Consider the following 68,950-nt stretch of genomic DNA (forward strand, 5'->3'; position numbering starts at 1 on the left):
TTGGATAACTCAAAAATCTCATTGAGTAGTCTTGTCTTGTCTTTTCAATGTCACCCGTTTTCTTCCTCGTGCCACTCAAATTTCTAATGAATAATAATTAATGAATATTGAAACCCCTAATACTTTCTCCGTTTCATATTAGTTGGTCCTTATTAACTTGGCATACCCCTTAAGTAAATATTAATTAGGGGTTTATTTTATCAAATTAGCCTTATTAATTATGCTTTGTAAATATAAATTTGAATAAATACACTTTGTTTAGTCATTTAATATTAAGGGTAGTACATCTAGAAATTAGAATTATCTCATCTCTCCTTCAGCTAAAATTTATTTTATTCGTCTATCATCTTTTTCTTTCTCTCCTCTTTAGGGTTATCACAATATTTTTTTCTCTCCTCTTTCTCATAAAGATCCTTTCGAATCTAAATTGATCTATGTCTTAGATTCCTCGACTGAAATTACTGTTTTGATCCCCTTTTGACATTAAAGTATGATTCATTATTGCTCTTTCATTCTTGTCTTCTTCTTTGCAAGTTATTTACATCTATTTTTTTATTTAATTATCATTTACCCATATCATATTGATTTAAAAAATTTTAAGGAACTTTTAATTGTTGAACAAACGAACCAAGAATTTTTATTACAATATACAAAAAAAGTTATCTGTTGGGAGAAGTTTAAAAGCCTTGTTGGCAGTATCATTTTTTATATGTATTTTATTTATTTCTTTGTTGTTGATGCTGTTATTGATATTGTTGGTGGGGTTAGCGATGTTTAAACTTGTGGTGTGGTGTTGTTGATGGTGTAGGAACATAGGATGTTGCTTTTTTGCTGTTGACTATGTTGTTGGAACAAATATTGTTGTTTTCTTTGTTGTTAATGTTTTTTCTTTGTTGTTTCTTTGTAGTTTATGTTATTGTTGATGTTGCAACAGACAGAGCAACTATTGGAACAAATCAAACCACCAGCAAGGCTGGTTTGATGTATTCTAATAGACTCCATATCTATTGTAATAGACTCTATATCTGTTGCAACAGACTCTACATATGTTGCATCAAACTCTATATCTGATGCGACAGACTCCTCATCTGATGCAATAGACTCTACATCTATTGCAACAGATGGATAATGTTCTTTCTATGACATTAATTTTTTTCCTCTTCTTTGTAGGTATAAGGAATTGAAAGTTGATCAACTTTTGTCCGACCATCACAAGAGGATGCAGTAAAGACAGGTTTGGAGGAATAAGCTGTATGTAGATGGAACCACTTCATATGTGGGAGGTATGTATTACTGATAATGTTATCGTGAAAACACACATAGAGTACACTGATTTTGTGAATGCTGTTTTTATCGATTAGTCATAGATCATTCAAACAAGATATCTGAAATTTTACAATTAAGTTTGGTAGGTTAGAACTGATAAAGATGAGGGACCATGAATATGGTTTTGATACCCTATTAAGATTTAATGTCGGTTGTTGCTCGTGTTTATTTGTCAAGCATTACAAAGGGATCTAGTTTTGGTGTTATTGTAAAGAGATTCAATAGCGATTGGACTAACTTTTAAGGTGCATTAGACTCAAAGAAGGCCTTTTAAACCTAGCACTAAATCTAACAAGAACGAAAAACCAATATAGTTATTGCCCTAGCCCAAATTTATATGGTTGGGTTGCTCGGGGTGATGATTATATGCTAATACGTGTGGTAGGAGAATGCCTTCAAGGGAAAATGTGTGGTTGATGAAAGACTATATCATTTGAGAGTTAACTGAAGAAGAGACATAGGGTAGAAAGTAACTTCTAGCGAATCTGGACGATGGAATTATCTTAAAACATGACAAATCTGTATCAAGTACAAATATGAAAGTGTATCCGGTAATGTAAATTTTTTTACTGTCTCTCTAAGAGAAAAATAGTACAGATGGTCACTTTGCTAGGGAGCTGCGACTAGGTAGTGTGGTTAGGATTATCATCTAGATAGAAAGTAGCAGAAGACTAATAAAGCAGCCTTCAGGGCATCAAGCGTTGAAATGATGTACAATAAGTCTAAAAAACTTGCGCCAACAGAAACTGCAGTTAAAGTAAAGAATCTAAGCGAAGGCGGTAATTTATGAATTTTAAATTGCATCTCATGCCTTCTTGTTTGTGGTTCCAATTAGGTCCACTGTTGTTGACCTGATTGGAAACACAAATGTAATTGAAAGGAAAATTGAGTATCATCACTTCCATGGAAATATGGTTATAATTGATTGTGTTTTATAGCCTTAGCATGCTTCCAACATTTCTTAGAGAAGATCAGAGGCTTGCTCTAGTTTGTGAATTTCGATAATTTTCAAGCTTGCCTCCAACTTGCTGATTCTGTATTCAAGCTTGTTGTTGCCATCTTTGAAGTTTGGCAAGAGTTCCTGATCTCTTGTGAGCTCGATCAGGAACACCACCTTCAAAGTTGTGGCATTGATGAAGGCCCACAGAACTCTTTCTTCAGAAGCCTTAAAGGATACATGGAGGGTCATTGTGTTTTTTTTAGGTCAAAATGTGTTGATGCACAATAAAGATGTGGTCCCAACAGTTGAACAACACACTTTTATCGAGTGTTGCTTAATGTAGCTTGCTCAACTAATTTGATAAATTAATAAACAATGAGTTACGTAACGTTTGATCTAAATCAAATCTACCAAGCCTATCAAATGTTACGTAACTCCAGGCTCATTACCCTATTAAAAAACTTTGCTCGAGTTAGTGGACAAATCAAACGAGCTCAATCTCTCAGCCTTTCTGCAGATCGCTCATCTCCAATATAGATGACAAAATATTCGCTATGCAAAAGTCTACACCGTCACTAGAAATGCTTGCTAAGGTGCAAGTCTTCAGAAGGCATCAACAGTAAACTCTCAATATCAAGTGATATTGAGAGATTACTAGTCATGCCTTCTTAAGACTTTCACTAAGGCAAGAATTTTTGCTGATAACAAAATATCTGTCATGCAAAAGTCTACACTGACAGCAAAAATTCTTGCCAGAGAGAAATTCTTCAGAAGGCATTATTAGTAATCTCTTAACATCAAGGAAGTCTTGTAGAAAGTTTTCAGAAGACATTCAAAAAATAAGAAAGTTTTCAGTAATGACTACACATAGTTACCATCAACAACCTCACTAGATTCACTCCTAGTTCAAAAGAAAAGGTAGAAATATTTTTATTTGCATTCGAACTAGGAATGCAAATAAAAATATTTTCGTCTTTTCTTTTAAACTAGCAGTGTATCTGGTGAGGTTGTTGATGCCATAACTATGTGTAGTCATTGCTGAAAACTTTCTTATTTTCATAAGTATTCTTTCATACAAGACTTCCTTGATGTTAAGAGATTACTATTAATGTCTTCTGAAGACTTTCGCTCGGGCAATAATTTCCGCTGACGGTGTAGACTTTCGTATGGCAGATATCTTGTCATCAGTAGAAATTCTTGCTGTAGCGACCTTCTTGAGAAGGCATGACTAGGAATCTCTATTAAGAGAATACTATTGATGCCTTCTGAAGACTTATGCCCTGGCAAGCATTTCTGGCGATGGTATAGACTTTTGCATAGCAGATATCTTGTCATCTATATTGGAGAAGAGCGATCAACAGAAAGGCTGAGAGATTGAGCTTGTTTGATTTGTGCACTAACTCGATCAAATTTTTTTATAGGGTAATGAGCCTGGAGTTACGTGATATTTGATAGGCTTGGTAGAGTCGATTTAGATCACACGGTATGTAACTCCTTGCTTATTAATTTATCAAATTAGTTGAGCAAGCTGCATTGAGCAACGCTTGATAAAAGTGTGTTGTTCAAATGTTGGGACCACATCTTCAGTGTGCATCAACACATTTTGACCTAAAACAAACACAGCAACCCTCTATGTATCCTTTAAGGCTTCTGAAGAAAGTGTTCTGAAGGCCCTTTTTAATGCTACAACTTTGAAGGTAGTGTTCCTGATCGAGCTCACAAGAGATCAGGAACTCTATACCAACTTCGAATACGGCAATGACCAACTTGAATACAGAATCAGCAAACTGGAGGCAAGCTTGAAAATTATCAAAATTCACAAACTAGAGCAAGCCTCTGATTTTCTCCAAGAAATGTTGAAAGCATGCTAAGGCTATAAAACACAAATAATTAATCCATATTGCTAAGGAAGTAATGATACTTAATTTGCCTTTCAAGCAGTGGACCTAATCGAAACCACAAACAAGAAGGCATGAGATGCAATTTAAAATTCAGAAATTGTCCCCTTCGCTTAGATTTCTTACTTTAACTGCAGTTGCTGTTGGCACAAGTTTTCTAGACTTATTGTACATCACTTCAACTCTCGATGCCCTTAAGGCATATTTCTTAGTCTTCTGCTATTTTCTCTCTAGGTGATAATCCCAACCACGCTACCTAGTCAGAGCTCCCTAGCAAAGTATCTATCTGCATTATTTTTCTTTTGGAGAGACAAAAAATGAATTTACATTATCGAATACACTTTATATTTGCACTTGATTAAGATTTCTCATGTTTTAAGATAATTCCATTGGCCAGATTCACTAGAAGTTTCTTTCTACCCTATGTATCTTCTTCAATTAGCTCTCAAATGATATAGTCTTTCATCAACTTGCGTTTCCCTCGCAGGCATTCTCCTTAGGCTTCTTTTGGCGTATAATCATCTTCTCAATCAATCCTTCCATATAAATTTGGGCCATGGGAATTTCTACTGGTTTTCCATTCTTGTTTGATGCAGTGTGAGGCTTCGAAAGTGTTCTTAGAGTCCAATGCACACTTAAAGTTAAGTCGAATCACTATTGGTTCTCTGCAATAAGACCAAATATTGATCCCTTCTCAAAACTTGACACGCATAAACACGAGCAACAACCGTCAATAATTTGTAACATAGTATTTGCACCATTTTCATGATGCCCTCAGCCTTATTAATTCAAACCCATCAAACTTAACTATACAATGCAGGATCTTGTTTTAATGATCAGTGCCTAATCGGTTAAAAATGGTATTCACAAAAATATTGTACTTTGTGTGTGTTATCCCGATGACCTTAAAAGTAAAACTGCTTAACTCACTCACATATGATAGTGGATCCATCTGTATGCACCTTATTCTTTCTAGCCCATCTATGGCTTAAATTGAATAAACAGATGACTAGAAAGTTGCAACAAATGCCACATCTATTGGCAAAGCAAACTGATATATCCATCTGTTGCAACAAATTATCAATATGTTGTAAGTTATCTGATAGATGGAATATATTTTGCAATAGTTTATCCATCATTTAGATTTATTTTAAAGCAATTTAGTTTTCTTTTCGAAATACAATAAAAAGCTAAAATATTATATTTAGATCCATTTTTTTAATTTACATATTCGAAAAGTCACCAGTATTATTTAATTAAGGGATATGAACAGTCGTGGTTTTTTGTTTGACTAACCCCTTCTAATTCAATCATTTATAAATAGGTCCCTCCTTAATCGTTCATACTACTATACTTACAAATATGGCTGATCCAGATCCGTATAAGAAGATTCATATCGAGTCCTTGCAGGAACTTCAAAGGCAGTTTGATGAACTCCAGAGGAATTTGGCCGACTTCGGAGCAAGGCTGAGGAGGGCCCTGCTGCTGCTGGATGAAAATTTTCCGGTTGACAATACTAATAGTAATAATAATAATAATAATAGTAATGATAATAATAATAGTAGTAATAATAATTAGGTTATGTTTTTTTTAGCGTATGTATGTATTTCCCTCCTTTTGTATATCGGATCTACCCAAGGGATTCAAAAATCTATGTTTGGTGGTCGACTTTGAATTTTTAATTCTTTTTTAGTATTTAATTATCATTCTTGCTTGTTCCTTTTTTTAATCTGATGCGACAGATCGATCATATGTTGCAATAGACGGTTATTAATTAAAAAGGGTTATTGTTATTGAAAGGGTGAAAAGACATGACTTTTCGATTATTTAATATGAAAAAGGTTCGTAAATAAATAATAAGGAAATAAATGATAAACACAATTTATAACCGTAATAGAATAGTTATTTAATTTTAATAACTGATCGTGACTCTTCGACATATTTGTTTTTAAAGCTATTTTTTTAATTTATATAATAAAAGTCACCAAATTTGGATTAAAGATATTTTGATTATTAAAAAAATAGCTTATATGTGCAGCAGATATATTATTTGATGCAATAGATTGTAGATTTGTTGCAACAAATGGTATATTTGGTGCAACTCAAAAATACAGTTACTGAAAAGAACTTATCAAGTCACAACTTTCTACAGTAATCAAAAAGTCACCAGTATTAATAAATGGAGGTGAACAATCACGCCTTTTTGTTTTTGAATCTATTTTTTTAATTTATATAATAGTTAAAAAGTCATCAAATTTGGATTAAAGATAAAGATATAGTGATTATTAAAAAGATATATGCTGCAACAGATCGTAGATTTGTTGCAATAAATGATATATCTATTGTCACAGATGGGTTATCTGATGCAATAGATATAAAATTTGTTGCCACAACTCAAAAAAATGGTTACTGAAAAGAATTTTATCAAGTCACAACTTTCCACAGTAATAAAAAAAATCACCAGTATTAATAAATGGAGGTGAACAGTCACACATTTTTGCCTAACTCATTCAAATTCAATCCTCTATAAACAGGTCCCTCCTTACTCGTTCATTCTACTACACATATCTATTTATTTATTGCTCTTGTCTTTCATATTACACCTTCAACTACTTTCTCTTTAAGAACTTGATTCCTTTTCCCTGTTTTTGGTAAGTTTTTTTTCTTGTTTTTGTGTAAATATACGTCGTATTACTTTCGGATTCTTTTTTTTAATTTTGTTTTTGCATTTTATATCAATTTATGTGTGTTCTAGATATGGGCGATCTAGTGTGGGATGTCGCTATTTTACGAGATGACGTACGGGAACTGCAGAGGCAGGTACATGATATACAATAGGAGTTGGCCGTTGTCAGAGGAAGGATGTTGTGGGAGATCCACTGGATAAGAAGGGCGTTGTTGCTGCCTGTCAAAGATACGGCTGGTGATAATTATAATAATAATAATAATAATAATAATAATAATAATAATAATAATAATAATAATTAGATTATTTTGTTTCTTCTTTCTTTCTAAGTCTGTATATGTATTTTTATTTGTTTTAGTTTAATTAAAAAATTATGTTTGATCAACTTTGACCGTTTTAATTCATATTTAATTTTTATTCTGTCCATTATCTTCTCAAGAACATGTCAACGATTAGATGTAAGGAGTAATTTTGAATCCAGTAGCAATAGCAAGATTTAAGATTTATCTGTTGGGTTTGTTGCAGGGGCTGATTTATGTTGTTCCAAATAGATTACTCATATGTTGCAATAGATAACTAATCTGTTTCAACAGATAACTCCCTCCGTCTCAAATTACCCTATTCATCCCAAATTTAGATGGCACATTGATTAAGAAAATAATTAATAACATGCCTAGTTTACCGTAATACCCCTATTAAATGATGTTTACATTTTAATTTAAAGAAAAAGTGATTAATGCAAAGGGTAAAACATGAAATATTTTTTATCTCTTCTTGATTAATAAAAAAAGACAAGTAAAATGAGAAATCAAATTAGAAAATTTGGGACGGGTAATTTGAGACGGAGGGAGTATTTAATTTTCATTCTGTCTATTATATTCTCAACAAACATGTCAACTATTGGACGTAAGAAATAATTTTGAATCCAGTAGTAATAGCAAAACATATTGGTTATCTGTTGGGTTTGTGGCAGGGGATGATTTGTGTTGTTCTAAATAGATTAATCAGTCTGATGCAATAGATAATGAGTCTGATGCAATAGATAATCTATCTGATGGAACAGATAATCAGTCTGATGCAACATATAACTAGTCTGTTACAATAGATATATCTTTTGTTGCAACAGATTACTCATCTGATGCACCAGATAAGTGATCTGTTTAAATTGTGGGCACTTATATTGAATTCATGATCGGATTCTATCCATTGTTGGAAAAAACAACAATAACTTTGTAACTCAGATGACAAATTCGACTAAAAATTATAATTTGACTTACCAAGGTCTCCTATGAAGTAATGTCAAAGTGAAAAGTGGTGATGTTCGAAACAAAATTTGACTTAAGAAATTGGTAAAATAGCAACAGTAGTGGTAACAACAACAACAATGGTCGACAAGAAGAAGATGAAGATGATAATAAAGTAGAAGATGATGATAATGAAGCAAAAGATGATGAATAAAGCAGCAGCAATAATGAACAACAATAATCGTGAAGAGAGAGAAAACAACAACGGATGAGAAGAGAGAGAAATGCGCCTTTTTTTCCCTCCATTTTCACTAATATTAACTAACATTTGAATCAAAGTATAAATTTAAAAACTTGTGGGTTATTTTCAAACTTCTCTAACTTTCTTAATCCATAATAAAGTAATTGTCACCTCCACCTAATAATTAAGACGTGTCACCTGCACCTCATTTTAAAACTCTTTTGTCACCTACAGCCCAAAGCTCTTACATAGATGGAGACACTTTATTTTTACAATGAAACAAAATGACGATGGAATAGGAACCATTCGAAAAAATATAGGTTTAAGTCATCGACAACCACTTAAAGTTGTCCCAAAAATTTACTTGGACCCCTCAACTAAGGCCTGTACCTATCAGAACTAAGGCATGTACCTATCAGACACCTCAACTACTTAAAATTGATACCTATCAGACACAAAATGCTGATTTGACAAGGAAAGTACGGATTTTTGAATATAAACTAATATTTTGCTTTTATTTTTATTATAAAAATTACACTTCAATTATTTTATTAATTTAATTTTTAATAAATAATAATTTTTTAATTTAAAAAAAAAATGAAAAAGCGACCCCCACCCCACCCTCACACCCAAAACCCGTCCCCTGCTCCTTCATCCCGTCGACCACGTCCCCCAACAAAAAAACTCAACCATTCAAAAAATTGATTTCAGATTCAACTAATTTGAGAACGGAAGTTCACCGATGTAACAACGATATCGTAATAGGGTAATAGTGACTCGATTTTATATCGGACTTTCATTGAAGAAAATCTTACAATTGTTTGTATTTTCAAAAATCAATTTCTTAATTGAAAATTTTAATTTCTGCTCAATTACTTTCTGGGTCAGTTTGAAATTTAAGGTTGTTCCGTAAAGTTAAAAAAGGGTGTTGGACATGACAACTTAAAGAAGAAAGGAAAGGATGGTTGTTTAAGTTGCCATGGCAACCTAAAAAAAGGGATGCAAAGATGATAGCTTTGTTAACAAAGGAAATAAGGAAGGAAAGAATAACTATTAAAAAAAGGATGTCGAACATAGTGGAAGGAAAGGATGGTTGTTAAAAAAAAGTGTCGAATAAGCTAAGGATGGCTGGAGAAGAAGATGGGGGGAACCTGTTTTTTATTTTTATTTTTTAAAAAAATTTATAATTATTTTTTAATAATTATTGGATCTCAATGCCACGTGTTTTTTCTTATTGGTCATTTTTGTCACATCATGCGAGTGTGTTACACACACTCTATACCTTTTGTTGATTGTCCAAAAAAAGCTTAAATGGATCAAATTTCAGGTGGGTGAGGGGCCTGATAGGTACAAGCCTTAGTTAGGGGGTCCAAGTGAATTTTTGGGATAACTTTAAGTGGATGTCGATGACTTAAGCCAAAAATATAAAACATGATTTACATATATACATTGTGTGTATAGATCTCGTATCAGATTCAAAAAAATCAAAATAAAAGGGATATAACAATAATGAGGGAAAAAGAAAGAAGAAATATTTAACACTAACATATATATATATATATATATATATATATATATATATATATATATCTACACTACCTTAAAAGCACCAACTCAAAAAAATAAAATGAATTTACATAAATACCCCTTTAAATAAGTTAACCCTACTTAAAAGAAACTATTTAAAAAATAAAAATAAAAGCCTAATTATAAAAATGAAATTATAAAATTATTTAAAACATAAAAACTAATTATTAAAAAGAAATTATAAAATTTTTTAAAAAATAAAAATAAAAATCCCCCACCTACCCCCAGCCCCCAGCGTATTGTTTTATTAAAAAAAAAAAAAATTGGGACCCCCTAATGCTTTTTTGCCTAATTATAAAAAAGAAATTATAAAATTATTTAAAAACTAAAAAACTAATTATTAAAAAGAAATTATAAAATTTTTAAAAAAATAAAAATAAAACTACTGTGTTGCTAACAGTACGGATTTGACAATACTATGGAAAAGTGCATTTGGGTATCGCTGTAACAAGGTAATGAATTCCTCAGTCAATCACTTAATTTCAATCACATTGCTCTTTTCTAATATATAATTGGAAGATGTGGCTACTGATTAGCACCTCTACCTGCATTGTGGGTGTTGCAAATATGGTCGGAAGAATACTAAGAGGCTGACATGAATTTTACTATTTGAAAATAAAATGTCCTTGTTTTTTAATGTGCCCGCTACCATTATGAATCAACTGTTGTGTAGCCAATGTGTTGTTAAAATTTTGAAAGCAATTGTCGAACAGCTGTTGCAAACGATTTCATGTCTTGTCGTACTGGAAGAAGAACAGTCACAGTGATGACTAAACTAGAAAGAGACAAAAATAGACTTCTTGGTTTTTTTAATCTACTAACTCTTTGATTGTTTATCCTTGAAAATAATGTGAGATCATTTTCCAATTTATTAGGTGTTGATGAGAACATCCCTCATCGGACTAGGAAGGGAATCCTGTACTCCTTATAAGGCTCGGACGCTCATATTTGAAATGCTTTACGAATTATGAGAAAAGAAGAGTCTGTGGCCAGATACTAAACTCATTGTGAAGTGTTATTCTGATATTTAATTTCCCAATAAAGATGTGCATTTTGATTCTTTTTAATTTCTAATTTCGTGTGTGTTAGAAGAGATTGATACGTTATCATTTATGTTGTTGAACGAGGTGTTGAAGGATGATACCTTTCTTCACAGTGAATAATAGAACTTCTTGAGGATTCATGAAAGTTATTGTGTGCCCAGGCATTGGAAAGAGAACTAGCCAATGTGCAGATTTTCTTTTAATATCTCAAAAGCTTGAGATACTAAGGGGTCATTTGTGAGGTAGAAGGTATAATTGTCAGAAAATGCAAGATTAATTTATTTTGTATTTGGTAGGAAGTATTGGTTAGTACCGAGATTATTCATACGATCATTTATTCCATGGTCATGGATAAGTTATCCCAATTGTGGTCTCATCAACACTAGCAATACATTATGCTACAGTGGAGAGACTTAAAAATTAAATTTAACATAGATGGACGCTGCGTTGGTAATGATGGCAAAACAGGAATGGTGGAATAGCTAGAGAAGAATTCAAAAAGAAAAAAAAAAAATTGCCTTTGCCAGTTCTATTCAACAATGATAATAACATGGTTGAAACTCTATAGGTCAAGTATGTCGCCAGATGGTTGAGGCAGAATGACATACAACACTGCCCCATTGAACTCGATTCACTAATTTTAGCAGATATGTTGCGAAGCAAATTAAAACAATCACTAACTTGAATCCTAGGGCCAGCATTAAAGATATTATCGAGTTGGTGAAACACTTGGAGACGATCTTTGGAAATTTTTATAGTGAGGCAATGAGCTAAGGTATCTTATTTCTTGATAAAACATGCTACATCTAGACATAATCCGTTGCTGGTTAATAACATAAATCAGATGCAAAGAGTTGTTACAGAGATATGCAAAATAAATTTCTTTTGTAAGTTATGCTTTATGTCTCCTCTTTAGAGAATGTTTAGTTCCTCCGAATTAATATTCTCTGTTTTTTTTTTTTTATGTGTATCAGGTGCCCTCTCTTTTTGTTCTCTCATAAAAATGTTTTACAATGACCCATGTAATCAGATATTCAAATGAAGACAGGAAGTAATGGTTAAAGTTGTTATCATAAGGAGGTCACAGGTTCAAATGTAAGGTGGGGTTGCATACAGGTTCAAATGTAAGGTGAAACTGCATACAATAGACCCTATTTGTCCAGCCCTTCGCTGAACTCTGTGCATGGTAAAAGCTTTAATGCATCAGATTGTCTATTTTAATGGGTCTTTTTTAAATTAAATGTTCAAATGGATTCTCAAATTTTAACGGGATTTCTATTGGATGCATGCCAATGAGACCTTATAACAAGTCTATTGAAATTAGCTATGTATCAATAGAATTTCATCATCTATACATTAAACTACCAAAGAAACTAGCCCTTGCTCAACTCACAATTGTAGTGATTGACATGAGCTTTTGAGATCATATAGTGTATGTCAATAAATTTTTTTATTCAAAATCATGATCTTTGGAAGAGATTTTCTTCAAGTACTACCAATTGTCATAAAATTTTCATCAAACTGTTGTTTCAAGTTTAGCGAAAACATATCTGTGGCCTTTAATGAAGAAAATAATTTTAAAAAGAAAAAATCTAAGAGTAAAGCAGACTTATATTTCAGAGACTTCTTTGTGTTGGTAACGAAAAAAAAAAAATCAATAAAAGACAACATGATACTTCTTCCAATAAAAATTGTCAAACACAACAATGATTAAATTTTGCTGAATATAATACCAATAATTATTACGGAGAAAAATACCTAAACACTTTAGCACCTAATAGTTTCCACCACACAAGAATATTGTCAATCCATTATATTAATTATGTTTTCTCTTATTCTTACCTTTCTCTCTATTCACATGTATGTACCATTATTATATCATTTATGCATATGCTTATGAGTTTACAAATATCAACAATAAATATAGTTATACTAATATTTTCTTGAACAAGTATGTTTTGAAAGAAAATGCAGTTTCATCATATTTAATAATTGAGATTTGACAATTATGTCATATATTTAAAAACAAAAATAGATCCATCTATTACCAAACATGTCTTTTCAAGAATTTATTGAAAAGTGTACTTTTATATATATTTTTTTAAAACTTATTTGAATAATATTAATGTTATTTACAACTTATGTACATAACTAAACATAAACGTGTAACGCACGTGTCGAGAGGCTAGTATATATATATATATATATAAACCAAGAACTATGGGTAGATAAAATTTTAAGAGACATGTATCCTTTTTATTTAGCTTAATGAACACACCTTATAGAAATATAAAATCATTAGAAGAAATTCAGAATAGTTTGTATAGTTTATACTTAGAATATAAAAGACTAAATAAATACAAAAGAAGATTCGAGAAGACTAGATTATCTAATCACCATAATATCCGATTTAGAGTACGAATTGATAAAGTATCTTAGGTCTAGAAATAATAATAAATGAAAAGACATCCTTTTGCTAACGATATACGATTCAGATATTGGCTTTTAAACAAAGAAATAAAAAAGAGGACAGACAAAGTAGCAGAAGAATTAGTTTTGAGTAACTGTCTAGACTTATTAGCAACTCTAGAAACATTACAATCAGAATTTTTCAAAGAATATTTAAGTGAAATAACATGGGATTTACATGGACTTAGAATCGACATAACATATTATAATAGAAAGATAATTATCTAAAGAAACGGTGTGACCTAGTAGATATTCCTTTAGAATAAAATTAAGTAAAAATATATGAAAACGCATCCTTTTGCGAGACAAATACAAGTAGAATATAATCGATTCTATAAAGAAATAAGACTAAGAAATGAAATTTTGGAAAAAGAACAAATATTAATAAATCAAATAAAAGTATTAGAAGTTATAGAATTATCAGAAGCCATTATAATCTCAAACCTTATAACATTAGTAAACTGTGTAGACCGTATAAATTTGTTTAAGTATAAATTAGAAAGTATTAGATACTGTACAGACTACAGAAATTATAGAATAAAGATCATTAGAAACCACTATATTAGCAAAATACCTTTAGGCTAAAAAATAATAGTGTAAAAATTGATAATTTAAAGAAACTAGAATATTTAGATCTAACAGTCCAAGCTGAAAAGAAATACAGACGTTTAAAAGGCAGTTCTTTTATTAAGTATAATTTTAACAACGGAGAACATATATTACATGAAGATAATCCATAACTAAATACTATTACAGACTTTATAATAAACCTAGGAGAAAAAGTTCAAAAAGAAAATACAAAAATATTAAAAACTCTAGAGATATTAAAAGACCTGCCAAACAAACAAAAGAATTTGTTAAGTAAAATAGAATTAAATTTTGATTTCTTAAAGAACCAACAAGCAAAATTAGACAAAAAATTCAAAGTTTTAATTAATAAAGACAAGGGTAACCTAGAAAATTCTGAAATAAAGCTAGTATTACAAGAAGTATGAAAAGAAATTAATCAAATAAGACATATAATACTCTCATGAATGATATACTACAAGATAAACTTTATTTAGCAATATTACAAAAGGTTGCACAAATTCAACCAAATTCCGAAAAATTATCAGATCATCAACCCCAAGGAAAAACACTCTTTAATCATAAAACAAAATAATATTATAATTTTATTACTATTAGAATTTAATAAAAACATAAAATAAGAAAAACAAAAAGACAGTCAAGATAAAACTATAGACAAACTAATAGAGAAACTAAAAAAGATAGAAATAACCCCTCAAAAAAAATTAAAAGAAGCTAAAATAACTAAACCAAAATCATGGACCTTTTTTCAGCATCTCCAAGCAAATCAAGACCGAATTTTACCCAAGAAAGATTAACAACAAACATGTTGTCAAGAATCATAAATAGACTCAAACTGAATTCAAGACAACAACTAGAAGAAATAGTAAACGTAGATAAAGATATACAACTTTTTCAACAAAATAAATTAAAATTATTAAGTGCTAAGACTTTATACAACGAAGGAATGTTTTCAATGGTACAATTATATAAACATTATAGGGAAGAGCAATTATGTGTAACTAAAAATGATAGTGCTAGTGTAAATTTAATAAGTCTAGAATCTTTAAGACAAATTGAAAAATCAAACACGAACCTCATGCATATGGGACTCATAGTAGTAGGATTAAAAGGCCTAACTAGAAAAAATCTAGAAACTACGGTATTAGTTATAATATATGATAATAGATGGCCAGACTTGAAAAGATCCATAATAGGAATAATAGAAGTAGACATGCCGACAAATGGAGGACTTTTTTATTGTAGTCTAGATTATATGATAAATTCTTTAGAATTTTAAAAATATATAAAGATAGGTATTCAGACTAAAGGATACGAGGAAATGAATAATGAAAATAATTTATTAATATGTGGAGGATTTATAGAAAAACTTGCCACTAATAGTAGTATAAAATTTAATCTAAAGATAGATGATGTAGTAAGTATAATGAGCAATAAAGGAATTAAATTAATGAATCCTTCAAAAATAAATCCAAAAGAATATGCAGAATTAGAATGAAATTTAGAAAAGTTTAGTAAGAAAGAAATATTAAAACCCACAGATCATTTAATGTATATTAATAAGGAAAGAGACACCTCAGTAAGATTTATAGATTATACATATACAAATGAAAGAGAAACTGAGAAAGAAATTGAAGAAAGTGAGAACACTAATTTTATGAATATAGAAATAATAGAAGAAGATGGTTTTGAAGTAAATAAGGCCATAATGAAAGCAGAAGTCCTATACAAAATAAATAGCAATAGCGTACTTAAATGCACAGGTTGTAAATTAGAGAATGAAAGAAAATTTTATAAAATGTGAATTAAGAACAGATTATTATGATTACACACGTAAAGGAACAAAAAGGTGAAGACTTAGAATCGATTTATAGTAAAGACGAAAGTATAAAAGAATTTATGAGAAGTGCAGCAAGCACTGCAAGCCCTTTCCAGAGAACAATCGGTATGCAAAGAGTACCAGTAACAACAGAAAATTTTCTAAGATATAGAGTATTCAGAACAAACCCAGATATTCAAGCAGAACAAGACATAAAACCTAGAGGAAGAAGAATGTCAATAGAAGAACCCATTAGATTACAAGAAGATGGTAGTTAAGGAAAAATTTTAAATTTACCAGTTCATGACCCTCAGGCATAGAATAATGTAATAGACGTATGGAAAAATATAGTTGTAGCAGACTACATACAACATATACAGGGTAATTAAGAACCAGATGCAGAAATTATGTATAGATATTTAGAAACATTTCTAGGAGAAAGTACTAAAGCACTTTGGGAAGCTTATAAGACAATATTCCCACAAGACTTTCAATTAGTGGAAACTCATTTGATCAGACTCTAGGAGCTAGATTATTTAATGAATTACCAGGGGCTATAGGAAGAGAGATAGAAGAAAAATGGTCCAAGAGAAAAGGAGTAATACAAAATCCAAACAACTCATGATCAATAGGACAAAGAATACAACATGTAATGGATGTATTACAAGAAAAATATACAAATATACAGAAACAAAAATAATTAAAAAGAAGTGATACAGATTTTTGTAAAAACATATATACTACACAACATTATGATCGAGATTATAAAAAGAAGAAATATAGAAAGGCATATAAAAAAGACTATCGCCCTAAGAAGAAATATTATATAAGAAGATCAACTGCAAAGAAGTCATGCCTAGATAAGAATAAACATATAAGAAAATATAATACCAGTAAAACCTACAAAAATAAATTAGAATGTTTTACCTGCGGTAGCATAGACCACTTAGCAAATACTTGTCCCAAAAGAATCAATAATAGATCTAGGAATGCACAATTAATAGAAGGTGTAAATGAAAATTTAATAAATGTAGACGAATATATGTCAGATAATGAATGTATATACTCTATTAAAAGTATGGAAGTCTTTGAAGAAAAAATAAATAAATCTGATCCTTCCAATTCTGGAGAAGAGGAATTTATAAATGAAATAGGATTAAAAAAAACAAACTCAAACTATTATGATTTAGTAAATTTGATAAAAGAATATGAACATGAATTTGAGGAAGGAAAAGGATTAGACGGTAATCAGTGTTGTTTTTGTAAGTGATTTCCAAGTAAAAACAAAAGGGTAAAATATAAAAAATGTTACAAGGAAGGATGCATAAAATATATAGAGAAGACATCAGAAATCTTAGAAACTCCAAAATTAACCCGTAATTTAAATAAATTTTACAACAAAGAATCAATAACTAGAACAACAGAAGACAGAATATTAGAATTAGAAGAAAGACTAAGAAAATTAGAGATAAGAGTGTACAACAAAGAGATAATTAGAGAAGAATATTTAGTAGAGGTAGAATTATTAAATATATTTGTTGAAAATAATAAAGTTAAACAGAAAAAATCAATGAATTTACCATTTGAAGGAATGGTATGTAATGAAGAAAAGAAGATAAGTACTGTCAAAGTTTTAACAAGAATAAAAATTCAAGATTATGAGTTCCAGACATTAGCTATAGTTGATTCAGGATGTACAAAAAGCATTTTAAATAGTAAAATTTTACCATCAAAATTAATTAAAAAATTGCCAAAACCTCAGCTATCCATGCAAATGGATGGAACCTATACTACCTATACAGACTATATACCAAGAGCAAAGGTAAGTTTTATTAATACTTGTGAAAAATTCTACCAACCATCATATACACTCAGTGAAATACTAGTTAGAGATTTAAACATAAAAGCAGACTTTGTCTTAGGATTAGATTTTATGATGCAAATAATGACGGATATCTTATTACGAAAAATTGAGCAATATTCGCTAGTAATATTACTCACTCACCAGTGTAGACACAACCCCTGCTAACTAAATATCGTTTCCTTAAAGATAAGACAGAAGAAATAATCGAAAGCTCAAATGATCAAATAAAATCGAAAAAAACCCTAGAATGTGATAAAGGAGAAAATTGTACTTGTAATGATAAGATAACAATGTATGAAGAATCACAAGATTTATTAGTAGTAGAAGAAATAGAAAAAGACTATACTTTAATAGAAATGGATACAGAATTATACAACTTTAGGAAGGGTATACAACAGATAGGAATAATAAAAGATCAAAAAGACTTAGAAAAAATAATACAAATTCTAGAAGCTAGAGATAATCGGAGAAAAACCCCTTCAACATTGGGACTCCAATCAAATTACTTTCAAATCAAAAATAATTAATCCAAAATATACTATAAAAATAACATCTATAGAGGCTACAAATGAAGACCTTAAAGACTTTGAAATACAAATAAAATAGCTATTAAAATTAAGAATAATTAGAAGATCTACATCAAGACATAAGTCAACAGCTTTCATCGTAAGAAACCATAGTGAAATAATAAGAGAAAAAGTTAGAATGGTAATAAATTACAAAAGACTAAATGATAATACTGTAACAAAACAGAATTAATAAATAGAATACAAGGAAGAAAAGTATTTAGTAAATTTGATTGTAAATTTGAATATTGACAGATTAAAATGCATGAAGATAGTATAGAATGAATAGCTTTCACATGTCCAGAAAGACATTTTGAATGGCTGGTCATGTCTTTCGGATTAAAGATGGTTCCTCCAATTTTTTAAAGAAAACTAGATAGTATTTTTGGAGACTATAAAAAATTTGTATTAGTTTATGTAGATGATATTCTAGTTTTTAGTAATAATATGAGAGAACATTTAGGACATTTACAACAAGTTTATAAACTATTTGTAGATAATGAAATAATAATAAGTAGAAAGAAAATGAATTATATAAAAATAGTATTAATTTTTTAGGAGTAGTTATTGGAGATGGTAGAGTAAAATTACAATCACACATAGCTAAAAAAGTCTTAAAAATGCGAGATAGATTAGATAAGACTAAAGATTTACAAAAAAATTTTGGACTTTTAAATTATGCTAGAACTTTTATTAAAGACTTAGGTAAAGTAGTAGGACCATTATATTCTAAAACAGGATCAGCAGGCCAAAAAATCTTCAATACTGAAGACATAAAATTAGTCCAACAACTTAAAAGCATGATACAAAACATCCCAGACTTAACGTTACCATTGGAAATGGATTATTTAATAGTTGAGACAGACGGAAGCCTTCAAGGATGCGGAGCAGTATTAAAAGCGAAGCCTAACAAATATATTGAAAAAAAAGGATGAGAAAATATGTGCTTATTCAAGTGAAAAATATAAAGAAAAGGGTAAATTAAATAGCATAGATACGGAGACACTAGCAGTAATTTACGGTTTGAATTGTTTTAGATTTTATATATTAAATAAACCAGAAATACTAGTAAGAATAGACTGTGAAGCCATAGTAAAATTCTATCAGAAAATAAAAGAGAAGAATAGTAGTAAAAGGAGGTGGCTAAATTTCCTAGATGCCACTTCAATTTATAATATTGTTCTAGAATATATTAAAGATAAAGATAATAACCTAGCAGATCAGCTAAGTAGACTAATAAAAGAAGACAACTAACATTTTTTGTTTCAGTATATATACAGGCAAAAACAAAGGAAAGGCGGAGGTCTCATCCTCTCAAGACTACTTAAATAAATTACTAAGCTACACTCGTTACAGGCCACTAACAATGGTAGAACATCCGAAATTAGAAAGACTGATCTTCGGGCCTCATAATATAGTCAGTTATGAGCCATTCAATCTGACTTTCAAATTGAAATCAGATGTAAGGATGGACAAACGACAGATTTACCTGACCGACAACTTATGGATCTCCTACAACAAAACACAAAAAGACATTAGATACTTTATTTCAGTCCTGAATGCTTTAAGTTATTATTTTACTGAGAAAAATAACACTAACAAATTTAAATTTTATGTTGTTCTTAGGGGAAGGACACAGGGAGTATTTCGAACATGGACAGAGGTAATGGATTCTGTAAAAGACTATACAACCCCTCTCTATAAAGATTTTGATGATTTTACAGAGGCTTTAGATTATGCTCGTAAAAATTTAGGGCTAAATTATTTTATTACCCCAGCTTTAAGACCAGAAACGTAAAAATTTCTTCAATATAATATTAAAAAAGATACAGACAAAATTATATTTTATAATCATTGTTCCTCTATGACTGAAGTTTTTAAAAGACTAAATCACGACAATGAAATTTTAAGACAAGATAATGAAAATCTTGTAAATGAAAAAGGACAAATGTTAGAACATATAAGTATTGTACAAGACCGTATAAAAAATCTTCATTTTGAACTTTCACAATAGACTCAGCCAATTTATGAGACTCAAAAAATTCTAAAGAATTCTCCATCTTCTTCAAAAATGGAAAAACCTACTTTATCAGGTAAAGATACAGCTAGTTCAGCTCAAACGGTAACTGGTAAAGACTTATCAAATCTGTTAATGGGTATGCATTCCCCAACGAATGTAGAAAGACCTACTGTATCGGGTAATGATACAGCTAGTCCAGCTCAAACGGTGGCTGATAAAGACTTATCAAATCTATTGACGGCTGACACTTTGCCAAAAAGTGTAGAGAAAATTCTCCCAGCCAATTTCAAGAACACAGGTACTCAGACCACAGAAGAAAGAAGTCCTTCTCAGACTAAGAAAGGTTTCTTCTTGAGAAAAAAGAAAAAAAAAAATATAGAAAAAATGGTAGTAGACTTTATAAAAAAATTATTGGCAGAACAACTGCCCAAAGAAATAATAATGAATTCAGAACCGCCAGAGCCAAGACCTAGAATTTCCTTAATTCCAAGAGAAGAGACAAGATCACTCAGAATAGGAACAAGACTGGGACTATCAGACGGAGACAGTGACGAGTATGAACGAGACTATAACTCAGCCATGGACCAATTTGCACAAGACCCAAATGCCGATGAAGATTCAGGAATGGAGTTTGATTCAGAAGCATTACATAATCTAGATACGTAAGCAATGACGATATCCACGAAATACAAAATTACAGAGGTATGCAATGATGTAGCAGATAAATAAATAGACGAATAAAGTAAAGACATAGCCATGTGATCATGGGCCCCACCCAAGTTGCCAAAAGTCTTGCTAAAGTCTTATTATTATTAAAGGATTTGAAATCCATAAAGTATATTTGAAGTCCACAAATGCCTATAAATACCCCCTTTGGAAGACTTAAACATAAGTAGCTAGAGAGAAAAAATCAAGAGTGAGAAAGTTCTTAGTTTTTCATAAAATTCTTAGTTTTCAAAGTTTGTTAGTTCTTCATAAAAAAAAAAGAGTGTATAAAAAAGTCTATATTAATTTCTTAGTTCTTCATTTTTCGGTAGCTGTCAAGTTTTCAGGGGACTCCTGAAAAGGAAACCCCACTTCTTCCTTAAAACATGTAAGTAGTCGTTACATAGATTTTTGTATTTTTCTCTCAAGTTTGTAAATTATGTTTGAATTAATCAAGTTCATATTTTATTTCAGTTGTGTTTTTAATATTATAAGATCTGGATCGCCGGCGGTTTACCACCAGTTTTCCGATCTTGTAAAATTCATTACTTATTAATACATATTTAATTATTAGTATACGTGTACATATTTAATTATTAGTAGATGTGTCTTTAATATTATAAGATCTGGATCGTCGGCGGTTCACCGCTAGTTTTCTAGTCTTGTAAAATTAGTAAATTACTTATAAACATATCCCCAATATATGATTATTCTCTCAGTGTTTAAGAAATAACTATGGGTTAATCTGTAAATTCCTAGGGATTTGAAAAGTACGCAAAAAATTTTAAAAGGACTGTTGTTACTCTCCTGGGATGTGATTAAATAAGATATTGCTAAAATACCTAAAACTAAAGAGAAAGAGATGAATAGGGTATAAATTAAAAAAAATTAAAAAATACAAAAATATTTTATTTTTGGGAAAAAATATACTTTGATTTTTATGACTTGGACACTTACACTGGACTAAGGACCACGAAGGAGGGAGTACTGAGTAAGATTTTACACCATATAAAAACACATCCACATTAACTCTATTTTATTTTCTCATAACTACTTACCTGTTTTAGTTACTTGGCTTAACTTGTTTATTTACTTTGCTTATAGCATATACTAAAACCTGCTTATTAATTATTTGCTTTGTTTATATATATATATGGTTTCTAAAAGTTTCACCAAAATCGATTTGCTCATACAAATACAAAAATATTAGATTTTTTGTATGTAATGTAGTACAGATTTTGATTGTTATGTTCAATGATAGCTTTGTTAAAAAGGGGAATAAGAAACAAGGAAAGCATGTCTCTTAAAAAAGAAGGTGTCAGACATGGCAGAAGGAAAAGGATGGCTGTTAAAAAGGGGTGTCGGACATGGCAACTTAAAAAAAAGAATAAGGAATACGGATGGCTGGAGAAGAAGATGACGGGGGGGGGGGGGGGGGGGGGTTTTTTTTTTTTTCTGTTTTTATTTTTTTAAAAAAATTTTATTATTATTAAAAATAATTATTGGATCTTAATGCCACGTATTTTTTTTCTTATTGGTCATTTTTGTCACATCATGCTAGTGTGTTACACACACTATACCTTTTGTTGATTGTGCGAAAAAAACCAGATGGATCAAATTTCAGGTGAGTTAGAGGTTTGATAAGTACAAGCCTTAGTTGGAGATCTAAGTGAATTTTTGGGACAACTTTAAGTGGTTGTTGATGATGTAAGCCAAAAATATAAAGCATGATTTACATATATACATTGTGTGTGTATAGATCTCGTATCAGATTCAAAAAAAAAAAAGGGATATAACAATAATGAGGGAAAAAGAAAGAAGAAATATTTGACACTAGCATATATATATATGTGTGTGTGCCGCACATTAGAAAAGTGATTTGAACTTTTTGTCCTTCATTAAAACATTCTGCAATAGACAAAATCGTCTTTTCATCCCTTTTCTTTAATTTATAATATAAATATTGACTATAATAAATATATAAAATATTAAATGGTGAAAATCTTCTTTCACTTACAGTTAGTTGAATTCTAAATTTATGGTAATATTTTGTTGGATATTTTGTTATCAACGTGATTTTGATTTTTTTCTAAGAATATTTTTTAAGTTTATGGTAACAATTTTTTTTCCATGTTTATTGGTACACGTTGGGTACGTCACTTCTCAAAAAAAAGGTTGTTATTTCGTTTGTGTAGTATTGGACTTTTTCAAAAAAAAAAAAAAAAAAAAAAAAAAAAACTTTTCCCAAAAATATAGGACTTGGTTAATATAAATCCCACTTTAAAAATTTACTCACGGCTGAACAACCCAGTTGTCAATAATTCATATTGCTATGGAACTCATCTAAATAGTAATTATATAATTTTTAATTTTTTTTCTATCAAATATCTATCATCCTAAAGTGATGGTCTTTTAATGCTTCTTTATTTTTCTTCAAAATTGTTATTGTGTTTTTTTTTTCTTTTTTATAGATATCACTTAATTATTCTTGTAATGTTTCATCTTTTAATGGATTCATTATGCAATAAGAGTTGTCTTGGTTTTGATTCTATTTATTTTAAGCTTATACTTTTTAATGAATTGATATTGTTTTCTTTTTCTTTTATCATTAGCAGGTTACATATATATGAAGAATTGGAGACATTAATTTAGGTATCAATGACTATATAATTGGTAACTTGTAGCTTTCAAGAATAGGATATTCTATGAGTTCACATATGATAGTTTATCATTGAACAAGAAGAGTTAAAAAAAACGACAACATTTGTTGATGGAGTTCAAGCTAAATTATGATAAGTAGGTGTTTCTTTGTCTTAATATGCTTTTCTGTTTGGAATAGAACTACCGAAAGGTGCCATGTTACTGGAGCTTAACTTAGCATGATTCAAATTGTAGCACGATTTCTTCTATATATACACATATAAGGGCATAAGATAATTTATTATAATAGAACTCGTAGATTATTAATATGTGGATTGATAATTCATGATCAGTATTATGCTAACGCTTATATTTATTATCATTATCTATTATTGATTTTAATTTTAAAGGCTCAAGTACATTACATATTGAAGAATCTTAACGTTGTGCCAAGTCATATATGTTGCTACAAAGAGAGTTGCCTCAGAGGTTTACGATTAATGAGTTTTTGTACTTAATTGAAAGTAGAAGAAAAAGGTGAGTTGTTCTTTTTTTCTTCTCATATCAAAGAATTATTAATATAGAGAATAATATGTAGATTTTTTGTTCTTATGAACATGAGATCTTATTTTTTCTCATATTTTATATTTATTTTGCATAGAATTTTTTTTATGAAAAGCGAAATTGAGATGGTTTAGACATGTGAAAAACAGAATGCATGAATATCTTAATATGGAGATATTAAAGATTGGTGGTGGATAATTTTACGAGAGGTAAAGTTAGACCTAAAAAGTATTGGAGAGAGTTGATTAGACAATAAGTTAGTATAAACAAAATTCATAGTAATTAGTATTCCAATTTTGGATCATGAATGAAAAAAAAAAGACCCAAAGAAGGAAAATTCCGTGAAATTAAAATTCTTTAAGGTTTAGGAGTTTTTATTACCATATCACATTAAGTAATTTTATGCACTTTGAGCTCTTTTTATTAGGGAAAAAAATTATTTTTACTAAGTTGAATAATATACAAACTCCAAATATTTAGGATTCCACTAATATAAATTCAGTACGTATAATATTAAATTAGAGTGAAAAGCGGACTCAATTTGCCTTTAGTGTCTTTTTCATTAATTGTAATCTTTATATAAAATAAAAGGTGTAATTATAATTTACGCACTATCTTTTGTTATATTTACTATTTATCTATAATCTATATCTATAATTTATAATATATTAAAAATGTGAAGACTTTTCAAAAAGTGATTTGAACTTTTTGCTTTTCATTAAAAGACTCTTCTTTAGATAAAACGTCTTTTCACTATTTTCTTCAATTTATTATTTAATTATAATTTATTAATTAGACTACTAAAATAAATAGGACTCCTAAAATATATGGAAAGAGAATCAATTAATATTTTTCTTTGTACTGATCCATTAAAATAATACTCCTAAAAAACGATAGAAAAATACTCCATAAAAATTTCTATATATTGACTTCTTGTATTATTTTTTCTACACAAACCTTTCAATTAATTCCTTCCAATAATTTAGCCTCGAAGAATTCTCAAATTTCAAATGAAGACCAGTACCACTGTTGTGCTTAAGCTAGATTTGCATGGTGAAGAACATGCTAGAAAGGTTGAACAATCCATTCGTCAATTTAAAGGTAATTCATTTTAATTAATTAAACGTCATTATGTGTAGATTAGTTAACAAGAAAATTTTGGTAAAGATTTGGTTTAATCAAAAGATGAATGTCGATCGGCTTAACAAATTTTTTGGTAAATGTTAGTTTTAATTAAATAAATTCTCTAAAAAATGTTGAATTTAATTATTGTATTTAATTTTATTATTTAAACAAATATCCTATTTAGTGTAATATTTAAATTCAATAAAGTGAGGTACACGCGCGAGACACGTACACCTAAACTAGTATTTAAAAAGGTATAACACAAATTATGTAAGAAAGTTACCAGGCTTAACTTTGAAATTATTCGACATCATGCTATAATAGTACTGACAAGAGTTTATTTTCGTTAGATAGTTTATATTAAAATTGTAAATAAGTTTGAACGTATTTGTCTATGTAAAGTTTTTAAAAGAGGATGAATATTTTATCTTAAATTCTTATTCTCGACTTTGAAACATGTATACTCTAAAATTCATAACTGGAATGTTAACAAAAATTACTTAATACCATATACAGACTTAATTTTTTTGGGGCAAACGATTAAATATTTAAAATTTGGGATGAATTAACATCACAAATTTAAATCTCTAATCTATATCTATATTTATATTATATTATTTGAAACTTCTGATGGTAAAATATATATGTGTTTGCAATAAAATATTTGTTATGTTTACATTATTATATTAAAGTGTGAAGGATTTTTGAGAAGTGATTTGAATTTTTTGCACTTTATTAAAAACTTTCGCAATAGACAAAATCATCTAATTTTAAATAATCAAAGGCTACACGTACGACGCACGTGTGGTTATATATAATAATAATAATAATAATAATAATAATAATAATAATAATAATAATAATAAGTGGCAATAAGCAGGCATGTCGCTTGGTTCAGCTGCTTCAATCGTAATTTTACTATATTACCTCCAATTAATTACTATAAGTTATTTAAGTATTAAAATTTTTGTAATAATCGATGTGCCTACTTGTATTGCCTGCTTCGGTTGCTTCAATTGAAATTTTATTATATTACTCCAAATTAATTACTATAGGTTATTTAAGTATTTAAAAAATTATAATAATTAATAAAAAACGTAAAATTGACAAAAAATAATAAATTAACTTTTGATTTTTTAAATTAACTTGATGCCTTATACTATGCCTATTACCACCTTTTTCACAAGTATTTTTTATAGTAATTTTATTATATTACTTCTAATTAGTTATTATAAGTCATTTAAGACATGAGTTCTCCGCTGCTTCAATCGTCATTTTATTAGATCACCTCTAATTAATTATTATGATCGCATTAGAAAATTAATAATATTTCATAAAATAGACACAAAACGATATGTCAACATAAACATTTGATTGGCTATCAAAATTATATTACTACCACATAAGTTAACTTTTGAAATTATATCAGTGTCACTTAAATTGAAATAGAAGAAATAGTATTATAAATCACAATAGTTAAAAATTAAAATTATTTTAATAATTAATTATCTAAATTATATTTGTATCACATAAATTGAGATTAAAAAAATAACATATATTCGGCCCGTGCTAGCACGAGCCATTTAATGTCTAGTATATATATAGCACGGGTCCTTTAATGTCTAGTGTATATATATATATATACATGCGAATGGTTCCTAAAAGTTTCACCAAAATCGATTTGCTTATACAAATACAAAAATATTGAATTTGTTGTATGTAATGTGGTGCAGATTTTGATTGTTACGTTCTCATTTCAACAATAAATAGCATAGGAAAGAGATAAGTGAGAAGAAAAATGTAAAAGTCATTGTAGATGCTGATGAAATATTGTGAGCACCCACTGTATATACATTTCCAGAGGTTTCATCTTTGACCTTAATGTTCGAAGAGCCTGAAAATTAACCAGCAAAACCATGAACATTGCATACACTAATGATTCTAACATGAATTTCTCAAATATCTTTTATCCTTTTCTTAATACTTTGTTCAACAAATAAAATTTATTGAGTACACTAGAGAAGAAATAAAAATTCATCCAAATAAGTGTGAAGGTATGTGTACTTACAGTCATATTGAGTCCAACCAATGGTCTTTTTTTCAAGGTCATACTGAAAAAGATTATTTGATAAAAGCATATCTGCATAAAAAAAATTCACAAGTTATGCCACCAACATGTCTAGTAATTATGATAAGCTGCATATTTGATACACAATTCCTGTGCATCTGAGCCGTGCTACTTTTACAAAAGAGTGGAGGAATACTTACAATTATAATTAAAAAAGAATAAAATGTTAATAGTAAAATTTATAATTGAATTAATTTTTTCCCAGGCCTGGAAAGAATATCTCTGACTACTAATCTGCCTTGCAACATTACTCTTCAAAGGCTACAACATTTATTTCAAGCAAATCCTATCCAAATGAAAAAAACTATTGACACAAGGTTGAGTTTCATTAAATTCTTAACATAGTCAAAATTATTACTAGTATTCTTTTCTTATTTTAGCCAAGTTAAATTTGTAAGATTATTTGAGTGGTTATTTATGTGAGGTAAAAAATTACGTGATTTCACTATCGTTCGCCTCATATTTATTTTTTTTTTAGAATCATTTGAGCTTAAATGTTAAGAAATACATTCATGTTTCATATTTTGTTTATGTAATAGTATCTTGAGGTATTTGGAGCTTAAATAAAAAAAAAAAGCACCAAAGAAACAAAAGAAATTAAGGGATGATGAACGTTGCAACGCAACACAAAATGAGTGAAAAAGGCCAAAGAAGTGAAGCCTTGCGCCAATGCTGCAAAGCAAGAAGTGGTGCGGATTTGGAATGTTGACAGTGACGCTAGTAGGGACTTCACCTAACCCAATTTTGATTAGTTTTTGAAATTCCAAGGTATCTTAACCTCTAGAAATACCCTCATCACACGTTTCCTATGATAGACATTTGATTTGGGGAAGTCAAAGGCTAGGAAAAATCTTAAAACAAGGTCTAGTTTTATTCTTTTATTTTATTTTTGACTTTGCAGTTGTAAACTCATGAAATCTTTTTTAAAATTTATGAGTAGCTAAACCTTTAAATTTCTAGCGGTGTAGTTAAACATGAGAATTGTGGCTTGAATATCATATTATCTATTTCAATTTTTATTTATTGAGTTGCTTATTCTTTTCTTGATTTCAATTATTTGTTTGTTTGATCACCTTAAAAATACTATCTAGGACTTGTTTGTTGGACTTGAAAAAAGAATCGACAAATGTAAAAAGAAAAAATGGGTCTAGTTCATAAACCTTATAGGGAAAGGAAATTATTTCATCACTAAGCATAGAAATATATCCTATGACCTAATTTAGTTACTATAGACAACATCCCTATGTAGTTCTGTTAACTGATGACGACCAAAGAAATATAGACGTTAAGGATAGTCAAGTAAGCTTAGAGTTGTTGGAAAACATTCAACATAACAAAAATTAACCTGCAACTATTAACTCGGAAAATCAAACTAGGTGTATGATTAGATAGCTCAACTGGACAATTAAAATATCATAACCCTAGATCTTTTTCCTCCTCTGAATCACTACACACAAATTCTCCGGTTTATTTAGCATTGTTATATTTTACCTTATTAAAATTCAAAACACTCTCAATTACTTTTTACCTTCCGAATAGCTAAACTATGAATTTAGAATAGAACTTCAATTTGTCAAATCTCTGTGGGTACAATATATAGATTACATTCTTTATTAATTATTCGATCACGTACACCTGCGTGTGAATGGACGCAACAGTTCGGGTCAAAGTAGAAGCGGGGTAAAGTGATACCTCCTAGTAAATAAGTGGCATCGTCATCTTTCATTACGTCCCCTCCGTCCTGCCAACTGAAACACCATTCATTTTTCTGCAAAATTGAAACAGAGGAAACCGAGATAATGATTAATGTCATCTAAGCTTCAAAAAAATACCCTTGCAGACTAATAGAAAAACTTGTCAACATTCAATTAGGATCTACCCCATCCTAGTTTTCGTACAGAAAGGTCAAAACAAATAAGATAGAAATAAATCGTCAAGTGAGGAAAATCACAGTGGTTAGACAAATACATGCAGAGAATGAGCGTAGTAAGAAAAATTCATAACGTTTAGACAAACACATGCAGATATATATTGCAGGAGGTCAACACACTAATGATTCAAGTGTGCCTTTATTGCATCTTGGTGTTTTGTTTATTATGTTCATGCTTATATGGATAAATTACACAAACCCCAAACTTGAGGATCCTTATTACATAAAATCTCAAACCTTTAAAAGAATTATATAAAATTCTAGTTCTGTAGATTTGCACTTAATACATATCAGTCGCCTCCCACGGATATATACATCTAATACGTATACATATCAGTCGCCTCCCACAACCACAAACTACTCCACCTTTGTCGCCCCAAATCGTGCGACACAGTATTTCAAAATGTTTCAATGTCTTTGGCGTTTCCCACTAGCTCACTTTGTGTAAGTTATCCTATTTTTAAAGTATAAAAGGGGAGTACATGTAAATCCAAGCAATCGAGTAGAAACAATATAATCCGTCCCTCACCTTCCTCACTCTCACCACACACATATTTACAAAAACAAAATCATGTGATTATCTTTTTTCTTCATTTTCTTGGATATAGGTAAAAAGTAATGTAATCAAATAGAGAGAGAGAATGCATAGATAGATTACGGTTTCAAAGAGATAATCATGGGGATAGGCTGTCAAAGAAAGATTTCCCTTAAACTTAAATGTTACAGCTGGGAAACCGTCATCAATCCTGCACCAGCGGATCAGTCAAAAATTAGCTAGATTGATCAAAGTGGAAATAAATTTTGAAAGTGATCTACGTGAATTATCAGAAGCTTGCTTACTTTCCGCTGTACTTAAAGCAGTCGTGAACACCTTCAAACCGATGAATCTTCAACTCTGGTTGCTTTTCCCTAAGCTATAGGGGCACAGAATTAAAAAAAATGCAAGCAGTAAGGGAGAAGGAACCATGTATATATCCAATGCGCACCAACTTCACAGAATGAAATAAATGTACTTAATTAGTACTTTCTAGTTAGCTGAGTTTACCTTGTCAATGAGAGCCTTATAGACCTTGCTTGGAATATATGCTAAGGTTGTTCCACTATCAAGTATCGCTGCCTGACTGGACTTCGACTCAGATTTGTAAGTCGGAATGTTTAGAACTTGACCCCCGACCTCAATATGGTCGAGAGGTAAAGTGTAGTGTGACCTAAACAGGAGATAAGCATTTCAGATGCGTTACTGCTTGTGTAACCAAGTATAAAAACAATTCTGTTTTTCTTGTCCAAATAGATATATCGACAACTCTTGTTGCTCTTTTAACCACCCACTTGCAGCAATTGCCATCTTTGATGTTATCTCCATTAGTTGTGAATAACAGTCAAATCACATTTACAATGTCCCCTTCCCGCATTTCCCGCACTTTGACAGCATGACTACTATATTACTGTACTGTAGTTAAAGATATACTCTCTCCGTTAAAAAAATAATGATCTATTTTCCTTTTTAATCTGTTTAAAAAGGAGTCATTTCTCTTTTTGCCAATATTTCAATTTCACTTCCACATGACATGTTTAATACCATAAAATTAAAGGGCATTTTGGTACATTTCACGTAACTTTAATTTAAAACCACAAAATTCAAAAGTTTTTTTATTTTCTAAACCTCATGTCAAGTCAAACTAGATCATTCTTTTTGAAACGAAAGAAGTGTAAATAAAAAGTTTTAGCACAATTTATCTGAGAGTTATTGACCAAACAGAGGGCTGAGGAGCATATGCTGTGACCATTGAACAATGGAAAGAGAAAAACTAAGACTATATAGTGAACATTTAGGTTGTTGCTATTCTTGAAAAAGAACTTCGATCACCAAAAAGTCATATGTGAGGCAAACTGGCAAAGGTAGCAGAGTGATATTCAGTGGAATGTGCAGAAGAGGAAAAAAGAGAATTTGAGTTGCACAACAATGTTTGCTACGAATTATTTTCTGTCTACATGCATTACTGAGTAAAGTACGTACTTGTTTGAGAGTAATGGGACTGAGTTTACATGTGGCTCAACTACTTGTCCAATAGCAAATATGCCGCCTCCTTTAACTCCGTCGAGGCAATGTGCAAACTTTTTTTTCACAGTTCCAGAAGCAGCTAACTGTGAGATGAGGGACGAGTTTAATGATCCAAAACCAATTATCCCGTCAACTGCACTTTTAGATGAACCGGCAAGATCTCCAGATTGTTTAGACGCGCACCTATCTCGGATCAAAAACAAGTCACAAGATGAAGTATTTGTGTAGCGGGGGAATTCCAACATATATATATAAAAGGAATCAGGAGGTCTTACCCGAATGCTATGTTTCCCTGGAGGGGTGATGTTTTATAGTCTCCGGACACTTGATCTAAATTAACCCTATCCTTTACAAAGTTTCCTGCAACTTTGGTGCCATCTGCATATTTTACCTCAAATTCGCATGGCTTTCCCACCTTGCACTCTGAAGATTCTCCTTCGAACATAGCAGCACAAACATCTTGCTCACAGGTAATAGATTTCCCACTTGTTGACGCGTGTATGTTATATTGTGTCAGCTCTATCTATTATTCAAGAAAAAGTTCAAATAGCTATTCAGTATACATTGTTCTTTCTGAAAGCAAAGTATATTGGAAGAATAAAGGATCATATATATATATATATACACATATACCCCTAGAGTGGTTTTTGTAGAACAATTGTTACAGCCCGCACAGTTTAGCCAAAAAAGGTCACTTCCTGTATCGACCTGAACGTGATAGTCCTTGGAAGGTGTCCCAATTGAAATCCTAGCGAAATACAATCTGCATTCCCATATTGTATGACAAAAATAAATAATCACAAGAAAAAAATGCATACAAGATTCAAAGATTTTATTCTTTTCAATACAAACATAGCATTTTGTTTTCCAACATGAAAAAAAAGGAACGTAACTAACCCTGAACCAGTGGGATTGCCGTTGCCACCCAATTGGAAGTCCGCTGGGGCGAGCATTCTGCCATGACGACGGACGTCGTGCGCTTTGAGCTCCTTCAAAACAGCCCTTCCACGCCCACCAAATTTGTGTTCCACATTGAACACCACATTTCCCCCCACCACATGAACCAACAAAACCGACAAAAGAATAAAACACCCTTTTTTCCTCAGATTCATTATCTTGAACATTATATACAAATGCTAAAACTGCGTATGTATATATATATATATATATATCAAAAAAGTCTTTGTATGCTTCTGCATATAATGTATGAATGAATCTTTAGAGCGTAGGGATTAATTTCTTTATTCTTAAGTTGGTATATTTTCTTATTCTTTTGTGTGTGTGTGTAGGGTGGAGGGGGTGGGGGGTGGGGGGGAAAACAAGGGAAAATGGAAGGCGGGAGAGGGGAAAAACTAACGAGAGACACACAGAGAAATCAACAAGGAAATGACAAGTGGAGTGTTCAGATACCTTGTAGTTCCCCTAAATTTTTCTTGGAAATTTTCAAATGTCTTCTCTTGGTCTATACTTTATACCAATACCATGTCCTTCTCTCTCTCACCACAGAAATGGAGGAAAGGTGTAATAGAGGGGAGCCAAATCCAAATGTGTATACGCACTGCTCGGGGAGTTGTTGTCATGTTGTTCGCTTTTAATTCTTTTCTTAAGAAAACATTAAAAATAAAAAAATCAAATCAATTCCACATGTACTTCTCACATTCCACGCATGTACACTCACATGCATGTGGTCATAGGAGGTTTGACATGACTCCTATCTCGTTAGTTAGCATTCAAAAAATTTGCATAGGAATAAGGCCAAGTCATTTCTTGTTTCTCCCCTCTTTACAAAGGTTTCACAGGTTTATCTATCCTGAATTAGATCTACTAAGATGAAGAATTAGAGTAAGTAGTAGAAAACCTCCTAATAATCCTTGTTTTCTTAAAAGTTCCTGCTATGATTATACAATGGACGGCTTAAGCACATTGGTGACCTAGATAAAAGTTAAATTCAAGGCCTTGAACTCAAAATAGACATATTATATATAAATATATATTTGAAATTTATTTTCTAGCTTTTTGAGATCCAAAGTCACTAATATTTTTAACAATTGATTTCTTCTAATAATAGTATTTTTCAATAGACAATATAACCAACCCACTTAATCTTTCTCGAGGCATTTTTTATTTTAAATAAGATTTTATCATCCTGATTTTAAAAAAAAAACTTCTGTTTGTTGAGAAGACTGTTACAATTTTTTTATTATTATTCTATGAGTAATATAAATATTTCGAAATGAGTCAAATCTTTTAATTTGACCGAATATCTCAAATAAATAGAGAAGGAAGTAAGGAATAAAGAGAGAGAAGAAGTAAAATCTAAGAAAAGTGAGGTTTAAAAAAGTGGTGACTTGAAAACTGAACAAAAATTACACATTTTTATCTTTTAAGCTAGTGTACTGCCTATTTATTTCTCATCTAAAAATATTTCTTCTCTTTTATTTGAAAAACATACTATTTTTTTTTAAAACAAATTTTTGATGAGACCCGTGAGCCTCTTTTATTCTATAGAAATTCAAAACTATACAAGCAAATGAAGCAGGTCCAACTGGAAACCCGATCCAAAATAGAAAGGAACAAAAGCCCAAAAGCTAATCTAAAAAGCAAGAAAAAACAAAAGAACAGAGGAAAGTATAGTTTAGTTGTTGTCTCGAAGCTTCCATGGCTTGTTGAGCTTCTCTTCTTCAATGCCCGAGTAATGAAACTCCAATGCGAAGATGTTGATCTGATGCTTCAAGGTGAGTGTATCGATTCAACTCGCCAATATAATTTGTATAGTTGCAAACCAAAACTAGCTTAGAGCCAAAAAGAGTTTTTACTATTAACATTCTACGCCTTTTTGGGTAGGTTCCACATCAAGACATCCGAATAAGCTCTAACCTGATGTTATGGTAATCGATCCCAAACATGAAAATTTCTTCAAAGTATAGATTTATACAGTCAAATCTATCTACTCAAGGTAAGGTTCCAGCCAAATCTGTACTAGATTCACAACTTTGAGATACTTTCGATGTTGGTCTATTTAACTAAACTTTTCTCCGTCGTTTAAGTAGGTTGACCCTCACAAAGAAGTTAATACCACTGTCTAACTTCAGGAGATGGAAATTCAGTCAAATAGGTTAGTATATAACTTACATATTCTAGTACATTTGTATTGTGAACCTTGTTTTATGTATTGTAACAACCTGTCAAAGGCCTCTTATCTTTAGATGATTTGTATGACTTGCATTCCTATGCATTGTGTCGTTTACCTTCTGAAAACATAGCCTTGAAACTCTTTGCTTATCTATGTTTAATAGATTTCTTGCTCTAATGGGTAGATTTGCAAAATGAGTATAGTTTATCGAACATGCAAAATGGAAAACAATGTTAACTAAAATATCTGCCACCTGGTTCCCAATAGTAATCCCTTCCGTTTCCTTCCATTCTTGAATCCTTATCATTTCCGTACTAATATTCCATGGAATCTTTCAATCATTTTCAATGATCCTTTTCATTGCCAAAGAATCAGTTTCCACCACTAAAGACAAATAGTTTTGAGGCAAAATTCTATGCCCTGTTCAATTGCTTTAGCTTCAACATAGAGGCTTGTTGCATTGGAGATGCTATTAGTACTAGCATGAATACATTTCAAATGTGTCATTCCTGGCGCAAAAGGCCCATGATGCAAAACCAAAGTTTCCTTTTGAGGAGCCATCTGTGTTGCATTTAACAAAACCTTTAGGTGGAAATTGCCAATTAATAGGCTGACAGAATATATGAGATTAAAGAGCTTTAAAATATTGCACAATAAGAATTTAGGCATTGAGAATTTTGGATAGCCAAGGATACATCACCACAGAATATTGGCGCCGATTAAGATCAATACATAGAAGTCCCTAGCGGTAGACATTACCTCCATGTACCAAATTGTTTCTCCATCTTCAAATGTGCCACACTAGAGAAGAAATAAAAATTCATCCAAATAAGTGTGAAGATATGTGTACTCACAGTCATATTGAGTCCAACCAATGGTCATTTTTTCAAGATCATACAGAAAAAGTTTGTTTGATAACATTATATCTGCATAAAAAATTTCACAAGTCATGCCACCAACATGTCTAGCAATTATGACAAGCTGCATATTTGATACATAATTCCTGTTCAGCTGAGCCGTACTACTTTCACAAATGAATGGAGGAATACTTACAATTATAATTACAAAAGAAGAAAATGTTAATAATAAAATTTATAATTGAATTTAATTTTTTTCCAGGTTTGGAAAGAATATATCTCTGACTACTAAACTGCCTTGCAACATTACTCTTCAAAGGCTACAACATTTATTTCAAGCAAATCCGGTCCAAATGAAAAAAATTATTGACACAAGGTGTCTGACACAAGGTTGAGTTTCATTAATGTAACATCCCGTAGTTATAACACTCGAATAACGCATTCAAAACGAACCTTAGGACCCCATTTTGATGGTAGACAATGTTTAGATGTTGCGGGTTGTCTTGGGGTGCTTTTAGGCCTTAATAGCGGGTGTGCGTCGTGATTTTGACCCATCACAAAGGCCTTGCATCGTGGAACAAACGCAAACAGCCACTAGATGGAGTTGGCTTTTGGCATGCGCTGCCAACCCTGAGGCTGACTTTGGTTGTGTGCCGCCAATCCTAAGGTGGGCTTTGGCTGTGTGCCGCAAGGCAAAAGCCAAGTATCATAAGTTGCTTAGTTTTCTTCTATTTTAAGGGCGTTGAAGTCTTTTCACACCCTATAACCATTCCTAATCTTATATGGACGAAATTAATCTCTTAACATACGTTATTTTCACTTCTCAAATATCTAATTATCACTCCATAAGCGAGACAGGAAAGAATACCTAGGGTTGAGGATTTTGAGTTCAAGAGGGTAAATTACTCTACGTTTTTGTCCATTTCAAGGTATGTGGGACTATCCTAAAACTCATGGGCATAATCTTATCGTTTAAACAAATTTTAAAGGTGCATGATTACATATATGAAACGGGTTTTTGAATTGTTGAAGAGTATGTATTGTAAATCCTGTTTTATGATGAAATCTTGTATAAACTATGAGGTTCTTTTTTTGGCTAAACTTGAATTGTTTTCATTTGTACATGGGTTATGAGTTTTGAAAATTGACATGAGAGCATACCTTACGAAATTCCCTCTCTTATTGTGAATTCCATTGCATTAACATGTTGTGGGTTGTTCAATTGCATGATTAAATAGCTTGAGTTAAATGTTACATTACCAATTGTTGATTTGCAGTGCTTTATGATTCTATGAGAGGGTATTTATGAATTTGTAAATGCTTTACATCCTAATGGGAAATTTCATGTGTTTGATGATAGAAATGACTACCCTATGTTGAGGTACTAAAAAGGGAGTATTTTGCATGAGTTTTACATGTTTTGAAATAAGAACTCTCTTACATTAATTAAATGTTTTGGTGGTCCAATAACATTCTTTTTGATTGAAAAGACTAAGATATGATATACTATGATATGGCATATACGACTTGCAAGTCTTGGTATGACGATACTAAAACAGATAAATGCTATGGAAGATTCAAAATAGAACAAACTCCAGACTTCAGATCAGAATTTCAGTAAGATGCATGTTTTAAAAGGCTAAAAATAGATTGTAAGAGAATTTAGATGGTTATACGAAGAAGGCACGGGTTCAGCTGACTCATTTCCCAAAATCGTATTTTGCTGACGCGAGTCATTATATCCTGAAATATGGATATTATACGCTGGACATGTGTCTTTCGGCGTATCAGAATAAGAGACTCCAGCCTTTGCGACAAACTTAGGTTGGGGGTTTGGCCTCCGATTTAATGGTGGACCCATATAGCCCATGGGTAATTAGAGTTGTAGGGTGTACCATCTAGCTCAGAACTAAAGTAAAGACTTGAGTTGATGTTTTACAAGCACGAGTGGATGTTTTTCATTGATTATGCCCATATGTTTCTATATATATTATGATAAATTATTTTCAGAAGGGCTCACTTATTTTACATGAAGTATGTGTTATTTTTGGATTGTTATACATACTAGTACTTTCGAGTATTGACCCCCTATCCACAGGTTCAGAGGCTCAGTCCCGGGGTCCAGCTCAGTACTAGATTATTCCCATACTTTCAGAACTTGGTGAGCCTCCTTTACACCGAAAGGCATTCTATTTAGATGTAATCTCAGTCAGTTTTATGGTCCTGCCGGGGGCTTTGTCTCGGTTTAGTCAAAGTAGTGTTTATTCTTTCAATTTAGTAGAGGCTTTGTAGACTAGTGTAACATGGAATTTACATTGTGATAACAACTTCATTGATTGTATGTTAGAGGGTACTTGTTATCAAATGCCTTATAATTTAAGATGTTTATTTGCTACTATATTAGTATATTGTAGCCCTGATAATCCAGATGAATTATGGGAACGATTTAAAGATCCAATATCTGAAGATGTTAAGAATATGGGAAATATTGTACCAAAAGATATCCACCTACCTATTGTGAACCATATAAATGATATATTACATTCTATGGGACATGATAATCAAAAAGTTCAACCTTGTTTCAGAAACTATCACATCTTCGAAAAGTCACTGAAGCAAAAAAGTATATTTTGAAAGAAACATTATTGTAAGTGATGAAGAATTGTTGTTACACAAAATTAAATACAGAACAAAAAATAGCATATGACACAATACTTCAGAGAATATATACTAACAACTCGAGGGCATTATTTATAGATGGTCCCAGTGGAAGTGGTAAGACATTCTTATATTGTGTCTTGTTAGCAACTGTTAGATCCAATGGATTTATAGCATTAGTAACTGCAACTTCTGGTGTTGCTGCTTCCTTCCTTCCAGGAGGACGAACAACTCATTCACGTTTTTTATGTTTACGTATGGAGTGATGTCCTGAATTTATTAAATTTGATTAAAAGGGATTGTTATGCTTACAGTTTACCTTCCGCACATCCATTTCATATGACCTATGCTTATGATTACATGCTAAGAGGTCTCTCGGGTCTTCATGGTTCAGGATGACCGTTGCGACCAAGTCCTCGACTTGGGTCGTGACAAACTTGGTATTAGAGCACGGTTCAGGGTCCCCGGGTGTCTACGAAGCCATGTCGAGTAGAGTTTTTTTTAATGGGTGTGTAGCACGTCATACTTATAACGTGGAAGTTACGAGGCATTTAGGAATGTTTCTCTTTTCCTCATGTTCTAGTTCATGCTATAGAGTCTGAATGTTTCCTAACTCATGATTTCCTACATTTCAGACCATGCCTGATCTAATGAGCAGATGACTTATGTTGATGATGTTCGCCCTACTCATGGGATGCGGATCCATTATATAGCTCGTACCCAAGAATTCATTGCTACTCCAGGGGTTTCTCCAATATAAACCAGCCCTTCTCGAGCTCCTTGGTCCTATGTTAATCGTACTCAATCTCCATAGAGAGAGGTCTCAACTGTTGAGTTCCACCAGTCTGTCCATATGATTTCTAAGCTTGTGGCTTTCAATCTTGTTGGCCTAGAGATGGGAGTTTTATTCCTGGTTCTTCTAAAATTACTCGATTTGTCCATTTCATAAGGCTGAATGCACCCACCTTTACGGGCACCAAGGTTGAGGAGGCTCCTCAAGGGTTAGTGGATGAGATGAAGAAACTTTTTAGAGTCACGCATGCCAGTAATGTTGAGGGGGTAGAGCTTGTGACCTACCAGCTGAAAGATTTGTCTTGCCAATGGTACAATGAGTGGGAAGAGTTGAGGGGTGAGGATTCTGGATTTGCTGCATGGAGTGAGTTTGTAGAGTCCTTCCTGGATCGTTTTTTCCCCCAGGAATTGAGGAAAGACAATAGTGAAGAATTTGTGAATCTAAAGTAGGGGAAGATGAGTGCCAAGGAGTATGCGCTAAAATTCACCCAATTGTCCCATTACACTCCAGAGTTGGTGTGAAATATGAGGCCTGTACGAGGAAGTTCACATCCAGTCTCTCGAATGATTTGGTGTTAGAATGTAAAAGGACAATAATGAACAATGACATGGATATATCTAGGCTAACAATGTATATACAGTAAGTAGAAGAAGAAAAGAAGAGACAGGAAGAGGTGGAGGAAAAAGAAAGGCAGGCTAAGAGGGGTAAGTTTGCGAATCAAAATGTCAGTCAGTAGCGAGGTGGCAAATGGGGAAAACAATGGTCTAAGAAGAAATTCTGGAATAGTATTCAGTTAGCAACTAGTGCTTCTGCACCCAAACCTACTGGTGAGTCAAAGTTCCATCCTAGTAGAGAACACCGAACTCAGGGTACTCAATCTCAAGGTAGTGTGGCCCAGCCGTGTAGGTCGCGCCACGATGTAACTCTTGTGGCAAGCATTATATGAGGTACTATCCCTCAGCTAGAGGAAATTTTAGGGGTTCTAAGTCCCAAGCTAATTCCACAACTCCACCACCTAAGGGTACCGTTTTTGCTACTAGGGGTGGTCGCAACCGATTATATGCTTTGTCTACTCTCTAGGACTCAGAGGCTTCACCAGATATTATTATGGGTATGTTACAGATTTTCTCTCATATGTGTATGTGCTACTTGATCCGGGGTCTAACTTATCTTATAGGACCACTTATGTGGAAGTTAGTTTTGGTTTTGGGCTTGAAAAATATTTCTAAACCCTTCTCTGTCTCTATTGAGGTTGGTGACTATTGTTGCTAGGCAATTTTATAGAAATTATGTGGTGTTTGTTTTCCATCAAGATACTATGGCTGATCTTGTAGAACTTGATATGATTGATTTTGATGCTATTCTGGGAATGGATTGGCTTCATTCATGTTATTCTACCTTATACTGTAGAACCAGAAAGGTCACCTTCTGTTTTCCTAATGAGCCAGTCATAGAATGAGAAGGGTATTCTCTTGCACCTAGGAGGAAATTCCTATCCTACCTTAGAGCCCATAAGCTGATAGCTAAGGGTTGTTTGTATCATTTTATCCGGGTCAAATACTCTAGCACTGAAAGTCCTTTCCTCTAGTCTGTTTCAGTAGTCAATAAATTCCCATAAGTCTTTTTTGATGACTTCCCTGGGATACCACCAGATAGGGAAATAGATTTTGGCATAGACCATTTGTCATACACTCGACCTATTTTTATTCCGCCATACAAAATGGCTCCTGCAGAATTAAAAGAGTTGAAAGAATAGTTAAAAGATCTTCTTGACAAAGGATTTATTCATCCTAGGTCTCTTCTTCGGGTTCTCCTATACTCTTCGTGCGCAAGAAAAATGGTTCTCTTCGCATGTGTATAGATTACCGATAGATGAACAACGCCACAGTTAAGAACAAATACCCTCTTCCCAAAATTGATGATCTTTTTTACCAACTTCAGGGTGCCAAATGTTTCTGTAAGATAGACTTTATTCGGGGTATTATCAGTTGAAGGTTAGGGAGGTTGATATTTCCAAAATCATTTTTCGAACTTGATATGGTCACTATGAATTCCTGGTAATGTCCTTCGGACTAACTAGTTCCCCTGCAACATTTATGGATCTTATTAATAGGGTGTTTCATTAGTTTCTAGATCTATTTGTCATAGTTTTATCAATGATATCTTGATTTAATCTAAGAGTGAGGAGGAGCATGACAATTACATCCGAGTCATCCTTCAGACTCTTATAAACCGTGAGTTGTATGCCAAATTTTCAAAAGTGTGAGTTTTGGCTTATTGCCATTGCTTTTCTAGGGCATATTATTTCTATCAAGGGAATAAAGGTTGATCTCCAAAAGGTTGAGGCAGTGAGAAAATGGCCCAGACCCACGACTCTAATCGATATTCGGAACTTTTTGGGTTTGGCAGGGTATTACAGAAGATTTGTAGAGAATTTTTCATCCATAGCTGTTCCACTTACCATATTGACTCAGAAGAAGGTGAAATTTTTGTTGTCTGACTCTTGTGAGGATAGTTCTGAGAAATTGAAGGACAAGTTGACTACTGTACCTATTTTGACCCTTTCGAAGGGTGCCGAGGGTTTTGTTGTGTACTGTGATGCATCCTGGGTAGGACTTAGGTGTGTACTTATGTGGCATTGTAAGGTAGTGGCTTATGCATCTAGATATTTGAAGCTGCATAAGAAGAACTATCCCACTTATGATTTAGAGTTAGCAGATGTGGTGATTGCACTCAAAATTTAGAGTCACTATCTTTATGAAGTGCATGTTGACATCTTTACTAATCACAAAAGTTTGTAGTATATGGTCACTCAAAAAGAGTTGAACCTCAGGCAGAGGCGATGATTGGAATTGTTGAAAGATTAAGACATGAGCCTACACTATCATCCAGGTAAAGCCAATGTGGTGGCTGACGCCTATAGCAGGTTGTCCATGGGCAGTCTTTCTCATGTGGAGGAAGGAAAGAGGAACATGGTGAAGAATATTCATCAGCTTGCTAATTTGGGTGTTCGAATCCTAAATTCCGAGGATAAAAGGGTGATACAAAAACAGCCCACCAAGATGCCAAAACAGTCCACAAAACGTGAGAAGAACAAGCAACACAAAGGGATACAAGATGACAAACACAAAAACACACGGATTTGCAAAATAATGAAAGGATAGATAGTGAGACCAAGATTATTACAAGATTAAGAACCAAGTGTATTTCAACACTAACCCTAATGAATGTAATAATCAAAACCACACTCTTACGGTGACCACTAAGGAAATCAACTCACCTCAAGATCCATCGTTTCCAAGCAAAGGTCAATATTGGCTTTTCCAAACCCTTTACTGAGGATGACTTTTCCAAGCCCTAACTAAGACTACACTAAGGTGGTCTTCTCTCAAGAGAGAGGATTTTCAAGTGTTTCATACATTCATCATTCAAAAACTAACTAGCAAATGAACTAATAGAACCTATTTATAGTCTAACTTATTACATAACAAAATGTCCATAATACCCTTAATGAAAAGGGGGTGGTCATGGAGTGTTACTTGGATAAGGCTAAGTGAACAAAATGCCCTTAATGAAGGCCCAAAACCGTGAGTCCTCAATTTTCATTGCTCCAAGCAGTCTTCCACACGTGGGATTGCTATTTGGTGTACTCAAATCGGCCCCTCCATGTAGGATCCTGTGTCCTCAATGCGACCAAAGCTTGATGCCCCATGTACTGACTTCGAATGATGTCATCGAAAGCTAAGGTGACCATTTGACTCGTATCAAAGGTTGTTCGTACAAGAGGTATCTAAATTATCCCTATGTGCTGAGGTTGAGGAAAATCAAACAAAAGACCTCATTTTGATGAAGATTAAGAAAAATCTTGGTCAACAAAAGGTCATGGTATTTGAAATTAGAGGTGATGGGGTTTTGAGGTACTAAGGTAGGTTATGTGTGCCGAACATGGATGGGTTGCGACAAAGGATTCTTGATGAAGCTCATACTTCCTGGTGTGTTGTTCACCCTGTCTCTACTAAAATGTATCATGATCTCAGGGAGATAGTAAACTGGTAGAATAACATGAAAAGAGATGTTGCTAACTTTGTGGCTAAGTATTTGAATTGTCAACAAGTTAAGGTGAAACATTTGAGACTAGGTGGCACTTCCCAAGATATAGCCTTGCCTTTATGGAAATAGGAGATGATCAACATGGAATTTATTGCAGGACTTTCGAGGTTCTGAAATCAATACGACTTTATTTGGGTGATTGTAGACAAGATGACCAAGTGAGCTCATTTTCTACTAGTGAGGACTAATTATTCAAGATATGATTAGGCTAAGATGTACATTCAGGAGATAGTTTGTTTGGTATCTATTATATTTGATAGAGGTACGCAATTCTCTTATCAGTTTTGGCAGTCTTTTTAGAGGGGTTTACGTACCCAAGTAAGCCTTAGCAGCGTCTTCCACCCTTAAACGGATGGGCAAGTAGACCTTAGAGGATATATTGAGGGCTTGCGTGATTGACTTTAAGGGTAGTGGGTGGATCACTTGCCATTGATAGAATTCTCTTATAACAATAGCTACCACTCTAACATCCATATGGCTCCTTTTGAGGCTCTATATGAGAGAAGATATAGGTCATCGATTGGTTGGTATGAGGTGGGTGAAACCCATTTTTTCAGACTTAACCTTGTTCATTAGGCGATAGAGAAGGTGAAAGTCATTACAGAGCTACTTAAGATGACTCAAAGTCGCCAGAAGTCTTACGCCGATGTTAGGAAAAAACTTTATAATCCAGAAAATACAAAAACGTCCTTGATAATTGGGTGTTTCTAAAGGTCTCCCATATGAAGGAAGTCATAAGATTCGGGAAGAAAGAGAAACTCAGTCCTTACCACATAGGTCCCTACCAAATTACGAGGAGGATAGGTGAAGTTGCTTATGAGTTGGATTTTTTGCAACTTTAGCTTCTATTCATCCTGTATTTTCTGTATCGATGCTAAAGAAATGTATTGGAGGTCATTCATTTGTATTGCATGTTGAGGAGATTGATGTGAATGATTCGTTATCGTATGACGAAGAACCCATAACTATTTTAAATTGTCAAATTAGGAAGTTGAGTAAAGAGATAACTTCGGTTAAAGTGTTATGAAGAATCATAAAGCTGAGGAAGCTACTTGGGAGTAAGAGAGTGACATGCATGCTAGATATCCAACTCTTTTTGAATCCACTGATGACGATATAGAAGGTATGAAACTTATCTTACTCATTTTATTCCATGTGATGCTTGAAATCATGCTTTACGTGACTCGAATCTTCATGCGGGGAAGAAGGATCCCAAGGTGGGATAATGTAACATCACGTAGTTGTAATGCTCAAATAACACATTCAAAATGAGCCTTAGGACCCCTATTTCGATGCTAGACCATGTTTAGATGTTGTGGGTTGTGTTGGGGATGCTTCTAGGCCTTAAAAGTGGGTGTGCCTTGCGATTTGGACCCTCTGCAAAGGCCTTATGTTACAGAACAAACGCAAATAGTCACTGGATAGAGTTGGCTTTGGCGTACGCCGCCAACCCTGAGATTGGCTTTGGTTGTGCGCCTCCAACCCTAAGCCTGGCTTTAAATGTGTGCCGCAAGGCAAAAGCCAAGCATCATAATTTGCTCCGTTTTGTTTTATTTTAAGGGCATTGGGGTCTTTTCACACCCTATAACTGTTCCTAATATTATAGGGACAAAATTAAGGTCTTAAGATACATTATTTTTACTTCTCAAATCGCTATTATCACTCCATAAGTAAGAGAGGAAAGAATACCTAGGGTTGAGGATTTTGAGTTTAAGAGGGAAAATTACTCTATGTTTTTGTCAATTCAAGGTATATGGGACTATCCTAAATCTCATGGGCATAATCTTATCATTTGAACAAGTTTTAAAGGTGCATGATTACCTATATGAAATGGGTTTTTGAATTATGGAAGAGTATGTATTGTAAACCATGTTTTATGATGAAATCTTGTGTAAACTATGAGTTTTTTTTTCCTAAACTTGAATTATTTTCATTTGTACATAGGTTATAAGTTTTGAAAATTGACATGAGAGCATATCTTACGAAATTTCCTCTCTTATTGTGAAATCCGTTGTCATAACATGTTTTAGGTTGTTAATTGCATGATTAACAGCTTGAGTTAAATATTACATTATCAATTGTTGATTTGCATTGCTTTATGATACTATGAGAGGGTGTTTTATCAATTTGTAAATGCTTTACGTCCTAATGGGAACTTTCATGTGTTTGATAATAGAGATGACCACCCTATGTTGAGGTACTAAAAAGGGAGTATTTTGCATGAGTTTTACATGTTTTGAAATAAGAACTCTCTTACATTGATTAAATTGTTTTGGTGGTCCAATAACATGCTTTTCGGTTGAAAAGACTAAGATATGATATGATATGGCTTATACGACTTGCAAGTCTTTGTATGACGATATCAACATAGATAAATGCCATGGCAGATTCAGAATAGAACAAACTTCAGATTTTTAAGAATTCACATCAGAATTTCAGTGAGATGCATGTTTTAAACGGCTAAAAATGAGTTGTAAGAGAAGTTAGATGGTTACCCGAAAAAGGCACGAGTTCAGCTAACTCATTTCCCAAAATCTTGCTTAGCCAACGCGGATCATTATATCATAAACTATGGATATTATACGTTGGTCGTGTGCCTTTTGATGTATCAGAATCAGAGACTCCAGCCCTTGCGGAAAACTTAGGTTGGGGGCTTGGCCTTCAAGTTAATGGCGGACCCATATAGTCCGTGGATAATCAGAGTTATGGGGTGTACCATTTAGCTCAAAACTAAATTAAAGGCTTGAGTAAATGTTTTACAAGCATGAGTGAAACTTTTCATTGATTATGCCCAAGTGTTTCTATATTTATTATGATAAATTATTTTTAATAATGCTCTCACTTATTTTACATGAAGTACGTGTTATTTTTGGAGTGTTGTACATTCCAGTACTTTCGAGTATTGACCCCCTATTATAGTTTCAGAGGCTCAGTTCTGGGGTCCATCTCAGTATTAGATTATTCCCAGACTTCCAGAATTTCGTGAGCCTCCCTTATACCGGAAGACATTCTTCCTAAATGTAATCTCATTTAGTTTTATGGTTCGACTGGGGGCTTTGTTTCGGTTTAGTCAGACGAATTTTTTTTAGTTCGGTAGAAGCTTCGTAGACTGGTGTAGCATGAAATTGTGTTTACTTATGGAGTGATGTCTTGAATTTATTAAATTTGATTAAGGGATTGTTATGCTTTCAATTAACCTTCTGCACTTTCATTTCATATGACTTATGCTTATAATTACATGCTAAGGGGTCTCTAGGGCCTTCATGGTTCGGGATGCCCTTCACGGTCAAGGCCTCGTCTCGGATCGTGACACTTAAATTCTTAACATAGTTAAAATTATTACTAGTATTCTTTGCTTCTTATTTAAGCCAAGTTAAACTTGTAAGATTATTTGAGTAGTTATTTATGTGAGGCAAAAAATCACGTGATTTTACTATCATTCGTCTCATATTTATTTTCTTTTTAGAATCATTTGAGCTTAAATATTAAGAAATACACTCGTGTTTTATGTTTTGCTCATGTAAAAGTATCTTGAGATATGTGGAGCTTAAGCAAGAAAAAAAAAGCACCAGAGGACCAAAAGGAATCAAGGGATGATCAATGTTGCAACGCAATTCAAAATGAGTGAAAAAGGCCAAAGAAGTGAAGCCTTGCGCCACTCCTCCAAAGCAAGAAGTGATGCTGGTGGTGACTTCACCTAACCCAATTTTGATTAGTTTTTGAAATTCCAAGGATTCTTAACCTCTATAAATACCCCCATCACACGTTTTCTATGATAGACATTTGATTTGGGAAGTCAAAGGCTAGAAAAAATCTTAAAACAAGGTATAGTTTTATTCTCTTATTTTATTTTTGACTTTCAATTGTAAACTCATGAAATCTCTTCTGAAATTCATGAGTAGCTAAACCTTTTAATTTCTAGAGGTGTAGTTAAACATGAAAGTTGTGGCTTGAGTATCATAGTATGAATTTCAATTTTCATTATTGAGTTGCTTATTCTTTTTTTGATTTCAATTATTCGTTTGTTTGATCACCTTAAAAATACTATCTTGGACTTGTTTGTTGAACTTGAAAAAAAAAAATCGACAAATGTAAAAAGAAAAAATGGGTCTAGTTCATGAACCTTATAAGGAAAGAGAATTGTTTCATCACCGAGGATAGAAATATATCCTGTGACCTAATTTAGTTGATATAGACAACATCTCTATGTAGTTCACTATTAACTGACGATCAAAGAAATATAAGCGTTAAGGATAGTCAAGTAAGCTTAGTATTGTTGGAAAACACTCAACATAGCTAAACTTGACCTACAACTATTAATTTAGGAAATCAAATTAGATGTATGATTAGATAGTTCAACTGGACTGTTAAAATACCACAACCCTAGATCTTTTTCCTCCTCTGAATCACAACACACAAATTCTCCAATTTATTCACAATTGTTATATTTTACCTTATTAAAACTCAAAACACTCTCGATTACTTTTTACCTACTGAATAGCTAAAATAATAAATTAGAATAGAACTTCAATTTGTCAAATCTCTGTGGGTACAATATATAAACTACATTCTTTATTAATTGTCTAATCATGTACAATTGCGTGTGCGAAAGGACGCAACAGTTCGGGTCAAAGTAGAAGCGGGGTAGAGTGATACCTCCTAGTAGATAAGTATAATCTGCATCCTTCAATACCTCCGCTCCGTCCTGCCAACCAAAACACCATTGACCTTCCTGCAAATTGAAACAGAGGAAACCGAGATAACGATTAATGTCATCTAAGCTACAAAAAAATACCCTTGCAGACTCATACAAAAACTTGTCAACTTCATTTAGGATCTACCCCATCCTAGTTTTAGTACAGAAAGCTCAAAACAAATAAGATAGAAATAAATCGTCGAGTAAGGAAAATCACTGTGGTTAGACAAATACATGCAGAGAATGAACGTAGTAAGAAAAATTCATAACGTTTAGACAAACACATGCAGATATATACTGCTGGAGGTAAACACACTAATGATTCAAGTGTGCCATTATTGCATCTCGGTATTTTGTTTATTATGTTCTTGCTTATATGGATAAATTACACAGACCCCCACACTTGAGGGTCCTTATTGCATAAAATCTCAAACCTTTATAAGAATTATATTAAATTTTAGATTAGATTTGCATTTAATACATATCAGTTGCCTCCCACAGATATATACATCTAATACATATATATATTAGTCGCCTCCCACAACCCCAGACTACTCCACCTTTGTCGCCCCAAATCGTGCGACACAATATTTCAAAATGTTTCAATATCTTTGGCGCTTCTCACTAGCTTACTTTGTGTAAGTTATCCTATTTTTAAAGTATAAAAGGGGTGTACATGTAAATCCAAGCAATCGAGTAGAAACAATATAATCCGTCCCTCACCTCCCTCCCTCTCACGGCACACACATATTTACAAAAACAAAATCATGTGATTGTCTTTTTTCTTCATTTTCTTGGATATAGGTAAAAAGTAATGTAATCAAATAGAGAGAGAGAATGCTTAGTTAGATTACATTTTCGTGAAGATAATCATGGGGATAGGCTGTCAAAGAAAGATTTCCCTTAAACTTAAATGTTACAGCTGGGAAACCGTCATCAATCCTGCACCAGCGGATCAGTCAAAAATTAGCTAGATTGATCAAAGTGGAAATAAATTTTGAAAGTGATCTACGTGAATTATCAGAAGCTTGCTTACTTTCCGCTGTACTTAAAGCAGTCGTGAACACCTTCAAACCGATGAATCTTCAACTCTGGTTGCTTTTCCCTAAGCTATAGGGGCACAGAATTAAAAAAAATGCAAGCAGTAAGGGAGAAGGAACCATGTATATATCCAATGCGCACCAACTTCACAGAATGAAATAAATGTACTTAATTAGTACTTTCTAGTTAGCTGAGTTTACCTTGTCAATGAGAGCCTTATAGACCTTGCTTGGAATATATGCTAAGGTTGTTCCACTATCAAGTATCGCTGCCTGACTGGACTTCGACTCAGATTTGTAAGTCGGAATGTTTAGAACTTGACCCCCGACCTCAATATGGTCGAGAGGTAAAGTGTAGTGTGACCTAAACAGGAGATAAGCATTTCAGATGCGTTACTGCTTGTGTAACCAAGTATAAAAACAATTCTGCTTTTCTTGTCCAAATAGATATATCGACAACTCTTGTTGCTCTTTTAACCACCCACTTGCAGCAATTGCCATCTTCGATGTTATCTCCATTAGATGTGAATAACAGTCAAATCACATTTACAATGTCCCCTTCCCGCATTTCCCGCACTTTGAGACCATGACTATTATAGTGGAAAGGTACTCCTTTAATTGGCAATTAAAGATATACTCTCTCCGTTTTAAAAACAATGACCTACTTTCCTTTTTAATCTGTTTCAAAAAGAATGAGTCATTTTTCTTTTTGGCAATACTTTAATTTCATTTTCCACATGATATGTTTAAGACCATAAAATTAAAAGGCATTTTGGTACATTTCATATAACTTTAATTTAAAACCACAAGATTCAAAAGTTTTCTTTTATTTTCTAAACCTCATGTCAAATCAAGCTAGATTATTCTTTTTGAAACGAAAGAAGTGTGAAAAAAGTTTTAGCACAATTTATCTGAGAGTTATTGACCAAACAGAGGGCTGAGGAGCATATGCTGTGACCATTGAACAATGGAAAGAGAAAAACTAAGACTATATAGTGAACATTTAGGTTGTTGCTATTCTTGAAAAAGAACTTCGATCACCAAAAAGTCATATGTGAGGCAAACTGGCAAAGGTAGCAGAGTGATATTCAGTGGAATGTGCAGAAGAGGAAAAAAGAGAATTTGAGTTGCACAACAATGTTTGCTACGAATTATTTTCTGTCTACATGCATTACTGAGTAAAGTACGTACTTGTTTGAGAGTAATGGGACTGAGTTTACATGTGGCTCAACTACTTGTCCAATAGCAAATATGCCGCCTCCTTTAACTCCGTCGAGGCAATGTGCAAACTTTTTTTTCACAGTTCCAGAAGCAGCTAACTGTGAGATGAGGGACGAGTTTAATGATCCAAAACCAATTATCCCGTCAACTGCACTTTTAGATGAACCGGCAAGATCTCCAGATTGTTTAGACGCGCACCTATCTCGGATCAAAAACAAGTCACAAGATGAAGTATTTGTGTAGCGGGGGAGTTCCAACACACACACATATATATATATATATGAGAAAACAGGAGGACTTACCCAAATGCTATGTTTCCCTGGAGGGGTGATGCTTTATAGTCTCCGGACACTTGATCTAAATTAACCCTATCCTGTACAAGGTTTCCTTCAACTGTGGTTCCATCTACATATTTAACCTCAAATTTACATGGCTTTCCCACCTTGCACTCTGAGGATTCTCCTTCGAACGTAGCAGCACAAACATCTTGCTCACAGGTAATAGATTTCCCACTTGTTGACGCGTATATGTTATATTGCGTCAGCTCTATCTATTAGTCAAGAAAAAGTTCAAATAGCTATTCAGTATACATTGTTCTTTCTGAAAGCAAAGTATATTGGAAGAATAAAGGATCATATATATATATATATATATATATATATATATATATATATACCCCTAGAGTGGTTTTTGTAGAACAATTGTTACAGCCCGCACAGTTTAGCCAAAAAAGGTCACTTCCTGTATCGACCTGAACGTGATAGTCCTTGGAAGGTGTCCCAATTGAAATCCTAGCGAAATACAATCTGCATTCCCATATTGTATGACAAAAATAAATAATCACAAGAAAAAAATGCATGCAAGATTCGAAGATTTTATTCTTTTCAATACAAACATAGCATTTTGTTTCCCAACATGAAAAAAAAGGAACTAACCCTGAACCAGTGGGATTGCCGTTGCCACCCAATTGGAAGTCCTCTGGGGCGAGCATTCTGCCGTGACGACGGACGTCGTGGGCTTTGAGCTCCCTCAAAACAGCCTTTCCACGCCCACCAAATTTGTGTTCCACATTGAACACGACATTTCCCCCCACCACATGAACCAACAAAACCAGCAAAAGAATAAAGCACCCTTTTTTCCTCAGATCCATTATCTTCAACATTATATACAAATGCTAGAACTGCGTATGTCTATTATTTTCTATATATAAATATATATATCAAAAAAGCCTGTGTATGCTTCTGTATATAATGTATGAATGAATCTTTACAGCGTAGGGATTAATTTCTTTATTCTTAAGTTGGTATATTTTCTGATACTTTGTTTCATGCTTTATTACGAATCTGTTTACTTTTCTCTGTTTTCTATTACTTGTGGGTGTCGTATTTATGTTATGCCATCTTGTTCCATGCTTTACTATGAATTTGTTTAGTATGCCGTGTCTCGAGCCGGGGGTCTATCTGAAACAGCCTTTCTACTTCTTTAGAGGTAGAGGTATGGATTGCGTACATCTTACCCTCCGCAGACCTCACTATGTGGGAATATAATGAGTTTGTTGTTGTTGTTGATTCTTAAGTTATATATTTTCTTATTCTTTTGTGTGTGGGGTGGGGGAAACAAGGGAAAATGGAAGCGCGAGAGGGGAAAAAAATAACGAGAGATACAGAAATCAACAAGGAAATGACAAGTGGAGTGTTCAGATACCTTGTGGTTCCCCTAAATTTTTCTTGGAAATTTTCAAATGCCTTCTCTTGGTCTATATTTTATACCAATACCCATGTCGTTCTCTCTCTCCAAATACTTAGAAAATGAAGGGAATGTGTAATGGAGGGGAGCCAAATCCAAATACGTGTATGCATAGCTCAGGGAGTTGTTGTCATGTAGTGCACTTTTTCTTTCTTTTAGAAAAAAATTAAAAATAAAAAATCAGGTCAATTCCAAATGTACACTCACATTCCACATGTACACTCACATGTGGTCACAAGAGGTTTAACATTGACTCCTATCTGGTCAATTAGCATTCAAAAAATTTGCAGGCTAAGTAATTTCTTGTTTCTCTCTTCTTTCCAAGGTATCAAAAAATTCCTAATAGTTCTTGTTTTTCTTAAAAGTTCCTACAATGATTAATATTATGGGTAGCTTCAGCACATTGATGATTTAAGACAAAAATTCATATACAAAAACATTTTTACTTCATAATGTTAATAACATATTGTTAAAATCTATATTCATGGTATTAATCTAAATACATACTTTCTAGATACTAAGTAGGGCTTTGAACTAAAAGTGACAAAAGAGTTTTAAAATGAAGTATAGGTGACTTAAGTTTTAATAATTGAGTATAGGTAACAGTTACTTTATTAAGGATTAAGAAAGTAAGAAAAGTTTGAAAATAGCCCACAAGTTTTTTAATTCACACTTTGAACCAACGTAAAACCTAATATAACTAGAAACGGAAGAAAAAAAAAGGCGTGTTTCTCTCTGTTCTCATTTATTGGAGTTTTCTCTCTCTTTGCGATTTTTGTTGTTTATTGTTGTTATTTTATTCATCATCATCTTCTTCATTATCATTATCCTGTTCTTTATTATCATCTTTTCTTGTTCATCATCGTCATCTTCTTGTTGTTGAACATTATTGCTGTTACCGCTAGTGTTGCTACTTGATAAAAAAATTTTAGGTCAAATTTTATTCGTATATAATTTGACATTACTTCATAGGTGATTTTAGTAAGTAAAATTATAAATTTTAGTTGAATTTCTCATCTACTGTTGTTGTTTTTTCAACAATGGATAAAACATGTAACGTGAATCAAACAAATGAGTAATCTGTTGCAACCTATATGAATAATCTGTTGCAACAGATGAGTCATATAGTGCAACATATGAGTAATTTGTTGCAACAGATGCGTCATATATTGCAACAAAAGAGTCATATGTTGCAACGATATGTGGGTAATCTGTTGCAACAGATCTGTCATATGTTGCAATAGATTACTCATCTGTTGGATTCGTATTATAGTGTTGTAACATGAATCCAACATATGGGTCATCTGTTACAACAGATTAGCCATATTTCAATCACTACCAGAAATTACCCCTATGGCAACGGTTCAAAAATCATTGCGATAGGTAGAAAAACCGTTGCCATAGAGCTACCGCAACGGTTTTATATGCGTTGCATATGTGGGCGTTGGGATAGGCCTAACGCAACGACATTTGCAATGGTTACAACAACCGTTGCAATAGGTCTATCTATTGCAACGGTTTTTGCAACTCCTATTGAGACGGTTCAAATTATCTATTGCAACGGTTGAGAGATGTTGCAATAGACTCTTTTGCAATGGTGAAGAACCGTTGCAATAGATTCTATTGCAACGATAAAAAAGCGTTGCAATAACCCTATTGCAACAATTATTGATCTTTTGCAATGATTTTTCACTACCTATGGCAACAATTTTTGCCACCTATTGCAATAATTTTTGAATGTTTTGCAGTATTTTTTTGCCACCTATTATTGCAGCTAGTTTAAATACCAATTGATATATATATATATAGAGAGAGAATTATATTAATACACAATTATATACACACACATCACAACAAAATCTTTCATTAATAATTCAAATTAAAATATCCAACAAACTAGTAATCTAAATCCAAAAGCAAAATGTTAAAGTCAAACGGTCATTAGTTTTCCCATAAAGTATCAAGTTCGAGTAGCGATAAGTTTCACAAAATTCAATATCAAAAAGATCGATACTAAAATATTTATCAATAATTTGAAAATTTTCTCAAGTAAGGTCAATTTCTTCATCACTTTCTTCATCTCCCCCTTCATTTTGAACATCTATAAAAAGAGAAAAAATAATCTCAATTAGTACTTAAATGACAACATATTTAATTTTCAATTAGAACATAGAAAAACACGTATAAATAGAGCATAAACAATCTTAATAGAAAATGAATAAATTATTTATACAAATTAATAAAAGAAATATAATTCGTGTCTCTAAATCTGTCCGGCTTCACTAAAATCATCCCATCCTTTAATAATACCCTTTCATAAACCTCATCAACACGGAACAACAGATAGATCTACTATCTTACAATTCAGAACAAGAGCTAGATCTACTATGTTATCAGTCTTTGCTGTTAAATCATACAATGTGGCTGTAATTCTTGCTCAAAAATGGAATTAGAAATTATGATACCAAAACTCCCCAAGAACACAACAACACAAACACCAAAATCAGTCCACTAGTTCAAGAACAATGGACCCTTTTGATGACCTATCTCGGATTCGCAAGAAGAATAATAAAGGAAGTGATATCAAGAGTAAAACACACTAAAAAAACAGCAACAACACGTGATGAACAAGATGAACACAATAACACAAGTTTCGAATTCAGCAAGACACAAAAATAGTCCACTAAAATATACAAAGTGCAATAAGATAAAGATAGATAGGTAGATAGACAAATGAAGATGTAATATTAGCAACCCCAAAGCTTATTCTACTTTTAGACCTTTAATATCACACACAACTTAAACCTATCTCTTACGTGACCTCAAGGAAATCGAAATCCCTAAGCAATCTCCGTTTCTAAGCGATTCATCAACACAAGGATTCCACCTTGCCCAAGGATTCCACCTTACTAAGAGGCTCTCAAAAGAGGCTACAAATATCATCAAAAATCTTCCCCAAAATGACCTAATAAGGTTATATTTATAGCTAGGGCAACTTATTACAAATGACCAAAAAATCCTTGCAAAGGGGCGGATGAACAGTGACGGATGAACAGTAACAGTTTTGGAGTGTGGGACTTGTTCTCGACACTTCAAAGCTTGTTCCTTGGATGGGAAGCCCCAAAAGCTCGGGTCTTCACTCACGTCTTCATGTCCTCGAGTACTAAGATGCCTCTTTGAACCGTATCATCCTCCCCTCCTTAGAAAGGATTTGTCCTCGAATACGAACCTTGCAAAACGATAGAAAGGACAAACAAATACAAGTTCCTCAAGGTATGAGGGTTAGGGTTAGTGTAATAAATCATAGCATTATGCCAAGGTGGCTCAAACTTCATGTATACCCAAACATCCCTCGGGTTCTCAAAAATGATACACCAATCACGGGAAACCCGAATTACATACAAGACATGCTTAGCATCAATATAATCATGCTCACACAATGCACACATCATTCCCGAATATGGTTTAAAATAAATCAATATCACACCTCAAGTGACCAATGGGATCAAAGGGGTAGGGTATCCATGGACATTGGTGGAGGACATGCTTTCTTTCCCTAAGACTACTACTAATACAATCACATATCCCTTCTATGCTAGGATAATCTACAACAAAAACAACTAGAGGGTCATCTTTAGTCAATCGGCCAACTTGTTCAACATCACCATTTTCACATATAAGTTGGTTGTCATGACTTCCATAAGATAATGTACTATCACTTGCCACAATAGATTCAACACTAGGTGGATCAACTAGTATATCCACAATTTCAAGTTGTACATTATCATCACAAAATAAAGGCATATTCGGCTCACTTAAAGACAAACTATCATTCACACTTAGTTGACTATTATCCTCATTCACTAGAGTGCAAAAGTTAGTTTGATTACCTTGTAACTCATGTGGAGCATGGACACTCACGAAAATTTGATTAGGAAGGCTTTGATGCTCCATCAAGCTATCCAACTTCTTGCAAAGAGAGCCTTCCGTCCTTCCAATCTCCCTTCCATTCTGTCTATTATTTGACTATCGATGGCATTAAGCCTTGCCATGATGGATTTAACCCAACTAGGTATTTCAGCTTCATTCTCCATTGTACCTATCAAGAGCTACTAAACAAACAACACAAAAACATCAAACACATTGAAGGTTAGCAAAAATCAGTCTGCACGACGTATCAAAACAGTCCGCACACTCTCAAGCTCATACTTTTGAAGTTTTCACTCTATTGGCCTCACAAGTGTTGATAACTTGCTTGTACTCCAATGAGGTCACTTGGTTCCAATTGTGGATAGAGGACGGATTAGATTCTTATTTTAAATGAATCAAAAAGTAATGTACGAACTTGAACCAAAAAAAATACTACGACTCAAAATTGAGAAAAGCACACAATAAAAGCTAAACATGAATGAACGAACACAAAGATTAACTAACAATCTAGTAGACGAGTACTAGTTTGCCAATTAGTATTGGAACCAATGAAATTGAAACTAAGGAACAACAAAAGGAAACTACAAAATCTGAAATTTGAGCTTAAGTATGCTACGTGAACAGTAAAACGTAATGAACGTAGCAGCCACGTATTGGTCTCAGTCCCACACTACTTTTGTTGTCCAATTTCAAGTCTTGGTCAATTTTTTTTTCCAATTTGGACTTTGGTGGACTTGGTTTTAGCAGAGAAATATAAGTTTTGTAATCCTTTTTTTAAAATTCAGAAGTGGAAGACTTGACTTTCTTGTACCATTTCCCTAAAACATGGTCCTTAAATCATGGAAGGTTGTTGGAAAAGTGGTTGTTAAAGTCCTTTGAGTGGTTAGAATTGGTTGTAAAAGTCTTGAGAGATCTTAAATTTTGGAAGTTTGTCTTTCAAGACTAACAAAATACACTCTCTCTTTCTTCAACTTCCAAGATCAAACATCCACTTTTTCTTCAACAATAGATGAAGATGTGAAGAACACAATTTTTGAATCTTGAAGTTCTAAGGTTCAAGTTGGACCCCAAACATCAACAACACCTTTTCAAGCTTAAAAATACAACAAAATAACCACCATAAACGTTCAAACCTTGAACCAACAACATATCACACGTTCAAGTCTCAAACTCGCAACAACAATCGGTCACAATTTAGTTCACAACAACAACATCAACATTTCAAACTCAGATCTAGATCTAGACTCAAGAGTGTTAGTGATGAAGAAACTAACACTAGAAACAACAAAACAAACAAATGACTTTTAGATATAGACAAGAAAATAAAATTTTCGGCCAAGACAACGACAAAATCCAGATTTGGCCAAGAACTAGAACAAGATTTCAATTTTCTAGAATTTTTCAGTTTTCAGTATTTTTTTTATATTTTTTTTTTTGAATTTTCATCCAAGTGAACCCAAGATTGGTAGTGCAGGAACACAACCAGCCTTGCTTTGATACTAAATAATACGAAAACTCCCCAAGAACACAACAACACAAACACCAAAATCAGTCCACTAGTTCAAGAACTATGGACCCTTTTGATGACCTATCTCGGATTCGCAAGAAGAATAAGAAATGAAGTGATATCAAGAGTAAAACATACAAAAAAATAGCAACAGAACGTGATGAGCAAGATGAACACAAGAACACAACTTTCGGATTCAACAAGACACAAAAACAGTCTACTACAAATATACAAAGTGCAATAAGATAAAAATAGATAGATAGAAAAATGAAGATGTAATATTAACAACCCAAAAACTTATTCCACTTTTGAACCTTTAATATCACACACAACCTAAACCTATCTCTTACGTGACCTCAAGGGAACCGGAATCTCCAAGCAATCTCCGTTTCTAAGCGATTCATCAACACTAGGATTCCACCTTGCTAAGAGGCTCTCAAAAGAGGCTACGAATATCATCAAAAATCTTCCCCAAAATGACCTAATAAGTTTATATTTATAGCTAGGGAAACTTATTACAAATGACCAAAAAACCCTTGCAAAGGGGCGGATGAACAGTGACGGATGAACAGTAACAACTTTGGAGTATGGGACTTGTTCTCTACACTTCAAAGCTTGTTCCTTGGATGGGAAGCCCCACAAGCTCAGAGCTTCACTCATGTTTTCATTTCCTCGAGTCCTAAGATGCCTCTTTGACCCGTATTAACTTAGACCCTCCACGGGTTTGCAAAATGTGATACCGATTTTCAAAGGCAAACCCAAGCAATTATTTTCTAAAAATGTCCTAATATTTTCAAAGCTTATAATTAAAGTAGTCCAAAAAAAAATTGTTTTAGAAAAATTTTGCAAGTATATCACAGCATATTCCCCTATTTCTAGTTGCTCATTAGCAGTGAAGCTTCATCTTTGAATAGAATTAAGCATACCTGTTTTGTTCCAGGCTGCGAGACCCAACCAAGCCAATTACTATCACGATGCACGTGGGTATCTACACAAATCCCTTCAACTTTGTTCCAGGCCATAATCATAACCTAAGCACAAAATTAAAAAATAACTTAGAATATGCAGGGAAAGAAAACGAGAGAAGTATAATTTCCTACCAGGTGAGCTATCTTCGGACTAACACCTGGAAGTAGAAGCAAATTATCCAATGTACTAGAAATGTCTCCATCATATTTATAGAGACAAATCTTTGCAATTTGTTTAAGGTGTCGAGCCTTTCTTGTGTAAAATCCAACCTGACAATAAAAGGTTGTTTAAGTAGTTCAGAGTGAGGGCAAATGACAATTTTATATGGGACAAGCATGAATATAGTATTATCATAAACCGAATTTATTGAACACATACCGGGTAAATCAAGCTCTTTATGGTGGCTTCATCAGCTTTATCCATTGTCTCAGCACTCAGCATACCATTTTTGAGGAGCCGTTGTGTTGCTTCTGCAGATTCAGAAGACTTTATTAAATACCAACAAGAAGTCAGACAAGAATATCAACGCCTCATAAAATTACCGAGTATGTTCAATGAAAAAGTAATATCTGACTTCAGGTTTTCATCTCCCTACAAGGTGGATGTGAGGGTTGGGGGGAGCAATTTTGCAAATCAAATATTGGTATTTTCCTAGATATACCATTTTGACTTCATTTTTTTAAGAAAAGTTAGTCTACGAGGATGAGGTAGATGATCATGATGACAATAAATAGAACTTAGTTAGTAACATGACATAACGGTAGTTTTAATGCACCGTGCTGCCCTTTTTTTCAGTAACATGACAGAGATATCAGAGTAACCTCTGAGATAGGAAGAGGAAAAAGTTTCTGTATAGTTTACTAACTCATTCAGAAGAGACAGAGCCTATCGCAAAGAGAACATGAATATATACCTATTATAAAGAGATAACCACGTTATTAATGAGCATCATATAGCTGAAACTACCAACACTTGCCATGTGTAACATGATCCTTGGTTTGGCTTGATAACTATGAACCAACCAGTTCAACAAATCTTCTTTCCTGATGAGATTGCGAACAGAAAAAGTGAAACAAAAGTAGTAATCAACATCAGTATCACGCCCTTCCAGCAACTACAAAATAACTAAGTTGATACGATCAACAATAAATAACATCCTAGCAGGAAGTGTTAAAACATTATACAAGCGTACTCATAAAAACGATTTAAATTGCTTCATTTAATTTTCAATTTCACTTGTTGGATGCTACATCTAGCCTTTCTATTATTTATATGTTAAAAATGCCGTTCCCATAAGGCCATCTTGTCAAGCAAAAGCCTAAAGAGCAACAAGCTGAGTTTGTTCCTAAAAGGAGTCTACAGGAGTTTGATGCCAGAATATTTCTACAAACCAGGAATCAAGTCCGCAAAGATGTATGCACCTGAGGTTGAAGAGAATTCATCCCTTCATCTGTGTCAATGGAGTCCACAGGTGCATGTTCTGCCGATCTCATTCTGCGTATCCCTTCAATGACCCTTTCCCAGTTGGCAGGAGATTGTACTGCATCAAATTTGCCAAATTTTAGTCTTACTATTCATAAAGAACAGTTACAAATAATTTAGAGATTAAAGTCCTTTTTATTTCAAAAATAGAATCAAGTTTTCTAAATGGAGATATAGCTAATAAATAAATGTGCAGCATTCAATATTTATCTGAAAACTAGAACAACAAAAAAAAAAGAAAATAGAAATTGTCTTGGAACTCACTTGACTGAGAATAAATATGGTCATTTTTCTTAGCAAAATCTTCAATTTCTGGATGCTTGAGAAACTGCAACAAGTTTGAAAAAAGACATGATTTGTTTTATCCCTTTCAATGTTTCAGGGTTGAGCGGTAGCTAAATATGCTGAGGGTCCATCGAAAACAACCTCTCTACCCACAAAGGCAGGGGTAAGATCTGCGTACACTCAACTGTAGGACTCCCTATACCTAAGGTGCGTTGATTTTGGGTAGAGTTTAATGGAGTATATGCTTAAAGTCTAACATAATGTGACATACTTGACCAAATAATACTATCCATTCTCCTACATTACAGACAAATGAAAAGTTCCACATGATCTTAGTTCCACATGATATATGAATACCTGGATCATATAGTTCCAGCATATTAGTTCCAAAATTTTTGACATAAATTCTATGTGATCGAATCACCTTTATACGTAACTGAAACATTAATACATGTTGCAGGAAGAAAGGAAAATCTAAATGGAACCCATAGGCTTCTTGTTCCTCTCAGTCTGGCCAATTATTAACATCAGACTTAGATACCAAACTAAAGGAAAAGAATACCCTTCTGGAGTTCTAACACATACCTCTGTGATTCTTGACATCAAAATTGTAACTACAAATGCATACCATTTTTGTTTTCTTTTCTAAAACTAAAAACTAGAATGAATGAATCTAATAATTGAATGAATCCTTCAACTTGGTTAGTCCTCCTTGCTTACAAGAATGAAGTACCATTCCCCTTTAATTTTACCCCAATATTAGAGTTTTAATCATCAGATTTAGGTAAGAATATGACTTCTAGTTACATGTTAAAAGCTAACTCCACTAGCTCACCAAACTTTTGCCGATCATACAGATATTAGTACCAAAACTACAAATCACATCACATTCGATTTCATTTTACATCTAATAGAGGATTGACTTATGTTATTAAGACTTTAAAACTCTCACTACCAAATCTCAATTGAAATATCCTTTTTGTGTAGGATCACTGAAGGAAATTACTTGTACTTTCTTTTGAATATTTCTACATGTGAAGTATTAGATTGATATACATTCCAAGACAATGCTTACTTTAATTGACCATAAGTAAGAAATTGAACTGGAAAGAGGAAAAAAGAGCAAGCAGAACATCTTCAATGAGCATTTCTACCGAAAAATAGAACCCTAACAATGGCAAGCTATTAGCCATAAATTCATGGGATTTAATACTACCCAATAGATAATGCAGAAAAGTACCACTTACTACTATGATTCAGCTACTAGATCTAGTTGCTCTGCTAATTTCTATCTGTCCGCTATTGTAAATCGAAGCGGTGGTGGAGCAGCGGTCAAAGCAGCAGTCGGAGCATCGGTCGAAGTGTCAGTTGGAGCGTAGGTCAGAGTGTCGGTCAAAGAATCAGTGGGCAATCAGCGCAAAGGACACTCACAGTGGGTGTTAACAACTGATGATCTGAGGGTGATGAGTAAAGTTGAGGGTGAAATGTTTTGTATATAAAATATTTTTTACTTTTTTTATTATATTTATAAAATTTTTGGCAGATTTTGTGAAAAAATAGGGAGGGAAAATGAAAACCGATGCCATAGTTTTTTTCTTTCTAAAAACGTGTTGCCATAGGTGACTTTATGACAACGGTTCACGTAACCGTTGCTATAAGACACCCTATTGCAACGGTTATCCATCAATAGCAATGATTATAGAATTACTAGAACAAAATTCTTGTGCAACGGTTGGAACCGTTGCAATAGACCATCTATCGCAACGCTTCTGGAACCTTTACCAAAAGATTCGTTGCAATAGGGGTAATTTCTAGTAGTGTATATTATAGAAGAGGTGGTTTCAACATGGTAGTTTTTTGTCTTTAAATTCTTACTTAAGGGTATTAAAGTCATTACAATAAATTATAAGCTCAATTCAATTAATTTTTGTGTTTTGATTTTGGAACCTCATCAAAAGTTTGAATAAAAGCCCATTTTTTCTCTTTAATTACAAGCAATACCATGTAAGAAATTTATCATAATGCCATCACACATGGAATTGCATATATTTTCACACATGTGGGCCCTCTATCTTCCATTTATTTTTCAATCTTATTTATCTTTTTTATGTGTAAAATTGTTTCAAATATATTTAAGTAAATTGATTAGTAGGATGATAATTTATTGTAAAAATTAATTATAATTGATGCAATTAAATAAATTTTATTCTTTATTTAATTTCATATCAAACATATAATTTACTTTCTTTCTTATTTGTTACTACAATTTCACATAATTTAATTTTTCCCTAATATATTCAATCGTTATTTTACTATATCACCTCTAATTAATTATTATGGTCATCTAAGTATCATGTCACTTGAATTGAAGTAGAAAAAGTTTTACACAATAATTAAAAATTTAAATTATTTTAAAAATATAATTGACTATCAATGACACAAAACTTTGGACAAGGAAAGTAGCATATATTTTTTAAAAAATTACATAAAAAATATTATAAATTGTAACAATTAAAAAATTGAAATATCTAAAAATAATTTGATCTATTATATATTTTTAAAAAATACTATAAATCACAATAATTAACAACTTAAAAATTTAAACTATATAAATATTTGGTTGATTCTCGATCCCAGATGAATCTTATGATGTATATGCAATCCATCTTTTTTTAAAAACTTTTGTTTAAATATATCAAAATTGAAAATGCAAGTTCTAATACAGTACATCAAACAATGTATAAGAAATAATGTAAGCATAAATAATACCAGTATTATTAATACAAACATTATTAATGCAAACATTATTAATACATTCTATTAACATTATTTTTATACACTCTAACAAACGACTCAACGTTTGAATGGAAGGAGAATATACAAAAGAAAAGTTCAATAAAATATCTACAGAAGTATGTTTTATCGTGTTCTCAAAGTCAAATAATTGAAATTAATATGAAAGATAGTTCTATATAATTTTGAAACACTTAAAATTTGAATTTAAAATATTAATTTAGTTTAACTTCAAAGAACAAGTTGACAAATAAAAGAGAAGGATAAAATGAAAGCAAATGATATTTATGGCGGCTTAGTAAGGGAATACAATGCGGGTTATTAATTGCAACCCACATGTGATGTAATATGCAATGACTAGATAATCCTTTATCTTTTTCAACAATTATTCTCTATTTTATACAACAAGTGTCAAGTCTTATGTATCAATTTTAATCTCATATTTTCTACTTAATGTAGCAAATCTTAATCATATGATTAAATATATAGACTTCTATATGCATCGAATTTTGTTATTTATATGAGTAAGTTATACATAATTATCTTGTAAGACTTGACTCCTTGAAAAATACTACCAAACAGTTAATATGTTTTGTTTATTCATATTTTATAATTCATAATTCGAACTAATATCAATTTAACTTATGACACATAGTAAAAATATCTTAACATTAGGTCTGTGCTGACACGGGTCATGCTCCTCTAGTGTTGCAATAGATTAGTCATATGTTGCAACAGATTACTCACTTGTTGTAACAGATAACTTATATGTTGGATTCATGTTGCAAGTTCTATCCATTGTAGTAGTAACAGATACACCAAATAAGAAATTAAATAAAAATAATAAATTTATTTATAAAATCACCTATGAAGTAATGTCCAAGTGATATACGAACAAAATTTGATCTAAAAAAATTTCAAAATTTCAATAAGGGTACAACGAATAAGTGAAACGCATGAAAAATTTCATGAAACAGGTAAAGAAGACAAAAATAGTATATCATACATCAAATGCAAAAGGATCAAGGGGATAAACGTTTGAGTTCTCCTAAAAATGTTTAAGTTCCATAGTATTTTAATTGCTTTCTAATAGATGACCCATCTGTTACAACAAATTTTCTATCTGTTTGATAATTTCCAACAGATGAATCATCTGATACAACATGTTAGTCATCTGTTGATTCAAATTAAGAAATTGTTAGTATTAACTAAAATGATTGAGCTAAAATTAAAGACGTTTTTTCAGACAATGGGAAAAATATTTGAGTTCTCCTAAAAATATTTGAGTTTTCTATTATTTTAATTATTTTCCAACAGATGACCTATTTGTTGCAACAAGTTAGTCATCTGTTGCAACAAATATTCATAACAGGTTAGTCATTTATTGATTCAAATTAATTAATTATTAATAATCACTAAATAATTTAATTAAAATTGAAGACAAGTCTTTAAGACAAGACCTTAGGCAAGGGGACAAACGTTTGAGTTTAACTAAAAATATTTGAGCTTTAGTATTTTAAATTGCTTTTCAACATATATTTTGTCTATTTAATAATTTCCAACAGATGAGTCATATGTTGCAACAAATGTCTATATTTGTTTGATAATTTTCAATAGATGGGTTAATTGTTGCAACAAGTTAGTCATCTGTTATAATAGATGTCTATATCTGTTTGGTCATTTTCAATAGATGTCTATATCTGTTTGGTCATTTTCAATAGATGTCTTTAACTGTTTGGTCATTTCCAATAGATTACTCATCTGTTGTTGATTCAAATTAAGCCATTATTAGTAATAACTAAATTGATTTAATTAAAATAAAATTTGAATTAATAAGTTCAATTACAGTTTCAATTAATCTCATGGTAATTACACGATCAACTAAGTGTGTTCAACCTGAGTAGAGTGATCAATTGACCAATTTTATTTGAAATAATTCAAATTAAGTCATCATTAGAAATGACTATATTGATTTAACTAAAATTAAAGATGAATTAGTAAGTTCAATTACGATTTCAATTAATCTCATAGTAATTACATGATCAATTAAGTATTTCGTTCTGAGTAGAATGATTAATTGATCAATTTTATTTAAAATGATTCAAATTAAGCCATTATTAGAAATAACTATATTGATTTAACTAAAACTAAAGATGAATTAGTAAGTTCAATTACGATTTCAATTAATCTCATAGTAATTACATGATCAATTAAGTGTTTCATCCTTAGTAGAATAATTAATTGATCAATTTTATTTGAAATGATTCAAATTAAACCATTATTAGTAATAACTATGTTGATTTAACTAAAATTAAACATGAATTGATGAGTTCACTTACAATTTCAATTAATCTCATAGTAATTACATGATTAAATAAATATATTCATCCCGAGTAGAGTGATCAACTGACCAATTTTATTTGAAATAATTCAAATTAAGTCATTATTAGTAATAACTGAATTAATTTAACTAAAATTAAAGATGAACTTACAATTTCAATTAATCTCAAAGTAATTAAATGATCAACTAAGTGTACTCGTCATGAATAGAGTGATCAATTAACCAATTTTATTTTAAATGAATCAAATAAAGCCATTATTCGTAATAACTAAATTGATATAACTAAAATTAAATATGAATTGATAAGTTCACTTACAATTTCAATTAATCTCATAGTAAATACATGGTCAATGTAACGCTCCGAGTCTGTACCCCGAACGCTACACGGTGCTCATAATTCTGAAGGACCACAAGCTAACTCATGACTGGTACCTGCTGCAATAACTGAATAATAATGCTATAAATATGCATAAATTAGGCGAAAACTTTTCATAAGGTTCAATATTGAAATAAAAATGAATACGGTATAACAATACCAAAACTGAAAAATCTGTCTGAAAATACTCTAGTCTAAAAAGCCTCTAAACTGTCTGAAATATGGAGTTGATGGGACAAGTCCCCAACTAACTCCGGCTACTAAAATGCTGAAATAATAATCATGTACTCAAACTATGAGGACTCACCACTAACCCTAACTGCTGAAAATCTGTAACTTCTGGGGATGATCGGGAGCTCATGCGTCTGAATCTATGATATAAAACATCATAGCGCAAGAGAAAAGCATGCGTCAATACTTTGAATGTACTGGTATACAAGTGAGGTAGGCTGAAATGTATGGGTTCATATGCATGAACAATATTGACTGAATAAAATGAATGTAACTGAATGAGAGTACATGCATTAATACGTAAACTGTAACTGAAGTCATGATGACACTGGATACTGAGTTCTGAATTATTGATTTACTGATATCTGAGTCTACTGATACTGTATAATTGATAGCTGAATGATTGTATCTGACAGTCCTGATTCGGTGGGACTATATCGAGTTTCGTACTAAACTGAGTGACTGTATCTGACAGTCCTGATTTCTGTAGAACTGAACTGAGTTCTATTCTGAAGACTGAAACTGAGACTGTGGGAGGTAATCATCTAACCAACATGCCCCTCTCTGAACTGATTGGGGTCCAACCTGTAATCCCAGTTGGATGGGTGTTAATACCGTGCCACGGGTAAAGACAAGCAGAGTCACCCTTATCTGGCAGGTGCTCTAACGAGAACGGTGGCACCCTCAACACACGGGCAGGTAGATCACCTCATCAACCCTCAACTAGCAGGTTGATGTCTTAACCTACGCTGGCAACGTAGTTCTGAAACACAAGGACTGCTTCTAAGGATCACATCCTCTATTGGAAGGTGAGTCCCCATCCTTGGGTTCACTTGGTCCTGAATCCTACTTCCAACTGAATAGACACTGGACTAGATTCTAGACTGGACTGAACTATTTCTGATCGTACTGTATAACTGAACTAAACTGAGTTCACTGGGTTCCGTGGACTGACAGAATACTACTATCGCGCCTCATTTTTTCCTCACAGAAAGTGGGATTCGACGTGACCACTCTTTTGGGATTGTTTTGAAGAGAGAGTGTGAAGAGTCGCCACCTAACGAATTAAGGTGTGTTAGGTCACCATCTGGGCTACTACAAACCTATTTTGTTGTTTTGTCTTAGTTCACCAGAAATTTGAGTAAGGGTTCAAATTACCTCGAAAGAAAGGTGTTAGGCACCCTTTGAAGTCCACAAAGGTGGTTCCCGGCCGAATTCATATTTTACGTGAGGATTCTACATGATCAAATAAAGGTCTCTTATTTTAACTTAATTGTTAACTAAGTGATGAAGTAATAAATAAACACATGTTATTTTGTTATTTCTAATTGTTGATTATCTAAGTGATAAAATCAGTAAAACATATAATAATACAAGCAAGGAGAATGAAGTGCCATAATTTATAACAAAAGGGACTGTTTATATAGTAAACTAACTACTCCAAATAAATAAGCACATAAAGCAAATAAAAGAGTAAAAAGAATTCGTCAAATCAAACAAAGAAAGGTTTTTGATCTCGTTCGGATCAGAACCACAACTTGTTTAATCATCATCCGACCCATTCGCCGAACTCTTAGACAAGTCATATGTCTTACCGTTAATATCTATTGGAGATCATCACTTCTGAATGACTACCCGTCCCACCCCTCCTAGGGGGTTGTTAAATCTCAAAGCGTTCTAGGACAAGGAGAAAATAACGTCTTTAGTAATACTTATCGTCCAAGAGGCATTGGACTCGGCTATTTTGATTTTGTGATCTAGATAAAGTAAAACTATGTTGCCTAGGACTCAAAACGCGTAACAAGTAGGACGTCACATAGCACGTAATTGTCCCAAGTTAGCCTCTTGATTAATTAAAGTTTGGTTATTGTGTTTAACATGCAAAGAAAAATAATGAGCTTATTTTGACGTCATTAACCTATAGGCATGATATCTAAGTGTTCAACAATTGTTTTAAAAAAAGTAACTGTCACATGTAAACAATGTGGTAAAAGATTCATTGAGAATAAAAAGGCAAGCCAAAGTCAAGCAAACGTGAAAGAATACGAATGTTAATTTACTATGTAAAGGATAATTAAGCATGATGTCTACGTGTTGAACAATTGTTAATATAACGAAATATAATTGTTGAATCATTCTTAAAAACATGTTATAAAATTGTTTAAAAGGCATGTCAAAATTACATAATCATGTTGGCGAGTTAAATCAATTTTAACAGAAAGGAAATAAGTTCAACATGTTGGGAATTAAGGAGTGCACTAAAAAAGGTGCAGGAAAATGTATATATACACTGATTAGCATGTAAGGGGATTAATTGTCAAAATATTATTTAAATACAAACAATTAGTGGAGTACTGAAAATTCAGTTTTGTATTATTTTAAAGGCATGACAAGAAAAACTTGGTTGATGAAAGTGTTTTAAAAGGAAAAACGTGTAGTATCTGAAAGTTGTTTAAATAGGCTAAAAAACAGGATTCAACTGCTAAATTTTGTTTGGACAGCCTTAAGAACGGAATTTAATTACTCAAACTTATTTAAACAGATTGGAAAAGATTTAATTGTTGAAATTCAATTTAATGTGTTACCAAGCAAAACAAACAGAATTTAATTGTCAAAATTCGTTTTAGTGTGTTAAAAAATAATTTTGTTAATGTTTAAAAGGCATGCAAAAGTTACGAACTTACTACAATATTTAGCAGTCCTAAAAGCATTATGTTTTTCTTTAATTAGCAGTCCTAAAAGCATGCTTTCTAAGCGACAAGCAATTTAATTAACGAATCCTAGATTATGTTTGCCTAAGGAATTCACGTAGCACATAAATAGGGCTGTTCATGGATCTGTTTGGATCGATTATTGGTCAAAACTATAACCAAACCAATTTAGTCGATTTTTAAATTTCTAAAACCAAACCAAACAAAAAAATAACCATCAAATTGATTCTTGTCGATTTAGTTCGGTTTGGTTCGATTTATAACTTTAGCTAATGATAAAAGTTGAAAATTAAAAAAAATAAATCCAATCTGACATATGAGATGTTAACCGAGCGTTGTATCTCAACCTTGAAACTAAGATGTCAACTAAGTGTTATACTTCGGCAATGTTATGGACAACACCATATAAATGCTTCTAAAAAAAATATTTTAAAACTACATTTAACAGAATGATATGATAAACCCCCAAAAGATGAACACATAAACTTTTTGCTCAACAAGGTTCAAAAAGACAGTAAAATTAATGATATTTATATTGTATTTATGAATAATACATAAATAATTATAATAGTATATATATATATATATATATATATATATATATATATATATATATATATCTAGCT

General features: G+C 32.5%; 2 protein-coding genes, 2 long non-coding RNA genes and 1 pseudogene across 7 annotated transcripts; 2 read left to right on the forward strand and 3 right to left on the reverse strand.

The window, feature by feature from the left end:
* The first annotated feature begins 21,181 nt into the window (after positions 1–21,181).
* On the forward strand, positions 21,182–24,035 carry LOC107877249. Its single transcript, XR_001676272.2, has 2 exons — positions 21,182–21,384; positions 23,612–24,035. It is a non-coding gene; the product is annotated as an uncharacterized LOC107877249 (long non-coding RNA).
* A 2,901-nt stretch (positions 24,036–26,936) lies between these two features.
* On the reverse strand, positions 26,937–32,998 carry LOC107878242 (aspartic proteinase 36). The gene is made up of 10 exons (XM_047397165.1): positions 32,343–32,998; positions 32,079–32,208; positions 31,721–31,968; positions 31,401–31,628; positions 30,429–30,591; positions 30,224–30,297; positions 30,042–30,129; positions 29,146–29,221; positions 27,394–27,465; positions 26,937–27,219 (listed from the first exon to the last, which is right to left on the reverse strand). The coding sequence occupies exons 1-10, from the start codon at positions 32,567–32,569 to the stop codon at positions 27,077–27,079; spliced, it is 1,449 nt and encodes a 482-aa protein (XP_047253121.1). The 5' UTR covers positions 32,570–32,998; the 3' UTR covers positions 26,937–27,076.
* A 901-nt stretch (positions 32,999–33,899) lies between these two features.
* Positions 33,900–51,334, reverse strand: LOC107876732 (aspartic proteinase 36-like). 2 transcript variants are annotated; one of them, XM_047397167.1, is made up of 10 exons: positions 50,889–51,329; positions 50,630–50,759; positions 50,256–50,503; positions 49,924–50,151; positions 48,934–49,096; positions 48,729–48,802; positions 48,547–48,634; positions 47,653–47,728; positions 35,338–35,379; positions 33,900–35,139 (listed from the first exon to the last, which is right to left on the reverse strand). In XM_047397167.1, exons 1-9 carry the CDS (start codon positions 51,113–51,115, stop codon positions 35,366–35,368), a joined length of 1,248 nt encoding a protein of 415 aa, XP_047253123.1. In that variant the 5' UTR covers positions 51,116–51,329; the 3' UTR covers positions 33,900–35,139; positions 35,338–35,365. The 2 variants fall into 2 exon arrangements, with proteins under 2 accessions (XP_047253123.1, XP_047253122.1); XM_047397166.1 differs by lacking the exons at positions 33,900–35,139; positions 35,338–35,379 and having other exon boundaries at positions 47,483–47,728; positions 50,889–51,334.
* On the forward strand, positions 34,051–46,992 carry LOC124887444. Of its 3 annotated transcripts, XR_007045218.1 has the most exons (5): positions 34,051–34,180; positions 34,290–34,401; positions 34,496–34,560; positions 37,534–37,596; positions 46,524–46,992. It is a non-coding gene; the product is annotated as an uncharacterized LOC124887444 (long non-coding RNA). The 3 variants fall into 3 exon arrangements; XR_007045216.1 differs by lacking the exon at positions 46,524–46,992 and having other exon boundaries at positions 35,698–37,833; XR_007045217.1 differs by lacking the exon at positions 46,524–46,992 and having other exon boundaries at positions 37,534–37,833.
* A 6,677-nt stretch (positions 51,335–58,011) lies between the features above and the next one.
* Positions 58,012–60,503, reverse strand: LOC107876733 (annotated as a pseudogene).
* Positions 60,504–68,950: the final 8,447 nt, after the last annotated feature.

Source organism: Capsicum annuum, chromosome 9 (assembly GCF_002878395.1).
Source record: "Capsicum annuum cultivar UCD-10X-F1 chromosome 9, UCD10Xv1.1, whole genome shotgun sequence".
Taxonomy (NCBI): Eukaryota; Viridiplantae; Streptophyta; class Magnoliopsida; order Solanales; family Solanaceae; genus Capsicum; species Capsicum annuum.

Bases quoted from the DNA above. Each gene is read 5' to 3' on its own strand.
- LOC107876732 (XM_047397166.1), bottom strand. From the start codon at position 51,115: ATGTTGAAGATAATGGATCTGAGGAAAAAAGGGTGCTTTATTCTTTTG. The intron at 50,760-50,888 runs GTTAGTTCCTTT...ATGGGAATGCAG, and splicing joins GGCAATCCCACTGGTTCAGG to ATTGTATTTCGCTAGGATTT. The intron at 50,152-50,255 runs GTAAGTCCTCCT...GATCCGAGATAG, and splicing joins CAGGGAAACATAGCATTTGG to GTGCGCGTCTAAACAATCTG.
- LOC107878242 (XM_047397165.1), bottom strand. From the start codon at position 32,569: ATGTTCAAGATAATGAATCTGAGGAAAAAAGGGTGTTTTATTCTTTTG. The intron at 32,209-32,342 runs GTTAGTTACGTT...ATGGGAATGCAG, and splicing joins GGCAATCCCACTGGTTCAGG to ATTGTATTTCGCTAGGATTT. The intron at 31,969-32,078 runs GTATATGTGTAT...CTTGAATAATAG, and splicing joins CTACAAAAACCACTCTAGGG to ATAGAGCTGACACAATATAA.